This window comes from Halyomorpha halys, unplaced genomic scaffold, assembly GCF_000696795.3.
Source record: "Halyomorpha halys isolate HHAL.00 unplaced genomic scaffold, Hhal_1.1 Scaffold587.1, whole genome shotgun sequence".
In the NCBI taxonomy this organism is placed as follows: Eukaryota; Metazoa; Arthropoda; class Insecta; order Hemiptera; family Pentatomidae; genus Halyomorpha; species Halyomorpha halys.
This window is the reverse complement of record NW_027109405.1, coordinates 173,847-245,935: the sequence shown is the minus strand read 5'-3', so window position 1 is coordinate 245,935 and position 72,089 is coordinate 173,847. Positions and strand designations below refer to the sequence as shown.

Below are 72,089 nucleotides of genomic sequence, written 5' to 3'. Positions count from 1 at the left end.
AATTCTCAAGAATCTACTTCTCACTAACATTTGAGTTTCATCGATGCAATCAACTCATTGTTACACTTAAGGTTAATCAATTTCGTTGAAAATCATCAGAAATCGATGTGTTATATTTAAGAATCTATTTAGATTTCGTTGGTAAATATCGGGGGTAGAAAAATAATAATAATACGATATCGAGATAAGTGACGTAGGCAATCTGAAGTAATCGAAAGCCTCTACGGTTATTTTTTTTATTAAAAGTGAATCTTGATAAAATAATTACTGAAAGGAAATAACTGTAAAAGGAAACAATTGTACAGTGAAAGAAATGTCAACCACAAGTACCTGCAGGTGTCTCACATTATAACATATCTTACAAATGAGATCATCTTACCAGGGATAATTATGAGAGCAAATACTTCTTTTCCAGTGTGTTAGTATTTTTAAATGTCATAAATAAATCATGCGATATAATTTTATTAATTACTTTTTTGCGTTAAAGTTTTTTTTTGTTTCTTTAGATGCCCTCTATCAATGGTTAAAAGTATTTGTTTAAAAATCCTTTATAATAGGGTAAAAAAATACCCTGTTCCTAGTGAAAAAGCATTTTGGATAGATATCATTATTATAATTATAAGAAATAATAATTATAAATAAAATTATATCTGACAAAATCCTAAGTTACTAAAACCTACTAAAAAAGTTACTAACATTTTTATAAGTTCAGAAACAAATTTTAAAGCCGTATTCAATAACATAGTAACAGGTATTGAGAAAAAAATAGTTTAAAGTTTGGATTTTTTCGTTTTAACTATTTATCATGCTAAATTTATTTATTTATATGATTCATTAGAAATGGGAGTGGTGTGGATCAGTAAATAAGGCGGAGTGGTAGTAACTTCAGGTGACTAACCTATTCTAACCATGGTGGGGGGGTCGAGTTTTTAATTTTTGTGTCCTAGGCCGAATTCGAACAGGCACCGCCCGCAGATCTCAGGCAGATAGACCTGAGCCTAACTATCTGAGCTACTGACGGCCCCTGAAAACATATAGTGTGGAAATGTGGTATTTTTATCCAAAAACCTTACGAGTATAAAATGAAAACAAGACCGGAGATTAGAGATGAATAGGATCCGAAAGTTTTTCAAAAACTTTGTTTATCACTTAAAAATGATTTTATGATTATATTCCATATAATTATCAATATGATTTTTTTTTCTTCTAAGCCCCATAGGTGCTTGGGGTTCATGTCATGATGAAAACGTGTTGTATGCAGCCTCTTTTTCTGCATCCATAAACAGTACACAGTACTGAAGGCACAGTCACAGTTGGTGGTCCGTCTTTGTATTTGGAGTGGAGTATGTCTCAGTATACCGCTGTGAAACTGTTGGAGCCTCTTGGTCGTTGAAGGTGCTATGTTGGTCAGCTTAGGTGCTCCATAGAGCATGGAATACTTTTGTAGAACCTCCGAATACTTTTGTAGATCATTAAATAATATGAAATTAAATAATGCTATAAATGTAAAATAAAATATTTATATAAGACCAATAAGAAATTTTAAAGAAATGTTCAATGAGATTCTAACAAAAAATAAATATTTTAAATACTTTAGTTTAAAGTCAGTTAATTTTTTTCATACTTTTTATAGAACATATAAATTAATTAATACAATAAGACACACCGTACAGAGGGAATATAAAAAAATATAAATAATTCTCATCTTATTAGCTAATTATTGAAATTATAAAAATAATATATTTGTCTGTCTTTAGACAAGAAGGAGAAATGTTTGCTGAGGAAAAGAAACAAGAAGCTACATAGAAATAAACGACAACGCATCTTCATATCTTGATTTTACTTTTAAACAAAAAACAAAAGAAATCGAAAATTAAATTCGACACCAACCCCCCCTGCATTTCCAAGATTAAATTATAATAAGGATGGCGGAGGGAAAAAATACCGGAGGACCAATGACGGTGAATATAATTATAAGAGACATTTCTCCAAAGAGATCCGATGTTACGGAGTGGCTTTCCAAAAATTAGGTTCCACTCAAATTGGAAATTACCGAGGAGGAGCCTGGAACTAAATGGATCCGAGGGAAAACAAGGAGAATATTAAGAAGATCTAATCAGTTTAGTATCTTACTGCCAAGGGGTGGAGGGGAAGTGGATTTTTTCTTCTCCTTTAACTTGTGTTTGTCCCTCCTTCGGATTCGGATCGGGGTGTGATGGGTTCAGATGTAGAAGAGATAAGCATTTAGTCTCTACAGGATAATTGTTTCAACCTTTAAAAGAAATATGATTAATTATAATGATTATTAAAAATATCATAGATATGATGAAATGACATTGTTAGATAAACTAATCAAATAAATAGCTTTAGAAAGAAACGGAAGGTCATTTTGTACAATATTCTAATTATTTTCAAACTTTTAGTTTGTCTTACGTTTGCTCCAAGCTATTCACATGTACATTATATTCGTGATAAAACAATTATTCGACATGTCTGTTTACTTTTGAAATATCTACGCTTTGGATTCAACGACCAGGGTACCAGTTCTAAGAATAATTGATGTTCTACTGTAACAATTAAACATTAGCTACATATAGATCACATTTTCATACAGTCAGCTCATATTCTTTGGTTCGAATGGAATGAAGAAATAATTTTTGTACTGCAAAACATATTGTCTTCAGATTAATGCAAACATAAACTTTATGTAACACTTGTCTTGGTTGACACTTACTTAAATCAAACAATAAAAAACAAAAAATAAATAAAAATTATATTTATAATTTTACGATTAAAAATACATATGGATACATAGAAAACATGAGTGTAAAAGTACTCTCATAAAACCGAAAATAAAAAAAATAAATTGGGGATCCTCTTCTGAACATTTGAAATCCACTACCTTGTCAAACAATGGTTAATTTGTTTATTAAGCTAACAAACAAAAAAGAAACTAGCTGGCGTATGACGATATCCACAAGAAAGTATATTGTAGGAAGGAAACAGTATAATGGAGAGGGTAAGCTGCCTGGAATAGTGAAACCAAAAAGGAGGGCCTCGTTATGAGCTCTAGGGGTGTAGTAGAGTAGTTAGAACCAATCATTGGTTGACTTCTGTTTTAGTTTGAATTGTAATGGTGGATATTCCTATTAACATCAACGTAAAGCTGAGCTCCAAAGGCATGGTCAACTCCCGTCTTTTTGGCTCACATTCCATTTGAAGGAGAGTAGAGAATACTAACCCCCTAATATATCCTAGTCGGATAAATATTAGAGTGCTAATAAAGCTGGAAGCTATCTTAAAAACGTTATACCCTATTTTTACTGAAGGATGCGTGAACTCAGTTGATTTACAGAAGAGCTAAGGTTTTGATATCCTGTTTTGTTATAAAGCTTTCCCAAATTTTTTTTTATAGTAATGGAGCCTTTTCTGAACATTCTGCGAACATTGAGCAATGAGAAAAGTGGATTGAATACTCAATAATTACTGAATGGGAATGAGGAAAAGAGCGTAGATACAGTCCATATTGTAATAAAATCGTATAGAGATTTTATTTAGCGTTCAAGACAGATTAAAAGTGCGCAAAATTATAGTGAGAAACCGAATCCAGTAAAATCCTTCATTGAGAGCGAAAATTGTATAAAGAAAAAGGACAGAACAGTTAAAAAATGCTCTAGATAAATGCTTTGTCTTAATATCGTAAACTATCAGTTCTAGTAGTTATGATCATCAAATTTGAGTGTACTGAAGTCTTCTGGGATTCCATAGATAAATTAATTCTGTAATTTTTGCCTATACATTTTTCACTGGAGCTGCATATCACTGGAACTCCAATCCCTCTAACATACGTCATGTACAAACCCTTCTCTCGTTTAAAACCCTTCTATTTAACTAATTTTTACTTCACTCATCTAATCCAATATTGTAATAGTACAAATAATTTGTAACTACCTTTTTGTAGACTTTTTTATCTATTTAGTCAGTTAGTTTTTTTAGTTTTTTTTTATAATCTCTAAATCTAAACTTATTTGTATACAATTTTAATATGAGTTATTATTAAGTGCGGTCACATTGTTTTAGCCAATATATGTTATTATAAAATTAAAAAATTCCTTATAATTGTTCTAAAAGGACCTAGTCCCAGTATAATAAACTATTGTTCATTTCATTTTGTTTCCAAAATATTACAGTTGGAAAGATCTTCTTTGAACATGGCCGGACCATGGTACATTGAAGGATATAAAAAAAGTGTCTGTTAAAAAAAAATAAAGACCTCACTATTAAAAGAAAACTTTAATTTGTAAATAGAGTTTCTTAACAATTTAAGAATCTCCTCGGCTCGAAAATCATAAAAAAAAAAAAATAAATAATAAAAAAATCCGATTGATTTTAACATCATTTTTGTACCTTTCAGTGAGAATGGCCCAGATAATTAACGAAGCAAATGTGGATTTAACTCAGATTATTGATGAGGCTTTTTCAACGAAGTTGAGTAAGAAATTATTAAATGAAGACATGTTTGTTCAGTTCTGGTAGTTAAAGAGGTCTCGTAAGTAAGAAATTACACAGTCAATGAACTTTTTAAAAACAATAAAATATGACATTCAATTTTGAATACCAATTTTTTTCAAAGGGTATTAACACTTCAATATAATTCATTTTATTGGTATTGGACCTCTAATGGAATTAACTTACTTCACTTCTAACTATACCCCCTCGATTTTGAAGTGTTATCATCATCCGTTAAATTAGTGTTTACAACGAAAACATCTCAAATTCGTCTGGCGTGGGAGATGTGATACTTGAAAAGTTATTAAATGAGGAATCGTGGAATCAATAAAACTCGACAAATGGCAATAGACACTTGATCCAAAGTAGCATAGAACTACGGGGGACAAATAATTTTCAAACAAATTGTCTCATTGAATGAAATACATTAAGGTGATGATTTACCTAATAATTTTAATAGCGTTCTAAGTACGTTTGTAATCACCAATAATTTTACCGAAACCTTCATCAATTATATTTTTAATCTTCAACATGCTTTGGACAAAAAAAATGAATTTTTCTTAGAATGCTCAGTAAGTTTGTTGTTATAATTACATCTTCACTATAAATTTTAACGAAAATTTGATTAAAATGATTTTGATACTCCTATTGCATTAAAAATTATTAAGATTTTTAAAAATTCTTAATTGAACATTTTAATTTTAACTAAGTTTCATTAATTTATTTTTCTAATCAAAGTAGCTAATCTTGTGACAAGTTGAAATATACTAAACCACAGGTATATTTCACCAAGCGTTCGAAAGGAAGGTTCAACAAAAATTGAGTAATTATTGATATATTATAGGTTGGGACACCCTTGCCAAGTGATAAGTAAATTACTTGAATCTTCATAACGGAAATTTACAATCCAAACAAAAAACCATTTTAAAATTCAATCCAAAATATAAAAATCGTCCGAGATTTTTGATATTTTTCATGAATCAACAGCGACATACCAAAATACAATGAGGTATGATTCTCAGTTTCTAGAAAGGCATCTGTTAGTGGTAATACGAGTTGTAATTTGATAGGTTGAATCCTAACTAGAAACTAGATACAATGGCGTTTTCACAAAATCGATTATCTTGATTTAAATAAAATCGATTATGTTCATTTTCTTTATCCTTCTATTTGTATAGATTTTAAGAGAGAGTTTTACTTATTATTATTATTTTTCTTTTTTTTTTAATGTTATTTCATTGTAGTATGAATATGATCAATCATCACTATTACGCAGTATTTGACATTCATTCGTGACGTAAGGCCGATAAGTGATGAAGAAAATCGCATTTCTGCAGTGCTTCCAGCAAGGAATTGAACATATTTCCAACCAATGCCGTGTAAGAGAAAAAACTGTCATCTGAAATCTTCACAAAAAAGGCCGACGGATCAAAATTTATGTATTTATATAAAAAGAGTTAAAGAAAAAGAAAAATTAATAAGACTAAATTCGAGTGAGAACTGTTAAATAGTTGCCAACATCTTTCATTACCTGTATCGGGTGGATATTGAGTGCGTGAGGGAAACTACTATAATCAACGACACATACGAACTGCTTCCGTCCAAGTTTTGAATCAGGTAAGATCTTATATTTTTTAACCTAATGACCATCAAGATTTGTCACCAAATCCTATATGGTTAAAATGTCAATAACTTTTTAATTAGGACGAGATGAACTCGTTACATTTAATTCATAAAACCGTAAGATGAAATTAATAAGTAGAAAACTAAATAACAAATAAAAAAGAGGTTTAGTTTTTTATTTTATCTTTGCGTTTCATGACAAACACAATGGTTCAAGATATGGCCAATTTCCAGCTCAGGGGTTGTAACAGTTCTCCGAAGAAAGCGACAAGCAATATAGTTATATCAAGCGGATCTCTGGTAAAACTGCAAAATAGCTTTTCAAAGTATATCGTGGTTATGCTAATTAATGCACAATTTATTCCTGCAAGAAGGGCGGGTTACCAGCTAGTATAATCATTCATGTAAATATTGCTCTCATCAGATAGAAGGTCTTGTGGGAGGGAAGAGACCTCCTCCCTTCACCTCCTCAAATGCGACACAATTGTGCCTTATGAAACTGACAGAGAAAGCTGAGTCCCAACCATAATAATAGGCTCCGACACGACTCCACTGTGTCTATTAAACACACATAGCGAAGCAGCCGGTCCGTGCTTGCACTGGCCTCAGGCGATGGAGCAGGGCCACGCGACTAGATACATTTATATAATTGATTCATTGCTCTTGGCCGCTCCCAGCCTCCCACTGACTATTTGATTATAAACTGCACGTGTTCCGATGGATCCAGGAGGTCGTCCTGACAGGAACACAAGAGCGCTTTGGGCCCTGAGGATCTGGTGCTCAGTGGTGCGAGATGAGTACTTCAGGATGGCCGGGAGGACTTTCATGGGTACTGCCGCTCTTAGAACTTGAGAGACAAAGAATGTCGAAAAAAAAAAAAAAAAAAAAAAAAAAGATTGCTTAATCATGTTACAGTGCGAAAAAACGACGGAAGACACTTATCACCTTTTTCTTAAATTAGCTTCAGTTATTCGCTGTTAAACAAATGATTTTTAGCCAATTATATATCCAAAATTATATCTTATTACATAATAAGAGTATTATAGAAATAGTAAATAAGAATTTTTTCTATTATAGTTACTAAATATTATAGTTGTTACAATCCAAAATCCTACGTAAAATCCTGATGCTCCTTATTACGTTACAAATAAACTCATTCACAAAGACCTTAACATCCCATTCGTTGCAGATTTGACCCAAAACAGATATGCGTCTTTTCATTCCAAACTCCTTAACCATCCTAACCCATTAATTCTTAATCTTTCATCCTTAACAATCCCTGATAATCCTCCGAGGCGTCTGAAAAGAAGATGGCCACGGGACATTCTAATTTAAATTAATGTTTGAAGTACCACCAATGGGTGGTTCCTTCCCAAGATTTTCAAGTGTACCTATTGTATTATTTTGTACAGTTGTAAATTAAATTAAATAAATAATTAAAAAAAACTATTATAGCAGTAACTTTGTTGAGCTTATGCGTTTCATTTCGTGTCCCATTTTCCCTTTTTTTTTCAAAGTTTCAATTCCTACTCATCACAACTTTATATATATTACTAAAAAAAATTAACTCTAATAATAATAACGCATTCTAGTAATAACTACCTCTTTCTCATTTACACAACTAAAATTATTGATATTTCACCACAGATGACAATATTGAGATATGTTTTTTACAAGAGTATCAATTTAGTCAAGGGTTTTTCTGTCTGGTGAGAGAATTGCTGATATGAATTTCGTAAAATTTTAAACAAACTTCTTTTAATTTCTATAGCTCCTACTTTATACTGCAGTAAGAATTGTTATTATTATTAATGTTTACTGGCACAATTGGTATTGAATAGCCGAAGTTTTGGTTAAAATCTAGTCAAACGGACATAAAATCTAATAAATGAATGAATTCGCTAACTTAAAAATCAAGGTGAAAAATAAGTTTTCAATATCTTCTAAAAAACTGTATATTAAAAAAATAATGAAATCTTAAAAGCTCTATAACAATACACTAAATTAAAAAATGATCGTTTGAGAGTGGTTTATGTTGATATTAACACAACTTCAATGATCCAAATTTACTTTCGACAAATTTGATTGAAAATGTTTTGATATTAATTTTATATCAGGCAATATTTCATCCAAGGCAATATTTCACTAGTATACATTAATCATTTCCCTTATGCATGTATGTACGAATTTAATAATAAAGGAGGTTACGAAAAAAAATTGTTTTTGAATATATATGACATGGGCAATTAGCCTGCAAAAAAAAATTTATGAATTGTGACAATTCAATGATTAAGAAATGTTCAAAAATATTAGTATTATGTGAGGAGGTAATACAGTATTAATGTGAAAACTATTTTTAAGTTGTCTCCTTGAAAATGACCTAAGAGCCTGAAACGTTGAAACATTTAAAATAAAAAGTAAATTTAGATCATTGAAGTTTATTTTAATAATAATAAATTGATTCCGGAGGATGGATCCTATTATGGAACTATTAATCAATCAGCGTGTATATTTTTTTTATAACTTCTCAATACATATGTGGAAAAGAAAAGGCAAAATAATTAATATACCAAAAATGGATTTTATTATTTATTATATTCCTCAATGATTATTTATTTTAATCTAATTCAGTACGAATAAATTCAAGTAAACTTATTATTGACTGAGATGAATTGAACAAAAATATGACTTATAATTAAAAAACGATGACTTCTGATTAAATCATTTTAAATCATTAATAATTGAAGATGATCAAGAAAGTTACACAAATAATATAAAGCTATTTCTAGATTTCTTGACCGTAACCCATACAATTAATTACTACGATAAACTTCCAATAAAATCACAAATGTTAATATTTCTTATCATAAATCTTTTTGTTTGTTTCAACGTGTTAAAAGAATTTCTACCATTTTAAAATGTTCAAAAGTAATAGAAATAAAAACAATCTCTTTTTCAAAATATATTTAACAAAAAGATTTGTCATTGAAGCTATCAAAGTCTAATTTTTAGCTTATAACAACAATATTGATGTTAAATACGGTGATAACAAATACTAATTTTTTAATGAAGAACACTTCGGTGCTCTCAGAGAGAAAAATAATTTATATCACGCTTACAACACGAGTTTCGTTTAGTAAAAAGTTAATTTTGATATCTATATTAAGAGCTTTCAAGAATGCATTCCCTTTTTGAATAATGTTACAGAATCCATATTTAGTCGAAGTTCAAAACTCGCCGATCAATGTAACCAATAGAAATTAGAACATGTCATGTTACCTTAGTATATAGTTTGTTATGGATTAAGTAGGTACTTCGAGTTTTAAAGATTCAACGATTTAAAATAATGTGAAATAATTCTAAGAGTAATAGAACACACTAAGAATAATTCTGTTGGTCGAACTTCCTAGTCTCCATGGGTGCAGAATTTTTCTGGCGTCGTTTTAGAAACACATAAGGCTATGATTTTTTTTTTTATAATAAAACTTTTTGTTTCTAAAACTTTCTTAATAAGTGGAATCACTAAAAAATATCTTAAATTCGTTTACCACATCCCTCGAAGAATGGTGTCGTAATTGGAAGATTAAAATAAATCCCAACAAATCCCATCAAATCACCTTTACTCTTCGTCGTAAACCAGCCAATTGCCCTACAGTATACTTTAATAATGTTGCTCTTACCCCTGTCGAACAGATCCGCTACCTTGGACTACATCTGGTCCAATGACTAACTTTGAATCCTCACACAAGACTGAAAAGACAGGAAACTGCACGCCGATTTCGACTATTAGAGCACTTACTGGACGAACGGTCTAAACTTCCAATTCATTACAAAAGACTGATCTACATGACTGCAATAAGATCAATCTGGACATTCGGAGTTGAGCTTTGGGGTTCCACTAAACTTTCGGATTCCTCTCGTATACAATCCTTACAATCCAAAATCCTTCATAAAATCCTGAATGCTCCTTACTTTATCACAAATAAAATCATACATAAAGATCTTAATGTTCCAAATGTAACCGATCTAGCCCGAACCAGATATCATTTCTTCCATCAAAAACTCCCTAACCACCCAAACCCTCAAGTTCCTAACCTTGCTTCCTCTTCCGTTCCTGACAATCCTCCGAGGCCACGAGACCTACTATTGTAAATCGCCATTGGAGTGCTGCTACCAATGGGAAGTTTTCTACACGCCTGTAACACTCCAATTTAACTGATATCAAATTTACTAAATGTATTATTATGTACAGTTGTAAATAGCAACAAATAAATTAAAAAAATTCGTTTACAAACAATTATCACAATCAGTTCATAAACAAAATATTCTATGGGTCAAAATGTTTTTAAATATATAAATATAATATAATGTCACTCCCAATTATATTTATTTATAGAGATATTTTTCAAATTAGTGCATATTTACATGGTTTAGAATTTGTTTAGTTCAGTTTGAACGAAAGTGGAAATTAGAAATTTTGTTACCCCTTTTCTCAAACTAAATTGTCAATATTTTTCGACCAAGTATTTTAGAACTTTACTCTTACATTAAAAGTATTTCTACAGTTTGTCTGGTGTAAGCCTATCAGTTTCGATAGGATCAGTTTGATCTGAGACAAATTTTAAGTTTATACGTGTAAATATATTTTTTTTAATACACCAATGTCTAATGAGAATCAGAACAATCACAGGTTTCAGGAATGACTTTTTTGAACCATAGTTGATTAATGAGATATAATAAAAAAAACTTTTTTGTTGACTACTTACCTTAGTTGGATTTGTCTGCAACCTAAGTAGTTACAATAAAATGGATAAATTCAACCAAACATCGAAAGGAAAGTATGAGAGAAATTGAAATTGACAAGCGAAAATGAATATATTTTTACAAAACGTTAATTTTTATTCTCTTGAAATTTCTTATTATTCGAAAATTCTACTTTTTCTGCTTTGTGTAAAGTTTGAAGGCCATGATTGGAAGTTAAGTTACATTTCCTCATACTCTAATAAGCAGTAGTATTACGAGTATGAACCATAAAACTAAAATTTAACTACCCTAGAATATTTTTTATTGTTGCGATACTCTTGTCAGTTAAGAAATCATTAATTCTTGGCAGTTTTTATTTTTCGATGGCTCTTGAGTGAAGTTTTTCTCAATGATCTAATGAGACAATTCTGATATATATAAAAAAAAAATTTTTAGATTGTAAGAAATCTAAATTAAAATAAAGTCGTAAACGAGAGTAAAATGCAATTAATTTTAAGATTTGAAAGCTAATATGTGACGTGCTTTCAAACTTTCCAATCGCTAGCGCTTTGCCGCATTAATTGCGATTGGATTGACCCAAGAGATTAATCAAACAAATGGAACGAGCAGCGAAGCAGGTAATTGGATATGCTCTGATACTGGATACGGGACGGGGCAGAGCCTGTTACATAAGTAGAGGCCTAATTTAGTGAGGGCGTTCTATGTACTGGTTGGATCAGCAATGATAGCTGTGCGAACGTCTTCTCTCTACAGGATTGCTGCAGTTGTTCCTCTTTGAACAGCGCTCGGCGGGACGTCTGTGGGATCAGCGCGTGCCAGGATGTGAGGGAGGTGGGCGGTCGCCGTTTGGAGTACAAGGCACCATCTCGTCCATTTAGGAGATGACATTCGTCACTAATGAAAAGGAAAATTGGTTAGTAGGACAATGAAAGGGGAGCCATGCAAGCATGAGACCTTAAAACTATGATCAGCACTGTTATTTTCCAATTTTTCTAAAAATACCCTATAAAGAATAAATTAGAGTTACAGTTGGAAAGATATTTAAATGCAAATATGTTGATAATTGATAAAATTAAATAATCGATATTTATAAACAATAATATGTAAGGTAGTGTCGAACGGGGAGGCATAAAGGGAAAGATACTGTGCTACTAATTTCAAGGAACTAGGTTCAAATCCAGCTGTGAGATATAATTATTGATTATGTACAGAAGCTGGAGGTCAACCATGAGGATCTGTGAGCCCTCTGGAGTAGGGTACTCAGATTGGGGGAAAATCTGGTGGTTGAGCTTGATCATGAGCAAATCACCTCCTTATACAACCGTTTATTGAGAAAAAGCACATTCTAAATTACTGAATCCCTGAACTATCCATGGGTTGTTGCTGTACAGATGTTCATTTTTCAATTTCAAGTAATATGATGCATGAAATATGATCTGATTGTTTTTGATCTATAAATTTTAAAATGTCTTCCAGGGGATTCTTTCTCAACATATCAGTAATATTCCCTTTTAGACCTACCTCTTCTACTTTAACCAAGAGAGTACCAACCTTACAGAGTCAGGGCAGCCTTGATCCATTACATAAACCTTTTCTATTTTTGGCTTCTTGACTTCGGTTAGGCTGACACTTCTGTTCCTTACCAGATCCAATATGAGGTCCTCTCACTTATTCCTCGGTCGTTCCGGGTGGTTGTTTTCCTTCAGTTTTTGCTTTCCACGTAAGTTTTAGGAATCTATTGATCGGCATTCTCTGCTCATGCCAGAACTAGGTTAATTAGTTTTTTATCTCCTATTATTCTTTTTTTTCTCAATCAGTTGAATCTAGTTTTACCGAAAGATTTTCTCAGGAATTTCGTTTCTGTAACCTGAATTCGGCTTTCGATTTTTGAATACTCGGTCAGCTTTTATCTGCATATGGGTTTGTTTTTTTTGTTACTAAATATAGTGTTTTTTGTTTTACTTATCACAACACTTATTAATTGTTCTAATATTATTATATTTAATAATATTCTTTTTTTATTATCTATTTAAAATTCTTACTAAAATACAGTGCACTAAGTTGATAAGTAAAAGTTTGTGTATAATTGTGACCATAAACAAAACTATACATTTCACGGACTGTTATTGAGTATTGGAATATTTACATCCATCTAATTATGTGAGTTGAAGGGTGTTGACATTCTAGTATTGTAGTTTTTTTGTATCCTGGCTTTATGTTTTTTATGTTTTTTTTACTTGATTTTATTAACTGCAATTTATATACCCGACATATTATTCAAATGCTGATACAAAAGGAAACCACAAAGAGCAACAATAAAACCCTACTATCTCATGAAGCGGTAACCAACTGACAGCTGTTACAATTGTCACTGGCAAAAAATCCCACGAACTCCATTGAGCCATTCCTATAACAAAAAAAAAAAAGAAACAGACAAACGAAAGGTAACCGCGACTGCCGGATCCTGCTTAACCAGCTCATCCATTCATAGCTACTAATCTGTTTAATCGCTCGTGATCACGGACATTTGTCCTCTGCCGAAGATACCCCGCTCATTACACGGTCAAGCGGGCGACAATGGGAGTCAAGGAGGATGTTAATTGTAGCGCCGAAAACGTTGAGAACCAGTTAGGACAGATCGACACCCCCAATCTAGGGGAGTATTCAAATGAGCATATGCTTGGCATCTGCAACTTCTTATCTCTGCGGCACGAATCGACTCTAATACTTCTCGGCTATCCCCATGGAAGCTATTCATCCGTACAGGCATTCCATTTGCTAGATCAGGCGGAACTGACGTCTTTTTTAGCCCCAATGGTTCCCAGCTCGAGGTCGTAAACTACTGCATATGCGTGTGGTGTCGAATGTTTATGGAGCTTAGCACAAAGGAACCTATCTGTTAATCCTAATCGGGTAGGGGTCCGGGGTCGATATGCAAAAACAAATGTTCAACAGTCAATATGTTACATATACAAAATGATTTTCTCAACATCGTTTTGTACATCTAATGAAGATATATCAGTTTGTAATATATATGAAGACGTCAACTCAGAAATATTCTTTCTGTAAATCGATAATTTCATTGATTTATCAAGTTCTAGTGATCGTTTGAACTATTAAAACACAATATTTATTAATTGTGAGGAACCGTGAAATATAATTTTCTGAAAAAATATCTAAGTTCTACGTATATATTTGACTATAATAATTCTTCATTTACTGAACATGTAGGGAATTCACCTGTTTATAAACTAGTTTTCTGAGTAAATAAATAAATAATGTGTAATATTGTATGCGATTTAAATTATTTTTGAGGATTTATTAATTTTCGATATTAAGGAGTGAAGAATATATCGAAGTCTATTCGATGTCATATATAGTAAATTTTGACTTTAAAATTGAAATACTAATTCTAAACTTTTCTTGTCGTCCTTCAAATTTGTTGATATATTCCAATTTAAGCCAAAACTGTTGTAGCTGTGAAGGGAAAATTCGGTAATTTCTGAAGTTATGGCTAATTGGCATAATTGTTTTTACAATGCTGACATTTTTAGCAATACTTCAAGATGTGTAGAAGAATTGTTATATTAATTCTCATAAAGTAAACAATGACATATATTTTTACTCACTATATAGGCTTCTCATGGTTAATTATGATAAATATTTTACGTTCATCATCGTTTTCCTTAACCGCTCTTCTTCACATCCCAATATAGAAAATTATAGAACTACAAGAGGAAAAGACAGTTGTGGTCAGCAGAGACGGCTCGGGAAAGAGATATTATCCTTTTTTGTTTGCTCAGGACTCAGTCGGAGTTATTGTATTTGCCGAGGGAATCCTCTTAGCCGAAGACCGATCCTTAATCCTGCCGGCAGACGACCATAAAACATATTATCCTTTTCAATTTCTGATATGGGGCGGAAAAAGGTTGCCGATTCCCCTTTTAATTCGCGGAAGTAGAGGGTTAGCAAAGGTTTAAAAAAAAAAAAAAAAAAACTGTCAGAGGGACGAAATACATAAACCGACCCCAACCACTCAATCCGACCCGGGAGGATTTAAAACGAGCGATATGAGAAGAGGGCCGCGGGATATACGGCCGCTATTTGGGTATTGCCTCGAGGGCATATTGTCCCGGGCCTATTAGACTTTGTGTCCCGTGAAGCCTTAAAGTCCCTCTCTCAGGCTCTTATTAAACACATTTTACTTTGGAAATCTTTTTAAAAGGGTGCCGTTGGCGACAAGTATATGGCTCTTCGTTGAATGAAAATTCTTGCCAGGGTAGAAGTGGAAGAGTGGGGATGACTGGGAAAGAGTTATATCGTTTTTTTGTAAAAAGGGAGAGAGAGGAAAAAACATGGAGCTAAGTGTTGCAATCGTATTTTACTTGCAGTTGTGCCTACAAATCACAATCATAAAAGAAAATGTGACACTAAAATTCGAAATTTCTTGGGACATAATTCTTCAATAGTCCGGAAGCGAAAAGGCCATACACAAAAATATATATGAAACAGAAGAAAAGAGATAATTATTTTTTTATATCTATCTATCACTACTTTTATCAATTGTATGACATTTATACTAGGCGTTTATATTCTATCTATTAAAAATTAATATTAGTTGTATTTTGTATTTTAGGTGTGTTTTATTTATGTTTAAGAGGAGAATAAGAAGGGGGGAAAAGAGGAAAGTCACATTGGGTTAATAGAGAAAATATATATATAAAAAAAAAAAAGATAGAAATAGAAGAAAGAGAAAAAAATAGGGATTATCAAAAAAAATTAATAAAGTATAGAAAGAAAAAAAAAATTAATGAAAAAGATAAAAGAAACAAAGCGATGAAACAAAAAAAGAAAAGGTCATATACTATTATTATATATTGTTATTATACATAATATATTTTTTAATCTTACAATATATAGGCATAAATATATTGTAAGATAAACAAAAAATTTCTGATTAGATCTGAATAAGTATGCGGTGCAACCCAAATAAGTTGGGCTCAGGGTTCAGTCTTGAAACAGGTACATCTTTGTTTTTTTTTAATAAAGTTTTTCTTTCTCGTTAAGATTGGTACATAATATTGCGCTATCATTTAACAAAAAAGAAATTATATATTTACTTAATAATAAAGATTTATACAAACAATCAGAAAATAAAACTGCCATTGTGAATGACGGACGGTATGTGATACATAAAGTCAAGTATAATTGAAATTTCCATCCACATATATCAATGTGATTGAATTTTAAATTATTAGGATTGTCCTCCCGTACGTCTATCTTTCATTCCTAGCATATAAAGATTTTTTATGCTAATATTGGCCTGATATTTTATATTCTTTTAGTTTAGTTTTGTAGACGATTTAATTATCTTACAAACGAGCTTTTGGAAAGTTTCAAGAGGTGTGTAGTATCGAATGATTATAAAAACAAAAAAAGTAAATGCACTTCCATGGAATTTTGCCTAAAATACGTTTAATAACGTAAGTAATAAATACAATATAAATTTCTATGCTACTCCGGCTATGAAGATCTTAACTTGTTTTTTGTTTTTTCTGTTTTGGCGATTTTATTGTTGTTTTTTTTCAATATCTCTTGGTATTGATATATTCCATATAAGTAATTAAAATAACATAAGAATTATTGATGATAGAAAATACTTCAATTAGTTAAGAACAAGTATTGAAAACACAATTGAAAGCAAATTTGACTAGAATTAAATTTTTTTTTACTGAATCTACTACTCTCGATCACACTCCTCAAAGCTAACAGAAAAAATGTAACCACTGAAAAAAGATACTCCATTTTTTTTTTGTTTTTACTCCATATCTTCGTTGAATAGATTTTTCATTTTTTATTTTTTTTATTTATTCATTTAACTTGTTTTTCTATTTATATCTGGCAAGAATTATACGAAATTGAGGATATATATATGTTAATACATAAACATCCTTGGCATTACAAATACCTGGTCAAATAAAATTTAAATGAAAGGTTAACAAGTTATGAAGCAGTCGTGGCCGAGTTGTTAAGGCGTCTGACTAGAAATCAGATTCCCTCTGGGAGCGTAGGTTCGAGTCCTACCGACTGCGAATAATTTTTTTCATCATCTGGATCTCATTATATTTGTATTGTTATATTTTATCCATCTTCCTAAACGAGATGTTATGAATATAGTAATTTTTTTTTCGATCCGTCAATATTCGATTTATTCGATGATAAAGTCATGTCGAAAAATTCTCGAAAAGGGAAGAAAATGATATTATGTATTTGTAAGTAAACTAGTAAAACTTTCAAATGTTACAAATAGTTTTATTTTGAAATTTCAATAACCCTTTTTTTTCTTTTCACTTTTTGTGCTTCTGTTTTCATTTTGATAATTGAAGAGCTCTTTTATTTTATATCGAACATTAAGAAATCGCGGCATTAGTAAAATTGCTTGATAATTACAAAACAAACAACTTGCAAGTATACTTCTGGGTGTAATTTCTAATATATATATATATTTTTTTTTTTTTTTTTTTGCGGAACTAAATATCCTAGATCATTCTAGGTGCTCATGTGCTTCTTTCTAGATAATTTAATCATCAAAAAAGATCGGAATATGAGTAATATTTAGGAGAAATTTTAATGTTTATTATTTACTGATATGATAAATAAGTAATTCAAATAATAAATTATTTCATAATATTTTTCTTTCTCTAGTTAGTGATACATTTTTTAGAAGTGCAAATGTTTTTTTTTAGTTAGATAATCACTTTATTGATAATTATTACTTATTAATAATTATTATTCTGCCACAAACTAGGGCAATGAGCAATAGTGGTAATTGAACACATTTATACCAAAATTAGAAAAAAAAATTAAAATGAAGCAAAATCTCCAAATGATATATAAACAGAAAAATAAATAAAATAATTTAACAAAATTAAATAAAGTAAAATAAATTATATTCAGTATTTACAATTTCGACCTCATAATCCCCGAGCCACCTCTATCTACCAGGTATGAGGGGTAGAGCATTGGTAATGAAAAGTGAAATTAATTGCACGATTTTGTGTCGGCAATTTATTAGAATGTTGGTTAAAGTTATCCTTGATTTTTTTTTTATTAGGTGTGGTAGATAGAGTAAATCGACCTGGATTTTTTACAAAAAAGTGAAATGGTTTCCCTGCTCATTTTACGTGCATGCACCTGCATGGCCTACAAAAATATCAAAATTGGGCAATAAAATAATAACGCACCATAACGATAAGGTGTTTTCAGTAGGAATTATATCTTCTTCTAACTTCTTCTTCTCCTCATCTAGATTCATGTAACATCAAGGATAATTCAAGAAAAATTATGAATTTAGGAAGTTTTTTTATTATAAATATATAGATAAAGATATACAAACTGCCTTAGATGAAAAATATAGAAAGGGTTGTGATAAATCGGCCATAGTCAGTAACTACTTCAAGCTTAATCTTTAGACTGAAGATATCTCTCGAGAGCGATCAAGAGAGTGCTAACGGCCCTACATCAGTATTTAGCTTCGCTCTCGGCTAGCCGATCAAAAAATTATGCAAACTCGCTAACTAATCCCGATGCAAACCTTATCGCTTGCTAGTCCTCCTTCGATTTGCATCCGAATCCCCGGCCAAGCTTAGCCCTATCAGAGCCCGGCCCTTATGCAAACTGTCCAACTTTTTATGGTAACGCCTAGGTGTTACACTTTTGACGACCCCTTTTGCATGTTAAGGTTGCGATTGTGATCTAAGGGTCTCGCCTTTATCCCCGGGCCTGAGCTGTCCGAAGGCTTTGAATCGTAATGGCATCTGATCCTCCTATTGGTTAGGATTATCTACAGGGGGGGTAGATAAACAAAAGAATCTACGATGTTGGAAGATGGCATGGGTTTTTTTAATAATTGAGGCATTCCAGCGAAAAAAAAATGCTACAGTTAATCTTCTAGACTTCAACAATAATAGAAAATCTAACAAAGTTATAATTACCATTTCTAGATTTCCTTTTAGTTGTAGTTTTAATTTTTTTTTTATTGTTTTAATTTATTTATTAATACTATAAATTGATAGTGTAAAGTGGTTTATGACTGTTGACAATAAGTAATATCCATTTCCTATATAAAAAAGTATTTAACAATTATTATTTTCTTCCGTATATATATTGTACTAAAATATTTACATTTAGTTGATATTTATACATAGATACAGTTATGTATAAACTATTTTATTTACAATAATATTTTCGAGCTTACCACATTTATGATATATCTTTTTTATTAATAAGTATCATATTTTTTATACGTTCTATTTCTTTATATCAGGTATGATGGATTTTTTTTTGAGTCCGTGATTTAATTATAATTCTTACAGTTTTTCATATAATTGATTTCCTTTTATTAATTTCTTATCAGCTGATTCTCTTGAGTCGTTTAATGCTACCTCTCTACAGTATGGTATTATATAATATTATGTATTTTCAAGAGCAGTAGTGCAATTACAAATGCAGTAATGCGCATTCCTCTATTATATGTTAGATAGTTATGGGAACTGACAGATTCCCAATTTTTTTTTTGTTTATTTATTTAAGTATTTCGACCACTAGGGCCATTTCCACTGGATTCACGAAGTTAGTAGATTACAATTGACATGTTCACAAAGTTACAATTACAGAGTGAGAAAGTTACAAATTTACAATTACAATTAGAAATTTAAAATTATAATTACAATTTACATTTTACAAAGTACAATTAGAATTGATGTAGTGAGTAAATTATTATATTAAATTATGCATCCACTTATACATGCTGGAATTCGAGTTAGACTATGTGTGATCATAGATATTAATTATTTTTAATTTTCCATTTTTATGAAATCGTACATTAGATTGGTGTGGCCAATTCTCATCCTTGACACAACCACTTCTCTTATGTTTCTTTTTGCAGCACTTATCCATTGTTTCGTATTTTAATATTTATCTTAATTAAGTTATATATATATATATATTAAAAATGATAATAAACAAAGATTTTTACTAAGTAGAGCATATTTATAAACATAATTAATAAAAACTTTGCTCATATAATTCGTTGGTATTAATATTTTGAGCTATCATCTTAATTTTATTTTTAGTAAGAAGCCAAATATATTAATATCTCTTTGTTACTAGATCGGCCTGGTGAGCCTAAAATGGTCATTCGTGAAGAAGAAATCCCTGACTATTTACTGTGTTATAATTATTGAAGAATTTGAAATAATAAAAATATATTTTGAAAAAAAAAATCAAAATAATAATTAAAATTATGTAATTGAAGAATAAAAGAAAAAACAAACAAATAAATCACCTAATATCTATAAAAATGATAAAATAAATGACTGACTAATAAAATGATGGGAAAATAATTTTATAAAAAATAAAATAATCAAATACAGAGTTGAGATCAATCTTAGAGATGAAGTTGGATTCTCCAAGTTGTAAGTTACTGCTACTTACCTGCTGGCAACGTCAACTGAAATTTTGTCAAATGATTTTTGTTGAAAAAGCTTAACAAGTTTGTATTAAACTCTAGCTTTCCAAGGTTTCACATTTATTCAGATTGATTTTTACTAGTTTTCTTTATTTATTATTTCATTATTCAATACTTAATAAACGTCCAAATATTTTTATAAACATTAACAGTAATATAAATACCACCAGTACAAAGCCAAAATGGCGTATCTGCAAAATTTGAAAACTTTGATTTATGGCTATATTTCGAAAAACATCAATGAACATTTTGTCTATCTAACTAGTGGCGTCATATTAAGGTTAGGTATTTTAACTTCATGAGACGAGTATAAAATGACATTGAAATAGAACAAAAATTAAGATACCAAAATTTTGAGATACGCCACACTATCTTTGGTGTGCAAAATAAGTTACTACATTTACTTATAATAGGGGCACTGAGTATAAAAAAAAAAAAAGGTCTGTAATAGTTGAATAAATAAAACAACTCAATTCATGAGTATTTCGTGACAGGTTTTGATTTATTGCCATCCCTCATACCTTAAAATTAATAACAGCCCAAAATACCTGACGGCAAGCATTGGCTGAACAATAACCCCGACACGTAGAATTTACTATCTGGAAGGGGACCGGCTCAGAAATAACGCTCAACTAAAAATGATTTATCTTCAGCTGGTTGTAAATCGAGACCAAGTCATTATTAGGTAGGAGAGGAAGGTCGGAGTACGTTGGCCAATAACTGATCAAGTCGTGACAATTATTGGTCACTGGGGCCAGTCACATCAGTCACAGGTGACACGACCTCCGGCCCTCGCAACATATGTCACACTATTTACCCACGCCTGTCTCGGGGCAGAGGTACTCAGGACAAGGAGGGGGCTGTAGCGTCCCATCTATCGACGAGTTCGCTAAAGATAATTTTATTTAATAGACTCCATTGTATGAAGTATATTATCATAAATAATATGAGGACCACACCTGCCTGCGAGGATAAGGCGGTTGAAAATACTTGTAAGGTAGCACACACTGGTTTTAGCAGCTTACTTCGAAAACTATTGAATACTTTAATAGCTCACAGTATCCAAGGAAAACCAAAAAAATATTTATTGAAACCATGATTGGATGAACATGTTTTGCGATATTATACAAAAAAAAAATTAAATTCCCTCCTCCTAGTACCTTGTTTAATTTTTCTAAACTTTAAATATTCTAAGTTTCAAGAGATAATGTTGAGTTGTCTAGTCTAAAATAGAAATAAAGACATGGAATTCAATTTTTGACTTGATTATTCCGTTCGTAACATTCGCCAATTATAACTAAAAAAATTAGAATACTGGATATAAATTATGTAAAAATAAGAGGTGACATTTAATAAATAAATTTATCAATAGGTATTTTTAAACTAATAATAATATAAGAAACGTTTACATTTTAGGACTCTACGAATAAGAAACATTTAAATTAACATGAAATGCAGAGAATAAAAATAATAATAATAATTCATTATAAAGTTAACTCAATTGTTTATATATTTTAGCTATCTCATTTCTCAATTTTGGATAGACTAACGAATAATCATAATATGTTTTTAAAAAAAAATTACTAATCCCACTTTACTTTTAATACACTTTTGAGCTTCGCGAAAACATTAATTTACAATATGAGAAATATCGCAAAAAAGTACAATTAAATATAAAATATAATTTATATCATTATTATATAATTAGTATATAAGCTTCATTATATCTTTTGACAGATATGTCATGTATCTTATTTAAATTACTGTTTGCTGGAAATATAACAATCTTCAATTTGAGAACTATTGCATATTAAAACATCATTCAATTAAAAGCGTTTAAAAAGACACAGTACAAAATGATTCACTGAAATAAACGAAATTAAGTATTAAGAAAATTAAGTAATTGAACTACATAAAAACATAATAAAATACTATAATATATAATATTTATATTTTTTATCAAATTTAAAGACGAAAAAACAGACAAAATTGCTGGTTATCAATAAAAAAAATTTTAAGATACGTTTTATTTCAATGTCGGTTACTAATAAATAAATATACCACTGTCTTTAGGATTAATAAAGTGTCGATATTAGTTGGTCGATTTCACCAAATAATTAATCAAGAATCTATATAAAATATTTTTATTTATTTATTTACCTTTGTTATAGCCAAGAGATAGACACAGAGGTTGGCCATGTAAGTAAAATAACCAGCTATATGTATATACAAGAGAAGACATGCAAACAAAAACAATAATTAAAAAAAGGAAGAATTAAAAAAACGTTAGTGTATAAAAGAAAAAAATACTAACTAAAATATAACAAGCTAGAACAAAAAACAACATAAAATATAAACTTATATTCAAAGTAATTGTCAATATTTCTAATTAAAGCGTTCAGCGTATTCATACTTATAAATATATACATATATTACGTGAGAGAGGAATGGGGAAGCGACAGGTTGGCGGGGCTGGCACCTACCCAAACCCCTGGAGGCTCCAGTACCGCCTTCCAGGCTATTTTCAACCCTGGAATCTCCCCGTGGGTCTGACGCCACCCGGCCCCGACATAATACGACATACTACTACTGATGTCAAAAATAAATTCTTTTTTTTCGAATGGCTAACCTAAATCAAATTCCTTGCGTTTTTATAGGTCGTTCTAAAATTAAAATTAAACTGCTCAGTTTCGTAAGTTCCCATAGAGTTTTTAATTATTTGATATTGCAATGTTCATTTCATACATCAGGGATGTGTTTTTTTTACTTGGATAAATTAACAACTTAATTAATCCATTGCAATATTTTATGCAATAATAACAAAAGTAAAAGTTATTTTACCGAGACTAATCTTCAACCTTAAAGATATTAGGTGACTAGTTTAAGATTTTAGTTTATTATTTTGACGGAGTAGTGAAGGGTAGTGGTATGTAAAAATAAAACAAAGTTATTTCCATTCCAACTGAACCTTAGCCAATTTTATACGACATGATAAGCTGTTATAATAAGTACCTACGTAATTATTTTAAATATTTTCAACTTTTTTTTTTATACATTAGTAATTCTTAACCTTAGCTGTACTATATGTGGTATAGTTCAAAAATCAAATATGCAATATTACCAATTCATGATTCTATTTATTACACATATAATACATTTTAATTATATTTGAACGGTAATTCCATTGTTGATAATTTAGTCAATTGCTTCCTACCCGTGTACTGCGACTAACAAGGCAACCACATCCTTTATTGATATTACTCATGCTGTAAGAACTGTGTGACATCCTTGGTACAAACCAGATGGCTGGAGGGTAATAAGGCACTCCTACCGTTAAAAGGGTGTGCCATATTAGTCTTAGTCTAGTCAACGATCCTTACTAATTATTCTTGTCGAGTGCCGTTTGGTCTTGTATTTTATGTTGTTTAGTTTGTCTACGTTTATTTGGACGTGTTCTTTACTCAATTCTTTCTATATTTATAAACGTAATATGTTCATAAATGGAAGAATTGCCATTACCAATGTATTCATGTTCAAAATAATATACCTCCTAAATTATTAATTAAGTACTGAACAAAAATTATGAGAATAACTTTTTAACTTTCCCTACATATTTGAGATTATATGTATTCAGATAAATTTATATTTTTATATATATAAAATTATATTTAACTTTTTTCGCATGTTTTATGGTTTACTCGGTTAAAAAAACAAAAAAAAAATCTATTTGTCATTAACTTCTGTTTATATGAACTTCTCGCTCTTCTTATAAAATTGTTAATTAATGCAAAAACAACTGTCCCAAGAATAATGCAATAATAATATACCATCTATATAACATAAAAAAATATTTTTTGCTTGTTTCTGTTTCAGTAATTCAGTAATAGTCTTCTTAAATAAAATTCTTTATTTTATTAAAATTATTTTTAGTTTTACTATGGCTATTTTTCGTAAAATTAATATCAACCTTTATTTATGCTGGTCATGTTTGGTCAATTTCCACTTGAAATTTTTCCATTTAAATTATAAAAAGAAAACTGTAAAAACATACTTACAATTAAAAACTACCATTACGTATATCACTTTTTTATGTTGTTAATTACCATTTTAATACAATAAAAAGTTGACTATTGCATTATTTACTATATAGCAACCTATATAATCCCATATGCTGGTTTTGTATTCTTTATAGTTTACTTATGTTCTATTTCTTTTTATCTTTGGTTATAATTTATATATAATCTTCTCAATTTTTTGAGATTGGTATTTATTTTTTAGAAAATTGCTAGCCATGTTAAGTCAAACTCTTTCTAACGTTTTGGCCAATTCGGCCATTATCAAGGACAATGTAACAATTAACAGCTTATTATACATTCATTTGTAACAGTTTTAATGATAACAATTTTATTTATAATTTAACATACCTTAAATATAAATTTTCACCTCACATCTAATTATTTAAAAACGTTTTGCAGGCTATTCTGCCCCAGTCATTAATTACAAGTCATATTACCCTATGAAACAATAAATTAATAGGGAATCATATTAATTATTAATAAAGTTACCTAAGCTTATGCTTAGTTACCTGTTTTGTCACAATTTCATTAATGTTTAAACCTTTTAATTCTAGATCAACTTAACAATATCAACTATCATATAAACAAACTATTTTTAATCTTACACTGAGGTCAGGATAATTAATTGTTTTCAAATTGCATTTTAGTCTATTTATTATTTATTTTATTATTATAATCCATATTAAAATTAATCGTAAATAGTAACATAAAATTTTACTCATATTTTTCATTAATTTATTTTGCTTAAAATCTCTGCATAATGTTAGTTTCTTGTACCTGTTTTAAAATTTACAGTATGATTCATGTTCTCCGATATATAAATTGACTCCAATATTTTTCTTTTTGAACATATTGTAATCTTCATGTAAAATTATGGTGTTATCAAGACCAAAGTTAGTTTTTAGCTGAACTATTGGTTATATTGTTAATTGCTATTTCAGAAACCAATTTTATTAATTATATCTGTGTAGTATGCGTCCTCCCTTCCATAATCTTTAAATTTTTTTAAATTAAATTTTTTTTTTTAAATAGGTTTTATTTCAAATTTGTATTTTAATAATTTTATACTTATAATTTATACTGTCTCCCTAGATTGTCCGAAACGTCGGCAGTGTTCGTTTCTTACTGTAAAATTATTAAAATAAAAAAGTAAGAAGGCTACTTAATTCCCGAAGAAAAAACATAAAATTGCATAATTACTAAATAATATAATATAACAATAAATAAATGAAATAAATAAGCAAACATTTTAGGATAGTAGGAATAAGAGAGTAAATTAAAAAAATAATAACCTGCAATAACTACTTTAAAAAAAACAATCAATAGATATTAATTATTGTAAATACATAGTTCCAAGTTAAAGAATTTCTATCAAAAGCTTATAACATAACGTGGTAACTTATAAAAATTAAATCTTTGACAAATAAAAATTATAGATCTAAAACTTATTCAGTTCTTTTACAATTTAAATTTTACGTTTTCAGATGGGTGTTACAGAATTTAAAATAAAAATTTAACTAACATACATGCTCCATTATTTATTTTTAAATAAGTTGATATATTGACTTCTACTAGAAAACTTCTCCATTTTAGAGTTAAAATTGTATTTGTTTTGTTGATTAGTATAATCCAATAACGGAAAAATATTTTTACGTAATATAAATGAGATTTCAAACAAGGGATTTTATAAACTCCACATTAGCAGCGAAATACGACCTCAAGTTTACTATTGACTGAGCTAATTACTAGAGTTTAGACTACTTAAACTTTGTTTGTCGTTTAAAAACATATTTTTATGGATATCTGGGCTTTGTGAATGTATTTTTTTTTCATTATTGCAAAAGAAAAATATTAGTAGAAAGTATATTATTTTATTTATTTATTATTATTTTTTTTTTTTGTGAGATGTGATTTATTAAATGAAAACTGATAAAGTGTTTGCACAACTGTCCACCAATTTGGCAATGACAGTGTTATCTCGATTGGTCCTCAATCGAAGAATGTAGTAATGACTTTATCAATACACGTAATGTAACAATAATAATAAGAAGAAAACGTGATTAATAGCTAAATATTTTATTTATGAAAAAAAAAATTAATCAATTGGATTCGTTTTCAATGGCATTTTATTACAAATTGTTATTACGTTTTTCTTGTTACTAATACTGATATGCTTTTTACACTCTTTTTTTAAAATTGGTGAAAATAATTACAATCTCGTTTGAAAATATCTCTGTATAAAAGAAATATTTTTAACCAAACTGTTTTTATATTGATATATATTTTATCTCAATGTGGTTCAAGATTATATATATTCAACAAATTATAATTAATTAAATATACATTTATATCAATATTTACTTCATTTTATTTAATTGATGAACTGATAATAGTGTAATCAATTGATAATTTCTGAGAAATATTTAGAATATTATTATGAATTCAGATTTTGGAACTATAAAAAGTTATATAGGTAAAGCAAATAAAATTTCCCTTATTAACAGTGAGGAAAATATGGTCAGGGCTGCGGTCGGTCAGTAGAGTAACAATAAAAACAAAAATAGAATTTATTACTCTCTGTTAATCTATTAATCTATATTAATCTATTAATCTCTATATTAATTTAATCTGTTAGTCCATATTATTACTCTACTGAACATAATTAACCTGACCATTTCCTTATATCGATTCTAGTGTCTAGTAGAACTAACTATAAACTCATAAAAAACTATTAATTATTCGAAAAAAATTATTAACCATCCGAAGTATTGTTGTAATTATGAATTACATAGAACAAATAAGAATTGTGGATGGGTCAGCGTAAACTATTGTTGTTATGTAAGCAACTTCGAATAAACATTTTGTCGTCATGTTGACCTCTTTAACCATTGGTTTCCATGGACGTTCGTAATTTATTTTATGAGGACACCGTTTTTGTAACACAGATCTTCTTAAAAATACTTTTTGTACCATTTATGACAAGATATAAAAATCAAAGCAGACATGACATGCTAACAGCTTTACACCCGCCACAAACCACTGCATCACGAACATCTGCTTCAGAGAACAATAATATTCCACAGTTAGGAGAGTTTTATTAAAACGTTATGTGTGAAATTCAGTGGCATCTGTATCAGTAATAGCGACGATAAAACTTTGCAGTTGTCTTTTTAAATACTAATAACGTGGTTTAGGGTATTGCGGAGGTACTTATACAGTTGATTTATAAGGCGAGTAGAAGACCTTTCAGAAAATAAAAAAAAATTGTTGACGTATTCCAGATTAAAAAAAAAAATTGAAATATTATCACAAAGGAGGGAGTAAGAGGCTGTTATGTGTTTTATTACCATTGCTTTAAGCGCACCTTCCATTTGCAGGTGCGGCACTCCGTCACGGGGGACGGCGCAATCATTTCATTGTCGCTTTGTCCCCATTGTCTCTATTGGGCCAATAATGTTGGGAGGAGTTATTGGGATCATTGTTCTTTGACCGGGATTAGAATAGAACAAGCCACTGCGCCGTGTTTAAGCCGCTCTGGTCATTACAATCAATGGTTCTCTGCGAGGTTGGATACAATAGGGTAGGTAGCGAATCGCTACAACTGCCAATCTATGTTTGCGATGTCTTGTCTAATTAGTGAGATAATCTCTCCAATGGTGGATGGTCTTCTTCGAATATTACGTACATCATAATTAAATTAAAACTAACGATATTCGGAAAAAATTGCACCTCAGAGCTACAAGGTTAAATGCAAGAGCAACAATTGCTGAGCTCAGTTAAAATTCTAAGATAAGGTATTAATCGGATTTGTACTTCATAAATTATTACTAAATAATTACATTAAATAGGCATATCATTCTCATATCATCAATAATTATCACTAATCAGCTTTTTCAATCACAACAAATATTCATCTAAAAACTTATATGAAAATTGTAAATTAGTATTACAATCTAGTATTCAACCAAATTCCATCCAATACTTTTTTTTTCACCATGCGAAAAAATATTGTTCGTACACGCTTCAATCGAGGCTCCATTTTTATTTAAATTTTATTCACAAACGAAAAATGAAATTTACTAAGAAATATTTTTTTTTTCTTAAACCTTGAAGTATAGAAAATCATGTACCCACTTAGCTGCAATAAGAAGCTATACTGGCCAATATACTTCTATGACATTTTTTTAATGTGTAAACTGTTTGGATTGGTTTTCTACATGTACACAATATAAAAAGTAAGTAAGGAATTTTGACTTACTTACCATACGTTTTCAAAACTTTTGCTTATAAAAGTATGAGAATAAAAAAAAAATGCGTATGTATTATAATTGTATATTATAATTGTATTGTCATATATATTATGTAATATTTATTTACCTTAAACAGACACAAAATATTGTTTAAATAAAAGAAATCGTAAGTATCCAATTTTAGTCAAGTCTTCATTTCTTTAAATGTTGAGCGTTTCAGCCAATTTGGCTATCCTCAAGGACAAAAAAGTATGATAGTGGTAAATTGAATGTAATTAAAAGATTTAATATTAATGTGAAGAGTGACAAAATAAAGTTTTTAAATTGATGATGTAGTGTAAATTTCTATTTAAGATTGTCCTGGAGGATGGCCGAATTGGCTGAAACGTTGGGCTTTTAAAGAAATGAAGAGTGTTTTGAGACTTAAATTGGATACAATTTATTTTATTTAAACATAAAATAACTGGTATCAAGAAAATGAGAAGATTATGTATAAATACACAAAATATATTCAAACAAACTATTAACTGTAATTTTTTTGATCAAGTTTTCAATTTGATATCAATATCATTCTGAAGGACAATAATACTCATCAGAGCAAACAATAAGATATATTTTGACAGTATCATAAATTTTCCATAAGTAGCTTGCTTGAAACTGTCGCGAAATGACTGGACATACTCGTAACGTAACGATCTTGAATTTTATACTTCCGTAATGACATCTTCGCTATAATTAATTTAACGAATAACTACATGATTGACATTTTAAATTATGTGCGGATGACGATTTACGATACTCCAATGGCTTGATCGATTATGTTTTCCTTCAATTAATTAAGTAATTACAAGAGCAGTAATTTAGATCAAGTGCTATAATGAATGACATTTGAAGACGATAAATCAAAAAGTATTTAACGACAAAATAAAAAAATTGAATGTAGGAAGTATCCTTTGCATTAAACTCGAGAAATTGTAGGTCGGGTTTTATGAGGTATTTTTGCTTGGCATTATTGATTATCATTCAGCCAGATCAGCTCTTTACAATTAAAATATAACAGGCATTGTTACGGATATAAGCTTATGAAAAAAGGTCGTGTACAAAAACTGAAAGATTCACTACAACAATATGCAATTTAGATATTTTAACAATTGATCTCTTTTATCATTAAGCTTAGGAGCTATACAATTAAAAGTTCTCTCTTTCAGGAAAATTACAACTTTTCAATAATTTTTTTTCCCTAAAGTTAGTGGAAAGTACAAACTCTGCTGTCAAGTAAGCCACCGACACAAATACATTTATGTGTTTACTACATCTGATATTTTCGAGGAAGATATTGTAAGGAATGGTTGGAATATATTTTAGAATAACAATTCAAAAAGTCAATACTCGAACCTATGCTACCAAAAGGGAACAATATATTATATATAGAAATATATAGAAGTTTTTGTCATAATCAATAAAAGAAGCCTAAGTGATTTGATTAAGAAGAAATCATGAAATTGGAGGACAAAAACTATAAAAAAATATTAGTTTTTCTGTCATTCAGATACTTCTTTTCCACATTTACCTATTTCTATCGTGTAAAATGTATATTCAATATTTTTGACTTGCAGTAGTTGTTGATAAACGAAATATTTTATGGTATGTTACGGCTCTGGAATCAGTTTGGTTCAAAAAAAGGATTTTACAAAAATGATTCGCAGTCGGTAGGACTCGAACCTACGCTACCAAAAGGGAACAATATATTATATATAGAAGTTTTTGTCATAATCAATAAAAGAAGCCTAAGGGATTTGATTAAGAGGAAATCATGAAATTGGAGGACAAAAACTATAAACAAATATTAGTTTTTCTGTCATTCAGATACTTCTTTTTCCACATTTACCTATTTCTATCGTGTAAAATGTATATTCAATAGTTTTCACTTGCAGTAGTTGTTCAAAAAAAGGGTTTTACAAAAATGATTCGCAGTCGGTAGGACTCGAACCTACGCTCCCAGAGGGAATCTGATTTCTAGTCAGACGCCTTAACCACTCGGCCACGACTGCTGATAAATATTTCGACTATTAATTTAAACTTTTCGCAAAGACCTACAGATACCGATTATTTAAACTTTCAAACGGAAGCAACAGATAAAAATTCCTTGAACAAAGCCTTTCTTGCTTTCTTTTTTGTAATTTAGTGCAAGAGCAATTAAAAACAAAATATAGCCAAACTCTAACTTTGTATATAATTTTATTTTTCCTTAAATTTAATTTTATATGTAAATAATTGTTATTAAGTCATTAATATTTATTACTACATCGATACAATACATTTTTTATTATTATAGATATCATATTTGTAATTTATTTATTAATATTTATTCTTTTTTTTATTATAAATTAGTTAATTCTTTTTTTTTAGTTTAGCCAGGATGTATGAAATGAATGAATGCTTAAAACGCTAATCCCTATTTCCCTTGATTATGGCACCTGGTTTTATTATTCTTCAATAAAAATATTTAAAAAATAAATATATAGTGAGTAAAAATAAATCATTTTAGACCAGTTGCTTTTCTTTTACTGATGTTATAGACCCACTGCTGTTCAACATAGGTTGGTCGGTACGGTAAAATAAAAATATTTTGTTAAATCTATATAATTGTGGACTTACATATATTTAGTGAATTGTGATGTTTTATATATATATATATATATATATATATATTAATTATCATGATTTTCCCAACAAAAGAATTAATATAAAAAGTGATTCGCAGTCGGTAGGACTCGAACCTACGCTCCCAGAGGGAATCTGATTTCTAGTCAGACGCCTTAACCACTCGGCCACGACTGCTTACAAAAGTAGTACCATAATGTAAATGTCATCTGAACCGAACAGGTATGCCCAAATACATTTTTATACAAAGCAGGTCCCTTGAATTGTCGGATTTTTTTGTAAACTTATTAAAATTTTTTAAAATAATAAATCTAAAATTTTTGAACGTAATTTCGTACAAACTACTAATTTGTAATACTATCCTCAGACCTATCTGGACCTACGGACTTGAACTTTGGGAATAGCTAAACCTTCGAACATTAAACGTATCCAATCCAAAATCCTTAGAACCATAGTCAAACACCTTATTACGTTTCCAACAGAACACTACGCCATGACCTTCATATCTCTTTTGTCCTTGACCTCATACCAACCAAATTCCATTTAAACCTTTCTAATCATCTTAATCCATTGGTTCAATCCTTATCCAGGTCCACCCATCCTTACCTTTTGTAAAATAAAATCGACAATTGGAGTTCTGACAATGGCCAGAAGCTCCGCTCGTGCAGAGTGATTGCGGCTTTAGCGCACTTACTCAGCCTCCACAGGTTGATATTAGTGGCTTATGACTTATAAAAATTCGGTCGTTTAGTTTGAAATATAATAAGATATGCAGTTTTTAAAATGCTTATTTGGGTTTATAAGAAACAATATTTAATTATCAGATCTATTAGCCCGTACGGGGCGGAGCTTTGAGGCTCCATCAAATTTCTCTCTTATCCAATCCATTGATGTTCCTTACTCATCACCAATAAAAGTATCCTAAAAGACGTCAATATCTCATTTTTTGCAGTTTTGGCACGAATTAAATATACTATATATTAAATATATAGAATGTATTTCCATCTGAAGATATTATCATGGGTTCTAATTGATAAGTTATCATATTTATTGTATTCTCTTAAACAGTTGTAAATTTCAATAAATAAATAATAAATAATAGAAAAAAAATACACCAGATGAATGTTACTACGAACACACTGTTTATATCCCCTAATAAACTCTTTCCTTTTTACTTACTACTATATATTTATATATATAGTATATATATATTACTTATATTGAAATTCATATCCAACCTTAAATTGAAAACAACTGACGAATGTGCTTGGGTACAAAATATAAGTAATAGCACATGAGCAAATAATCCCAACGATCATTGGTATAATCTTTTGACTTTATTTCATATTATAAGTTAATTAAAGAAACCCCTCATTTATATCCGTTTAAACTTATCGTTTGAGAGATGTTGATTGTATCCATGCCTCGGTGGCTAATAGAGTGAATGGGAAAAATACTTTTACCTTTCAGAAAAGTGATTTGAAATGTAAAGAAACCACTGAAGTTGAAACAGGAGGACAGTTGTAGAGTTGTAGTAAGAGATTTATCCAAAGCGTGTAGATAAGGTAGATGCAGAGACCCGACAGTGAACACTAATCGTAAAGAAAGAGTCGTAGGGGAATTGATGGCTGATCCGCCCTGAGTCAGATAGAGCACTAAAGGGCTACACTAAAGCAGCTATCTCCCTCCTTCACCAATCCGTTCATTATTTACTTTTACAGCCATTAATAAAACTCCAGCGTTTACTCTGTTCTCGGAGGCAGGACTTTTGTTATTCCCGAACGAGTAGGCAATAAAAGCCATAACGATCACTAAAGCCGAAGAAATGAACATATTAGGAGAGAGAACGGCCACGTTTTAATATTTCCTCCTACGGGCCGAAGAGTGTGATTGATTTTTAAAACTCAGTTTATGCCAAGGCAGTTACAATGTTGTCGGAGGAGAGACGCCAGTCAGGCGACCTTACGACCACACACGGGCTCGAATCTCGCCGAGAGATCAGCCGCAGATAGCCACTGGTGCAGTCTATTCTTACAGTCCGTGGCCCTTTGCAGCTCACTCCATGCTGCTATTTTATGTCTTCAATTTGTCTAAAGCATTCGATTCCGCATGGCTGCCAATAAATCTAGTCTAGACGGGGTAATGCTATACGAGATCCGAGGTAATCCTTTATTCTGCTTTTTCGAAGCGAGTTCTTACTAACTTTATGCAGTTAAAAATTATAAAAATAATTAGGTGAATTTCAGTTATAGAAAAAAACCGGACGCGGTGCGAAAATCATCAACTTTCACTTACAAGTCTCCACATCTCGTGAAATTAGGTGCCCTCACTATTTTTGTAATTTTCTAATAAAAAAAGGTTAGGAACAGGGGAGGCAAAAATTATGAACAAAATATTTTTATTCTATTGTTTAAAAATTCATATTTTAGGACTACTTGAGGTGGGAATAATTAATATAACTTTTTGTCCTGTCAAAAATACAACAGTTTAACAAAGCCGTAATGTAAATGAAAAAGTCTTGACTTTTCTCGTTAAAATCGGGTATTTCTAGTTTTTCTAATTCTCCTTTATTTATTCATAATACTCTTTAATATTTTGAAGTCATCTACTGTTTATTATTGCTATCAATGAGATTTTTTTTTAAATAAGTGGAATTGAAGGTATTTTAGAGAACGATAATAATAAAAAAAAAATTCGTTTCTTAATTTATCTCAAAATATTTCAATGAGAATGAGGCCTAGCTGACACTAAAGGCCATTTAATTCTATATTGAAATGGTGAGTGTAATGTCCTCGACCAAAAAATTAATCAAAACTTATTCCCAGTAATACACTTTTTGAATGTCACGTTTTTAAATGGCGTGACTAACAATTATTTGTATCTAAATTATTTGATACTTATAAAACCGTTTATATTCCGTTAGTGAGTAAATCTCGCATTTTGAAGGTAAACGGTAAGAAGTTGAAAGAAAATGCTTAGGTTGTTACATGAGACTGAATTTTTATTCAGGAAAAGAAAATATGCAAAATCGTGCAGTAAATGTGTATAAAATAACCCAACTCCTGTTATTATCAATTTCATCGCCATAAAGAAGTTAATATTCTTTACTAAAAAGAAATATTGGATTTGGAGGGTGCAAACCAGAAAAAATATTACTATTCTGCATTTTTGCTAATTTACCATTTTCTACCTTGCACAATTTATATTCGATACTATTGACCTGCCGTAGTTGTCAAAAAAGAAATATGTAAGAAAAATTTAAGGTATGTATCTAACTCGATTGTATTAGAAAAAAAGTGTTTTAAAAAATGTTGCGCAGTCGGTAGGACTCGAACCTACGCTCCCAGAGGGAATCTGATTTCTAGTCAGACGCCTTAACCACTCGGCCACGACTGCTTATGTAAGTAATATGCTTGTGTAAATGTCATCTAATTTGAACAGATATACCCAAGCACATTTTTACAACAGAGCAGGTCTCTTGAATAATACGTAGTTTTTTTTTTAACTGATTAAACATTTTTTTCATAATAATCAATATAAAATTTTTGAACAATAAATTGGAAGAAATTAAAATTATCAGTACCGAAGGCTATCATATTATTTAAATATATAAATAAAATTATTAAGATAAGTGGAGTGATTAGATTTTGACAACAATCGCCCGTAATGAATTAAAAAAGAATATTTCTTCAGAAAGAAATATTTGACTCATATAAATTTGTTGTTTACTGCAAAACATTTATTGACAAATGAGGTTTAATTAGTGATTAAACATAGGTTAAAAAAAAAAGTCTAAACATTATACGAGTTTTCATTCACTTATATACGCAGCTCAATATATTTTACGACTACTCAAAGATGAGCTAAAAGAGAACGAGTTTGGAAATTTTCCAACTTTGATTTGGCTTTTTCTTTTATGTCCTCTGAACCGGTTAGTGGATTTTAGGGATCCAATAGATTTTCTGACAGTTTGAAGATAACCTAAAAGAAAAAAAGTAGCGTGAAAATTTACTGTCTAATAACTCGCTTTTCCACTTATACCTCGTGAATGTAAGCATGAATTTTCAAGATTCAAATTAATTTCTCACTTTTTGAAGGTAGGCTAAGAGGAAAACCTTGAGGAAATTTCCATTTCTCTTTGTAGCTTAAAAAAGATAAAAATTTACTTACCGGTTCACGAGATGTGAAAGGAAAAACAGATAATGAGACGAACATTTTCCACACGGAAAATAAAATGAAACTTTAGAAAATAGTCACCCTCGATTTTCTTTTAGCCTACTATCTCTAAACAGATGAGGCGTGTATATACCCATCTACCATTTTACGAGATTTAAGCGGGATAATGACGAAGAATTAAAAAATATTCTTACCCCTTAGCCGAAATTGATTTACCCCTTCACGAGATATTAGTGGAATAACGAATGAAAATTTACTTAAATATTAACTATAAATATAAATCTTAAATAATTTCTTTATTTTTTTCTTGCCGGAAAAATCGCGACTAGTCCATGTGGCCGCAAAAAGTGGTTCAAAAAATGCAATAACTGTAGGCCTATTTTTATCACAAATATATGTTTCAAACAGCCTCGAGTTCAATTAAAAATTAAATGTGTTAGTGCTTACCCCACAATGCCAAAATCTTTGCTTCATTTGTTAATCACAAAGGAAACTTTCTTAGGAAAATTGAAACATAAAAATATGAAATGATCATAAGAAAAATACATAACTTTTCATTTTTCTTTTCCATATTGATGAATAATTAATCAAACTTGTAATAACTTTCTACACTGATTAAAAAAACAGTATGCAACTATGTACCTATCAACATTTTCTTAAAGCCATTTTTCTTACCATTAAGTTTAAATACAAAGTTAAAAGAGAAAAAGATCTAAAACTATTGAAAACATATAAATGAAACATTCCCAGTTACTGTAATCGTTTAAACTACAAAATATTATGTATGACACAGTCTGTCTCAATGATAAGTAACTGAATGAGGATGTAACAATAAGGAGATAATGTTAGTACTTATAAAGTTATCTTGATTATTTCGTCAACATAAGTCGGTCCAAATTTTATTTTTAACATGATGATCAAATATTGATAAACAAGAGCTCTTGAGGTAAGTGCCATCGGATAGGTATAAAACACCACCGCAGACAGATCTCAGTTAAGAGCTTTCCTATCTCGTTCAAGCAACATCAGGTAAGAGGCATAGTAACTATATTGAATGGCTGCTTCTCATGATATCTAGAACTATAGTTTTGGTATAAGACTTAATATATAACAATAAACGTTATTATAGGATGAAGATTATATTACTTGTAGCTATGGTGGCGTTTGCAGCTGCATCGCCATCCATCAAGGATCAATGGACTTCTTTCAAGGTAGATATAAACAAATATATATTAACATAACTATTAATTTCAATTCAGAAACTCATTAAGGAAAAATAACTGGATATATTTTAACATTATAGAAGCAGCACGGGAAATCATATCACAGCATTCAAGAGGAAAAGCTGAGAATGGTAATTTTTTCGGAAACTCTTAAAACGATCGAAGAACACAATGCTAAATACAATGCTGGACAATCAACTTACTATTTGGAGATGAACCAGTTTGGAGATATGGTAATATAACCAAAATATGTGATATGCACTATAAAATGACATCACGGCCGTTCTAATACAGATTACTTTTCAATTAACAGCTCCCAGCAGAAGTGACTCAACTAGGATTTAATAAAACAGGAAAAATTAACAACGTACCAAGCTTCACATATCTTCCTCCCGTAAACGTCGAAATCGCTGAATCAGTTGACTGGAGGCAGTCGGGTGCAGTTACTCCCATAAAAAACCAAGGCAGTTGTGGATCTTGTTGGGCTTTCAGCACCGTAAGTATATTGATTAAGTTACAAGTAATAGACAACTATTATAAATTTAATTTATATGAATATTTATTTCTAGACCGGAGCCATAGAAGGCCAACTTTTCAGAAAGACTGGAAAACTCGTATCTCTCAGCGAACAGCAGCTTGTGGATTGTTCAACAGATAATAACGGATGCAGTGGTGGATTGATGGACTACGCTTTTGAGTATCTCGAAGAAGCAGGATTGGAAAGCGAAGATTCGTACCCATATGAAGGAAAAGTAAGATTTTATATTAAATTGATGTAATAGTGAAAGTAAACATTTTTAAAAATGTGCTCTAGAACTAGTGTACGCCCTACAATTGAGTATTTCCAAAATTCTTAATAAAATATGCTCATAACTGACAAATCTTCTTTCAGGATCGCAGATGTAGATACAACAAGAACAAAGTAGTGGCTGGAACCAAAGTCAAAGCTTACACTGACATCAAGTCCAAGGACGATGAAGCTCTTAGGGCAGCCGTTGCCACTGTTGGACCAGTATCCATTGCAGTCAGTGCTAACAATCGGCATTTCCTTCAGTATGCAGGAGGTTAGTATTATCCTATTGTAACTTGTGCTATATGATTACTTTATTAAAATAGAACGTGAAATGAGTGGGGTAACTGAGTTAGTAAGGCGCTACGCTACAATTTCTAGGACTTGGGTTCGAATCTGGCTGAGGCAGGTAATTATTTATTCGGTTACTGTAGGCATTGTTATGGGATAGGACCCCACCCAGCCTCTATAAAGTATATTGTAAGTAGGTAATACTTTCTAAAGTATAAGGTACTGTTAATTGGCCATTGAGTTCACCTCCTTGCACAACTGTATTTTTTACAAACAGTATTATCTTTCATGGGTTCTAAATGTAGAGTTATTATTATTGGGTATAGTGCATGACACAAATAAGGCTAAAATTATTTGAATCGTTTTTTATAACCACTTTTTTTTTATTACGTATTTTAAAACAGTTACATATTCAAAAAAATATGTATATATGTTTTCCTTTTGGTTTTAAACTTTTCATTCCTTAAGGGTTAATGAAGTATTAAAAACAATAGCACTAAATGTATAAAGGCCCGCATTTATATACATATATTATTATATTATATTAGCATAATACAATGCTAAACCTCTACATTCCAGTCTAAACCAGATACGTAATTTCCATTTACGAATATGTACAATAAGACTTAAAAATGGCCAAAGGGCTTATTTGGGTAATTTATTTTACATTATTACTCATACATTATATTAGATTAACTATAACTGAAACTGCAGGTGTTTTCAACGGCGATACCTGTCAGCCTTCTGCTTTGGACCATGGAATCCTCCTGGTAGGCTACGGTTCTGGTGACGGAGATGACTACTGGTTGATCAAGAACTCCTGGGGTCCAAAGTGGGGAGAGAAGGGATTCATGAGGTTGACCAGGGCCAAGAAAAACGCCTGTGGTATTTCATCTTCTGCCAGCTACCCTATTCTGCAATGAGCGCCAACCAGATTCTTTGATCTTCTCATATTTATTTTTGAGTAAATGAAAATGTTATTCATACGATATATCCATGACATGTATGCATGCATTTTTTAAATAATAAAATATTTTTTTATACATTATATTTATATTTATCTTCATACCTAAGTTTTTGTGAAACTTATTTGTACGTAATTCTGTGTTATATTGATTATATATTGAAATATCTTATATTGATAAAATAATAATATTGTAATATAAAATATCAATGTTGATCATCAAAGAAGGATGTATTGGAATAGAATCTTCATCAATTCAAACTGAAATAGGTAATGTGATTGATATAATAAATTGCAGTCAGATGTTTTGATGAATTTGAATAATAAATTTGGTGTACTTTTGTTTTTGCTTCGATTTTGTTGATATTTAAATGGATGTGCGGGTTGTTGTCTAGTTGGACCATTATCGATTTTATTTTATATCTCATCTCTACTTAAGCTGGAACATGGTAGTTTAAATAAATAAATTTTATCCCATTTTAGTCTCAAAAACATTTTTTATTCCTTTATAAGTCCGACGGTAAATTATACCAAAGGAGGTTGACTATGATAAAAAGTTTTAATTTTTAATTTAATGCAAACAATTAACTAATTATGGTAATTTGTGAACTAATATAAATGACCTGGACAGAATAGCCTGTATAAAGTGGTTTTTAAATGACGTGGTTCCAAAATTTTATTAAAATTATCCTTGAGGATGGCTAAATTGGCCGAAACGTCAGCATTATAAAGGAATAAAAAATGTTTTGAGACTAAAATAGGATAAAATTTATTTATTTAAACAATATTAACGTGCCTTAAGAAAGTGTAAAGATTATAAATGAAATGGTAGTTTAAATTTCATTAGAACCATCCAATAATTTCTTTTCTCCAAACACGAAAGTATTTTCAACAACAAAACAAATGTATTTAGAAATAAAAATAATAACATTCATTATTAAATCTACTATAGCTACTGACCTAATTACTTGCCCGAGATTTTTTTTTTCTATAAATTTAAGCTTACATTTTAATTTAAGTTTGAAGAAATATTGTAATGCTGAAAGTGTTATACATGTTTTGAGAGATAAAATAAATATTGATAATATTTTCAAAAAGCTAAAAAAAAAATTATAAGTTAAAGCCGATGGAGCTATGGTGATGCTGCAGTTGAATTAAATAATTAATGAAAATAAATTATTTGCCGATTGCTGCTTTATTTTCATTGCATTGTTGTGGTATAATGTGGTGCAATGCTGCGCTACTAAACTTGATTAATAGCTTTATTTGGATAATGATAGCTTTATTTGACAATCACTCGTTATCTCCTTTGTTGCTATATACGTTACTAAGAAAAAATTGGTAGGATTCTCACTAAAATCACGAATCAGGAAATATTCGACACTATAACCAATACCGTCGTCATATCTGAGCAATATCCCGTAACATATGAATAGTAAATATATTTATTTCAGCTATTTTTTAACACAAAACATTTTCATTTTTGTTCAGAGTAATATAAAGATTTTTTTGTATTGAGATTTTGATAAATTTTAGTATTTTCTTATTATATATATATATCCAGCTTTGCTTGAATAGTGGCACATCTGCCAAAAAAAAAAAATTTATTTTATTTTGTATCAGAGGTATCTATACTACAGATTGTGATTTCTTCTTGACAACTTTTCTAGGTTAGTAGTCTATAGAGGGACTACAGTAGAGAAAGAAACCTCTATCTACGACAATTTCTTTTCATTTCTAACTAATACCAAAACATTTTTTTTGTTTGCCTGTTATGCCAGGATTCAAGCAACGCAGCGATATATGTTTAGCCAATATATTAATATTATCTATTTTTGAGTCCGAAAGTTTCACTTTTGTTTAGAGTAATATAAATATCTGTTGTATTGGGATATTGATAAATTATAGTAGTTTCGTTTTACAAACAAGTAAATGATAAATGACTAGAAGCCATTGATACTTTAAAACAGCTTTATCCATCCATTGTACGACTGACCCTGAATGATCTAGGTAAGTGATACACGGATCCTAACATCACTGACCGCCCCATCCCCTCATCACTTAGCTCCCCCATGCTGCCCGGTCTGGCTAGTACCGTGACGAAACCCGGTGATGGATAGATTCTGTGTGTCCTCTAGATCGGGTTTGGTAACCTCTGGTCGCTGTTATCCAGGACACTGTTCCATTAATTACTGCTCCCTAAGGCCACCGTGACATTGATCGATCCAAGTTCCAACAGGTTCTGTTTCATTACCGATATTGTGAAGATCTGTTGGTTTTGTGTCCCTTCCTCTTTGTAGCCGTTTAATGATATCTTACTCGCCCTGCGGACGTTTCAAATGCTAATTCATAATCTGTAGATGGTCCCACGCCGGATTATGCTTACGAAATCGTTTGCCAAGGATAGGATGATCCCTTAGAAAAATACAGGGCCACGTCTCGAGGAACTGACCTGTGGGGAGTTGCCAAACAGTGTGAGTGTGTAAACAATCCTCTCTTTTAAGCCAGGCAAACCAGCTTCCTGACTAACGTATTTGAATAGGTCAATTATCGGTGTTGTTTATCTTCCATACGGTTCATGTTCGATAAAAGAAAAAAATCTTAATTAAATAAATGTGATGATCATTGACCAATTTACGCTATTAATATTATAAGATTGCAAATGACGAACACATGTCTCAAATTAATTTTAAGATGGAATGAAAAACAAATTAGACACGTTGCATGTTATGTATTAATTTTCCTGAAACGCTTTCTTTGATAAAAAAGAATTGACATAAAAAAAAAAATAATAATAATAATAACGGAATTGAATAAAAATTATGTTTTTATATACTTTAGTAACTTTTACTATCATTATATCTTTGACGAGAGGCCAACATAAAAACTTTTTAGTACTAGACATAAACCAATACAACCGAAAATATTAGGATGAGTATAGAAGAAACGGAGATTTACGACTCTAAAGGCAGTTGAATTTAAAAAATAAATATTATAAAACTATATCGCAGTCGGTAGGACTCGAACCTACGCTCCCAGAGGGAATCTGATTTCTAGTCAGACGCCTTAACCACTCGGCCACGACTGCTATTACTTTTACTTAATTCATTTACTTAAATTTCATTTTAAACCGACAGGTGTTGTAATACAAGAGGAATTCGTGAGAAGGTTTAAAGTCCAGTTTTGGATTTTTTTTTTTGTTCGTTGAAAAGAATGTTTCCAATATATTTTAAAATAACGGTTCAAATATATCATTTTCAGTCGATACTGGAGGCTACACTCCCAGAAAGTAACAGTGTATAAAGATATATGTAATAAAGTTATATAAAGTATGGTTATTATAATCAGTAAAAGAAGTTTAAGAGACTTCTTTAAAAGGAAATTATGGTGTTGGAGGATATAAACTAGAATAAATATTAGTTCTGTCATTCGGATACTACATTTACCAGTTTCTACTGAGCAAAATTTATATTCGATATTCTTGACAGGCAGTAGTTGTTGAAAACAAAATATTTTTTGGTATGTTAAGACTTTGATATCAGTTCCATTTAAAAAAGGAGTTTTTCAAAAAGGTTTCGCAGTCGGTAGGACTCGAACCTACGCTCCCAGAGGGAATCTGATTTCTAGTCAGACGCCTTAACCACTCGGCCACGACTGCTTCTGTATAAGGTTATAATTTACTAAAATGTCATATGAGGCCAACAGGTTTAAATAGAAGGAATCCGTGATTGAGAATGATGATTTTAGACCACTTTTGGTGTGATCATTTCAATTTTGTCCTGAACAAACTCTTGTTGGGACTATAATTATTCTGTCTATGAACTTTTCCTGTTCCTTTGATTTCGATGCTACAAAAATTACAAAGTTTATAAAAGTCAAATGTATAAATGATTTTATTTTATTTATGATTCATGCAAAAAAAGTTTAATTATTATACCATAATGCTGCAGTATTTCGAGTACGGAATTTCAGTATGTTTATTCACTGCATTAAATGATTATATATTAAAACATTAAAGGTATATATCAGTTTATCATTTTTTTTATTTCTCTTGCATAATGACCCTATGCAAGAGGAATTCATTTAGAAATTGTCCTTTCTCCATTCAAACTTGTTATAGCTATTATATTAAGAATATTAAAAAAAAAAGAACAAAAAACAAATACAGTACAAAAAAACTAAATCAAATACTCTTAAAACAAGAAATATCATATATACCAACTATTTGTACTTCATAAAAATAATTTTTAAATATAAACTAGGATAACAGTAAATACATTTTTAAAAAAATACAAAAGTAAATATGATTGTACTTAACAAGAAAGTAAATGTAATAAATAAAATAGGTGAATGCAATAAACCAATCAGCTTCCAAATACATTGATATTTGTTTGTGTGTAATAACTAAAGGCATCTGAGAAATTGAATACATATACACGTTTACCAAAGAAACAATATTTGTCTAGAAGGAATAAAATTATACAATTAGAAAAACTAATTAATTAAAACTAGAGGTAAATTAAATAAATGAAAAACAAAATAAATACAGTAAATAATTAAAAATTAATTATTGTACTGAACTAAACATAATGAAAATATCATAAAATCAGTTACACCTACTAGTTCAGGAATCCATGAGAAAAATGATTTTAGGGCCACTTTGCAAGAGAAATAAATTTTAAAAAAACTAATATATGGCAACAATATTTTAATAAATAATCATTTAAGGTAGTGAATAAAGATACCGAAAATCTGTACTTAAAATACTGTAGCATTATGGTATTATAATTAAAATTTTCGTGGTTTCATTTATACATTTGACTTTTATAAACTTTCTAATTTTTATCACATTAACATCACAGGAACAGGAAAAGTTCAAAGATAGAATAATTTTAGTTCAACAAATTAAAAAAAATAAAATTGAAATTTAAAGTTTCACTTTTAATTAAGGAATGAGATATATCAACTTAATAGTTATTATTATTAATAGTTATATATATATAGTTTACCGTAAAAATTTAAATGTAAGAAGATGGTCAGGGTTGCGGTCAAAAAAAGAACAAATAGTTTATAACTATTTTAATGTCCGACGTTTCGCCCCACTTTGCAGGGCTTCATCAAGGCTAAAAAGATACAAAAAACTGAGAATATTACAACAATAAGATACAAGAAGGTACTTTAAGCTAGGATAAATATTATGTAAAAATAAAGTGATAAGAAATTACATATAAATAAAAGGGAGGAAGAGATAAAATAGTATCAATATAAAATAAACTTGAATAAACAATGGTAAGAATAAAAAATAAGTAACAATGGTAAGAGTAACATTTTTTAAAAAATACGTAAAATATACAGTTAAAAAATACTGGAGACGTACATAAAACAAAAACAATACGGAGAAAAAAAGAAAGTAGAGATTAAATAAACGTCTTGAAAGAATAAATATCAATAAAAATAATATTTACACTTATTATTTATATTTATAATATTTATGTTTATTCTTTCAAGACGTTTATTTAATCTCTACTTTTTTTCTTTTTTTTCCGTATTGTTTTTATTATATGTACGTCTCCTGTATTTTTTTAACAGTATATTTTACGTATTTTTAAAAAAAAATTTACTCTTACCATTGTTAATAATTTTTTATTCTTATCATTGTTTATTCAAGTTTATTTTATATTGATACTATTTTATGTCTTCCTTCCTTTTATTTATATGTAATTTGTTATCCCTTTTTTTTTACATAATATTTATCCTAGCTTAAATTACCTTCTTGTATCTTATTGTTGTAATATTCTCAGTTTTTTGTATCTTTTTATCCCTGATGAAGCCCTGGAAAGTGGGGCGAAACGTCGGAAATTAAAACTATTTGTTTTTTTTTAACCGCAAAACTGACCATCTTGTTCTATTTATTTTTATTTTAGTTGTTATTATGTTTGTTTTTTTTAACCATTAGACTACCGAGAATTGGTGTGCTAATAAAAAATTGTACAAAAAAAAGTTCCTTTTGGACAAATTGAAATAACACACCAAAAGTGATCTAAAACCATCCTTCCTCATGGATTCTTTTTATTTGACACCTGTTGGGTTCATATGACATTTTAGTAAATTATAGCTTTATATAGAAGCAGTCGTGGCCGAGTGGTTAAGGCGTCTGACTAGAAATCAGATTCCCTCTGGGAGCGTAGGTTCGAGTCCTACCGACTGCGAAACCTTTTTGAAAAACTCCTTTTTTGAATGGAACTGATATCAAAGTCGTAACTTATCAGAAAATATTTTGTATTCAACAACTGCTGCGTGACAAGAATTTCAAATAAAAATTTTGCACAATAGAAAATGGTAAATGCAGTATCCATTTTGAAAAAGTAGTATGTCCTCCAACTCCATAATTTCCTTTTAAAGAAGTCTCTTAAACTTCTTTTACTGATAATAATAACAAAATTTATGATTATAAATATTATATATAAATATTATATATGTGTATATCTAGATATTTATACTGTTCTCTTTACATTTTTGTTAGTAAAGCCGTATCTTACCAAACAATATGTCGTTTCCAGCAACTACTGCTGACCAAGAAAACAAAATATATTTTGCACAATAACAAACAGCTTACATGATGAGTTACATAAACGGCCATGATGATGTGGTAAAACACCGTGAAATCTTTGCTAAATGTCCTCCATTTAAAGAACAACTACTCAACTTAAAGGACAACTCTCCCTGCGAACTTTTTTAATTGCGATAAATTAAACAGATTAAATATAGAAATGCTTTTCATTGAAATATCTAATTTTAGAAACTCAATACTATTTATTTTTGACAAGAGCTCCCATAAAGGTTCTAACGACAAACTTTAAAAAACTATTTTTCAGCGCAAAAATCTTCTTTCTGTCGTAATCTCACTGGTACTAGCAATGAAGATTTTAATAAATCAGTCCTCAGTCTTCGACGAAGCCCCTTATGCACCGTAACAAAGTTTATATGGTTGAGGATGAACTTGAATAGATGGTGGCAGGTGTTTTATAGCTACTTCAATTTAATACTTGTTTATGATATTTTTCAAAAAGGGTTATTTTTGCTTGATAACTTTTATTCATCAAGATGAACAATACTTCGTATTGCCAATCAAGTCACTCCTTCTCGAGAACGGACACCCACCGATCAAATTAGCCATTTATGACCATCGACCAGAATGTAGTGAGAAAGACTCCGCTGGGCTTTTGTACGACTATCACAATCGCAGATCAAATTGGCACTATTGCTACAAGCGACAATTCGCACACCTCTGAGCGAGCACATTGGTGCCCGAACAGGTATGAAATGCCCCGATTGAGACAAGGCTTGTGAAACGGCGAGTTGGGTAGGGTGGGTGGCGAACCCTTCATTGTGAAACTTGTCGTACGCATGTCACACAACGAAAACCTTGCGCAACATGTCGCGTTACGGATTATCATCGCGCCTCTATTCATTTTGCCTCCTTTACTTCCCATATCATTTGCATTTCTTCAACTGCCTCGTCGGTTAGCTGTCCGGGTCGTCGGAGGGTCCGTCGTAGCGCGTGATGTTGAATATATTCGGAGGCTGAAGGGAACAATTCAATTGTTCAAACTCATACAGTTATATTTCACTGAAGTAAATATCTATATTAATATATTAAATTGCGTCAGCTGGATTATTAGACACCCCGATAGAATTATGGTAGTGTAAAATGAATTCGAGAAAAATTTAATGAAAATTCTTTTGGATATTACATTCTTTCTGAACAACCCTGAATATTTAGTTAAATCTCGTCAAATAGGCGAAGAACAGAATATAATCCTGAATAATAATCCTTTAGTTTTTCGATGTAATGCTATCCGATCTTTATTCCGAGCTATATTTATTGAATTAAATACTATAGTTGGAAGATCGCTGATTGACCGTGGGTGAAATATAAAAAATGGTCTGGGTGCAGTAAAAATAACTCAAATTAAAGTAATGTGAGACAACTGAAATGAATTACTTAATACAACTTTTAAATATAAGTTCTATAAAATCAATTATCCACAATTTCCATGATATTCCATAATGACCAAAAAGTTCAAGTCCTGTCGAACCTGATTTAGAAGGGCTTGGTGTATGAAGGGTTCGATATTGAGATGAGGGTCCTAAAGCTCTTGGTTCAGAATGTAGTGGTTTCGAATCCCACCTGGCTCAGACAATATTTATTACACGGAGAACTCAGGAAATGAATCTTGAAATGCTGACTGTGAGGTTACATAGGTTCCCAATGAAGAACTTAAGAATAAAAACTAATTAAGAACAACATTTTACTTTTAATATCAAGTTCTAATGTATTTTGCTATCGGTTATGATGCCTTTGTGTATTATAGGTGGGAAAGGGATTCAGTGAAACGTGTTGTGTCTCAGGAAGGTTTGGTTATTTGGAAATTACCAACCTATTTTGGTGAGAATGTCTAAATTTACTAAAGTAGAGACACATTTCTGGATTAATCCATACCACCCCTAGTCCGAATACTTATTTTGATTTGATAATCGACGCAGTTATACATTTGAGTGAAATTGGAACTACAAACAAATGAAAAAGTACAAAAAAAAAAAAGTAACAAATGAATATTTAATTTAAGCATTCATTTGTTCCTTTCTTTTTTTTTTTTTTGTACTTTTTCAGTTATTTGTAGTTTCACTCAAATATATAACTGCGTCGAATATCAAATAAAAATAAGAATTCGGACTAGGGCACACTTCCAGTTGTTTCAATTTACTCGGTTTATTTTTGTCTAGTTTTTTATTAACTCTAAAGAAACAATATTTAAGACAGGACAACGACTTCGAGTGCCAATCAGTTGATGTTTTAAGTGTCTCACTCTCTGCACAGTGAGTATCGGAAATTTATAATTTTCACACGGCAGTTCGTTTTATTTGTCATCTATGTCTTTCAAATAACGTTTCGTCTTCACTATTAATTTGAAAACTATCGATGCTTACATACAAAGAAAATCAATCAGGTTATTGTTCATTCTGTAAAAATTATATGTAAAAACAAGACTAAAATGTTTCAAATTCAGATCACTTTTGCAAACCTTCCTATTTGTATACATATTAATCTGCATAATTAACTTACAGGTAAAACAATGTTTTCCTGTTCTTGGATCTGAAACTCACTGAAGTCAACATAGGTAATCAATTAATACGCCTCCTTTTTGCTTGCAAATTAATAAATATCTACTTCATTTTCTTTTCATGTTTTTTTTTAATTACGTAAGGCTCAAATTCTCCTTTGAGAACCTATGCTGCCCCACAGGGGAATGTCAAAATTCATTTCTCTAGCTCATGCAGAACAAATATAGACTGACCCAGGAAATGGATCCCAAACCTTCTGAACCAAGCGCTCTCTAGCCCATGCTTATCTAACATGTCCAATATAAATTATTATAACAAGCAGTGGAAACACTGCGAGATCAACCACGCATGAAACGACTTAGGTACTTCATTTTCTAGCTCCTACGGTAGAGGATTATAAAACTTTATCACCTCGGCTGATAACGGATGTCCGGTGGGCCAACATAACTGAGTAGCGGCTTATAGTCGCGGCACGAGGCCAGATAACGGCCCATTTGTCCTGACCCCCACCATTAGAGAGCGCAATATGATCTGCCTAAATAATTTTTGGGATTGTGGCCATGCGGCGTGGAATATGATAGGCAATTGTTTGCCTGGCAGCTTGTCATTGGGGGATAGAGAGCAACTTATGGTGGAACAAGTGTTAAAAAATAAGACCTTTTTTTTGGTACTCTCCATTGAAAAATAAATAATAAATAGGTACAAAAATGTGAGTTAAGTGTGCTTCCTTCTTCTACCTATGGGTACTTTAAGGGCTATTGGTACTATTGGTACTAAAAAACGGGTGTTTGGCACTTAGATGACATACGTGACCTAAGGGTTGCGTAGAGTATGGCAATCAATCAATCAAAAATAAGGCCTTCAAAACAAAAAATAAATAACACATCATATCATGTAAATAATGTCGGTTTCTGTAGTGTTATATCAGATCGTACTTAATAAGAAAAGGATATAATTCCAAAATAATACAAGTCAATACAATATTATAATAATTATATAATAATGTAATTTAATTATAATTACATTATATAATAATGTAACATTGAATTTTTTTTTTTAGAACATATTTTCATAATTATTTCTTAGTGATGAAATGATAGTTGACCGTGGGTAATATTTATGAGGAGTAGATATAAAGGTCAGAGAATAACACAAATAAGTTAAAAGACTTATTTATTAGTGTCAACGTTTCGGCCAGAATTTCTAGCCATCATCAGGGCTAAGAAGAAAAACAAGATAACAACCAATGAATTAAGGTAATTAATTCTATATAACATTAAGATTGAAACAAACAAGCACATTCCACAGGCTCTTCAAGAATTGGAATATGATTTAATAAATAATGAACAAACTATTAAATACTGACTTAAATCTTAAGATCAAAGAAATATTAAAACATTAAAAACATTTTAATTATTCAATATTCAACAAGCATAGAAAATTATTAAATATGAGTTATCAATTTCAAATAAATAGTTTAAAATTGAAAAAGTAAGGTTTCATTATCCAATATCTGACGATTGCAAAAATCGATGTCTTATATACCATGTGCTGATAGACTGAATTTATTTGAAACAAATAACCATATATTTACAAAATCAATGAACTTCAAAAATCTCGTATTTACATAATTATTTATAACTGAAATTAAAGGAAAAGACAAACATCATTCATTTAATCTAAAAAAGTGTATATCGTTTCCATTTCTAACACCTGAGCCTATTGAAAAAATCATAAAAAATTACTATTTAAAAAAACCATAAAGAATAATAATCATAAAATAATACAATTACGATTCATTAATTCCTTATTTCTTTAATGCTTCATAAAAATAGAGAGTTGATAAAATGAGTTAAATCACTATATTTTACAACAGTTTTTTATTTTAATAAAACATAAAATCAACTTTACCGTTCTCAATAAGCAAAGAATTTATTTAACTAGCAAATATTTTGTTTAACTAAGATAGATTCATTTTTATTTTATTTGAGTTGTTTGTAAATATGCTTACCCGACTTCAGCTGAAAAACACCAACAATATTCAAGGAAACATCAACATTCACTCTGACTAAAAGAATGTACAATTAAGATTTAAAAAAAAAAACTTTCTGGCAATTTAATGGGCTAAGGAAAACAAACCTTGCGACTATGGGGGGATAAATAGAACTTTTTTTATTATAAACATTGTTCAAGAAACAGCAGGTTTAATAATTGGCCAATTATAGAAATGAAGAGCCTTCTTGAGTCCCTGTTTTATAGAGAAATATTAAAAAAAGTAAAAAATCATAGGTCAATATCTGACGACTACGAAAATCGATGTCAACTAAAACATTAAATTTGCTGAATGATAATCTTTTTTTTGGTTATTTATTATTAATATCAATAGTCATCTTAACTTCATGTTGGAGTCACAAAATATCAAGTTAATAAAAAAATACAATTAAATAATATTAATTAAGCTAATTATAGGAACGGGGTGGCTCAGTAGTAAGGCACTGCGCTACTAACTCCAAGGACCCAGGTTCAGGTTTGGGAGTCCTCAGACTCATAAAATTGGGTACTAAATTGTGGAAAATCAGGCCGAGCGTGATTCTGATCACCTCATTCCACAACCGTTGGTCTAGTAATAGTACTTCCTTACGAAGCTCTGCACCCCTGACCCTTCAAGGGCTGTAGCAGTATAGATTTTTAATTATATGATTATAATATCTATAATAAGTTCACTCAATAGTAATACAACTATATTGAGACCACTTTTCGAAATTTTCTTGTTTTCATAGTCCTGTCCAAATAAGAAAATATAGTTATTAGTTGTGTAGAAAATTCAGTTATAAAGTCATTGTAGGTAATGTTTCTATTTATTGACATTAATTTGTATTCTGTATATTTTAGTGCTTATTAATTAGTTGAGAAAAAACAATAAAATCATGAAACGTCGGCACATTATTGATTATGTCTTAAGATCCTAAAAAAAAAAAAAGATGTATTTGTATAAGTATATATAATGTTATAATCCATAATATAGACATAAATATGTATAAAAAATAAATATTATACAGTAAAACAGCCAAGAGTAATGTAAAACCCTCAACAAACATTTCTCCAACAAAAGCCTAAAGAGTTTCCTTTTTTTCTGCTTGAAATAGCATGACCTAATATTCTCTTGGAATACACATCAAAAACAACCATTTGCGTTGAGATATTCCAAAGGAAACGGCAGTGTGTGGCTATATGCTGGAAAATGGAGACGCAGGATTGTTAAGGTAAATCAAATACATTGCTCCTGAGAACTGTTGCCAAAGTGCTCTTGTGCTCTGCCTTTATGGTTACGGCCTCTGTTGTCGTTAATAATGTTAATATCGCGGTTCTAAACTTTGCCAGCTTCCACAAGCTCTGAAAAACAAGTTTGGAGTTTGCCAACTGTAAACACCAATCGATTGTATTAAATTTATAATTAGAATTAATATTCGACAGTGAAATTCTTTACTGAACTTAATATTTAGATTTGTTTTTAAATATTAAATTCCTGTTGAACAGATTTCCAGAAAACTGATTATTATCAAATAATCTGAAGATGCCTGATAAATATTTGTATCGTCTCACAGATGGCAGCACCATACTAGTGTAACTGAATTCATGTCCTGAATGTACAGGTGTTTGGGAAGGTATACATTAGGATCAAGGTGTTCAAAGTATCTATATACATAAATATATTTAAAAAGTTAATTTACTTAAAACCTTCCAATATGTTTGTTCCAGCTTAATGTTTTTAGTTGTTTTTAAATGAAATACTGCAGGTTGATAAAAAAAAAGAAATAGAGTAATGTAAGCGGCACGAAATACAAGGTATACTAATCCACTCCTCTATAATGCCATTTGGCAAAGGATGGGCCAATCTGTATATATATATTTAAATTTAGGTTTTAGATATAACACTTTTATATATTGTAAATAATAATTTAGGAGGTAGAGAAAAAAAAGTATAGTAATACTATCTTAAATTTCGCTTTTGGTAATAAAAAAATCCTAGTTCTCATTGTATACATATATATTTATGTTAAGTATATATATTGTATTTGTTTCAGTAACAATAATAGGAAGTGAGGGGGAAAAAAAAGTATACTAATAAATGTAAACATCTAAACAATATGACACATTGATTTAACTATATAATATAACAAATGTAGAAGACAATTTTCGTTTTGAGATGCTATTTAACTACATAAATATGTATTACATTGAATATTTTGCTAAAATAGACAAATACAAATTCATACTATTTTGTGAGAAATATACAAAATCCAGATATGTAATCAATAAAATAATATCCTGGTAAATGTATTACGATTAGTTTTAATAAAACTTAATAATAAAGGTTGAGAACCCAATCATATAAATTTTATGGCTGATACACAGACAATATAAATGTTCACAATAATTCTGAATAAAGTTATTTGTATTAAATAATTTTTAAAAAAAAATCATATTCAACGTTATTTTCTATTCATCAAAAACGATTAGAGTCGGACTTTGATTTCTGATGTGTTTTAATATTATATAAGAATCACAAAATAAATCGCAGTCGGTAGGACTCGAACCTACGCTCCCAGAGGGAATCTGATTTCTAGTCAGACGCCTTAACCACTCGGCCACGACTGCTTCTGACCTCGTTTATGTTTCATTAAAATTTAATATAACCAGGTATCTATAATGCCAAGGATATATACACAGGAATTCTAAGAAGAAATAAATGCTTGATTTCATCAAAGCTATCTACTTAGATAACACAAATATCTAAAGTATCATGCAATACATCCTAAACTGATATTTTGTAACTGTTAGATATGATTAGGAAAAAAAGTTGAATGAATAATAAAAAAAAAAATTGAAAAATCTATTGAAGGTAGAAAAAGAGAAAAAAATATAGTTATTGCGTTGGTAGTGGTTACAAACAATATATATTATTTTCTGGAAGATTATTGATTGACCGTGTGTATAGATGAATGGAATATGGTCCGGGTGTGGTCAAAAAAACTCAAATAGTATTTTATACCATACTATACTTTATAGTATATTATACTATTTTTATTGAGACAACGTTTCGCCCCATGTTACAGGGCTTCGTCACGAAACATTTTTATTTTTTTTTATTTATTTATTTTTTTTTTATAATAATTTTGTAAATATCTCTTCTCCCCCTCTATTATGTATATTACCATTTATTGTTTACCTAATTTAAATATTTTTTTTACAATGTTTACTTTAAAATTATTTTCGTTATTGTGGCATACTAAACTGCCATCCCCACTCCTTCCAATACAAACGGCTCACTCTGACTTTGACTCCCGTCAAAACAGGTATGAATTCTGTCTCATCATTTGATTTTATTCTTTTCTTTTTTCATCTCTTAATTTGTACTTTCTTTAATATTTCTTCTCTTATTTTATCTCTTATCTATCTGTTACTATTACCCTTTTCATTTACTGTTTACAACCTTTAATTTTTCTTACTATATTTTACTTTTCTTTGTATAACCCTGTTTTCCACTTTTGTTTTTTTGTAACTATGTCAAGTGTTTGTATCTTGTTTAGCCCTGACGAAGCCCTGCAACGTGGGGCGAAACGTTGGCTCAATAAAAATAGTATAATTATTTACTATTTGAGTTTTTTTGACCGCACCCGGACCCTTGTCCATTCTTCTTATATTATTTTCTGTTTGAGATTAAGGGAGTGTAATCAAGAATATTGAATTCCTCCAAGAAAAATTTAAAAAACATTTAAATTTCCTTCAATATTTGTTCTTAACTAAAAGGAGTATTCTATATTATTAATAATTCCAATGTTATTTATTCTAAACATATATAATTACGTACATAGAATACGTATGTTCTGTTAAAACAAAAATCCAAAATTAAATTTCAGTTTTTTGATAGTCTTTAATTCAAGATATATATTATTTATTCATATTATTAATTTTTGTTTCATTTATTTTTTATATTTTCTTTAGGTAGTTTTCAATCTAGAACTCATACCGCCCCTGTCTTTCATTTAAAAATATCAATTTCAATACTGGTTGGTAGGAATTCGAATAAGAGAGGTTTCCGTTGTACAGGAATGTCCGTTAAGAGAGGTTTCCCTGTATTCAATTTCTTACAAATAAATAAATAACAAGATTGGGAATCTTTCAGAAATTGAAGGTACAAACACCCTTACTATTTCGCATTTAGCAGTTAATCAAATGTACACAATTAAAATATCATTTATTACATTCTAAAGAAAATAATATGAAGTTATATTATATCATTACATTTTTATCGTGTTTTACCAGAGTAAATGTACTGTTACCTAATTGTATTGTGTGATAATTATATTATTTCAGTTAAAATAGAATAACAAACGAAATAAATACAAATAAAAATATTTATAAGAGCAGCAGATGAGACACGTGTATAATGTAATTGCTGCTAAACCTTCCTTTGTTATTCCAGAGGTGGATCGTGGGGCGACAAAGAGAGCAAACTCCCCCCCCTCTCTCCCAAGGGATGGTGCTCTGAGGATGATGAGGGCTGACCACTCAATGCAAAGTCCCTTCATCTATGTCGTCGGTGAGGGTTAATATTGCAGGGGTTCCCCAGGAGTTACTGCTATCCTCTCTCTTGGTCATCTCCGATCCCTCATTTAGGGATTGAAATTTTTTTTTCCATGTGGGGTGAATGACAAAGTCAGCGTCGGTTTTTGTGACCCTTCCTACGACAATGCTTTCTTCTGTTATTTCTGTAATAGATTCAACGGATGGACATTTTTAAAATAACCGCATAGGATCTAGGCTGATTAATCAGAACTAAGCCTATATTATTTTTCATAACAGTATGTCATGTTATATAATACGGTATGTATTATAGTTAGCATTTGTTCATTGCATATACCATTTGTTCTATATTTTGTTGGTAATGCTAATTGTCTTGTCTTCTCCAACGCTTCCAGCTCAGGAATTTTCAATGAAATGGGTACTTTACATAGAACATTTTAGAACGAATATCGGCTACCACATTTTTTTTCTTTGGACGTATTTTTGACTCATTCGTTCTGCAAGCATACATTGCCAAATGTTGTCTATAAGTTGGTTCTGTTAATAACGATGTGCGTGTTTATAACGCGGAAAATCGAAAAACCCAAATTTCATCCACTAAATAAACTGTTATACCTTAATCGTTCTATAATGCTTAGGTAATAATTAATATTTAAGTGGTAATAATATATAATTAAGTGAGTTAAAAAAATATTGCTTAGACTTTCCCTAAGAGTCTTTTCAATGTTATGATGAAACATAAATGTGTTAATGGAAAAAAGGTTAAACTTTAAACTATAAAGAAAAACCACAGGGGGCTTAAGGGGAGAGGCCGTGGTCAGTAATAAAAGCCGCTGAAAATTAACCCCTCCTTTGGCAGAGAACAGAGGCACCTTTCATCCGGTTACGAGGGTGGGTCTGACAATGGCGATGACACAACTGCCTCCAACCCCCCGCTATTTTATAAGTTTTTTTTCCCTCTTCGACCTAAGTGATGATAAAAATATATAAAAAAGGCAGAATTTATGTCTTGTGCGGTTTCCAGATGGCCCTGCAACAGCCAGAGCATCTTGCTGAATAGAGGCCCTGCAGCACCAGTCGTAGTAACTGATAACTGAATAATATCTTTCATATCTTAATATGTTCATTTGTCTATTCTTTTGTTTGTATATATTTTAAGAGAGTTTTTTTTTATTTTATTTTATTATTTTTTTTTTTTTACTTATCTATTTTATTTTATTTATTTTTTTTATTTTAGTATGTATGAGATCATTCATCAATATTACCTATTGCCCACAACTGTGTGACAGATTGTAATATCTATCAATAAATAAATCTATCAATTTAAAAAAAAAAAAAAAAAAAAAAAGATTGATGAGCAGATGAAGTTATCTTTTCACCATTCCGTTTTCGATAACTTATAAACCGTAAACGTTTTTATTCTAATTTGATGGTACTGTTAACTGCCTAAACAACATCCCTAAATACCAAATTTCTGCTCATTTAGGCGAGAAGAGCTGCTGGAGGTGCCCAAATGTAGCGAACAAAGCACAGGAAAAGGAATGTATACGTATATATAAGATATCCTGGAAACTTACAAAATGTTTTTACGAAGCTATGAAACCAATAGGTACAAAACTTTACGTTCAATGAACTAATAGTTGGAAGCGCTCGGATGTAAAACATGGTAACTGACACAATGATATGTTTTAAAATGTTCTACCTCGAATAGGCCCAAGCGCTGGGGCTGCACCACGGTTGAACCCCAACAAATATATATTTTTTGATAATTATAAAATCAGTAAAATAAATAAAATTGATAATTATTGGTAGTAGTAGCATGCGTAATCCTAACGCACTATCCCACTGCTGCCGAACCCCGTATATCAGAAATGGCGAGGAAGGGAGAAAAAAAAAATGTTTTAACACCAACACTTAACAATAGTGAATATCAACATTACTATCATACAACAAATTTTCTAATAAATAAATGTGTTAAAAATACCAATGATGCCTAAAATTTAAATTCCTAAAAAAAAATCATTTATCATGTTTAAGGACAGAATGCTACATTATTCTTGCTATTTTGGACAAATACGACTATTTCAAATAGTTTTTAGGATGTTACTCAAGACAAAAAAGGTGAACATCAATTTTTTTCCCTGTAATTTTTAGTTATCATATGGTAAAATTATATAAAATATTTCTACAATTATATTATTGCAGACCAAATGCTGAGAGCTAGACCTAGCAGAGACGCATAGGCACACTAACGGCCACTATCTTCAAAGCTAGCATAGCCGGGCAGACCGCAGGGTTACTACTATTAGCCCATTAGTACTATTTGCGGTTGCTCTAGCAGTTGATATATCGCCAATAGATAATGGTTAAGGCCTATAAAGCAGCTATCTCCTGACACCTCGAGATTAATTACTAAACTAATTAACAGCCAGTTGTCTCTTATCGGCCCCCGGGCCACAGCATCGATTGGGACAGAACACTATTCTGTCTGCGGGAGTCTAAGACTATCGGATTAACATATATACATCAAGTAATCTAAAACAGAGCTAGGTCGTATACTGCCACAGCTTCTTTGATTCGATTTAGCAAGAAGTACGCTCTATTCACCGAGTAAAGTTATTCAATAGATAGGGAAAGATGAATATTGGACTGCAAAATTAAAAAGTACAACAAAGGGGTAACTTTAAATTTTGGTGAAATGGGTGGGGGGGGGGGGGTTGTATTGGACATAATGTTTTCATTATCACTCCAGTTAAACTTCGTTATCACAACTTTGTGATAAAGTTTTAACAAATAGTAACTGTGATAAATGATTTTTAATTTTTGTTTTTAATGTGAAAATTGACTAATTAGAAATTGTTGTTTTGACCTGGGCAGAATAGCCTGCATGAAGTTTAGTTTTTAAATCATTTAGTTCCAAAATTGCATTAAGATTGTCCCTGAGGATGGCTGGATTAGACGAAACGTAGGACTTGCAAGAAAAATAAAATATGTTGAGACTAAAATGGATAAGGATTAAATTATTTATTTAAACAACATTAACCAGTCTCAAGAAAGTATCTGAGATTATAAATAAAATTAGAATAACAGTTATAATTTTTTCTATATTATAATAATGAAATAAATGAAAAATCAAATTTAATAAATTACTATTTTAATAAGATTATTGAGATTTATTAAAAATGATACATAAAGTACCAAGGTTAGATATAATTAACAAAAGATTTTAAAATAAAATTTGATTGTTTGATTCCTTTCTTAAAATACCAAAAAATATTCTATGTCCGCTAATTGCAGGTGTTGGGCTTTAATTAATACTTGCATCATGTGGGGTAAGTGGGAAGGCGCGTGTGCCGTTTTTTATTTTAACGACCGACAGAAATAAAAATTGAGAATTCGGCACTTTAGGAGTTAATTAGGCTCTACTGATAAAAAAAAAAAAGATACTTGAACCTGTTCCATTAGAACTTATTTCCGAATTGATGAGAACTTAATTGTCTGATTACAAATAAGTAAAAGAGTTTTTTTCGTAAGTTGCAATTAACGGCAGGTGTCGAAGTGTTGATTGTTTTCTCTTTACTTTGTCTAATTAGCATATCACCCTTTGCGAGAGTGTAAGTGATGGGGGAATTAAGTTTACACTGCTCGCAGCTGCCGGTTGGGTTAAAAAGCTTCTGAAATCAAAATGAAGGTCAGTACAGTAGTTGGGGGAAAAAAAAATTATCGAAGTACAGGCGCCCGACACCTGAGCCAACGATAAGACAATGAAACAGGAAGTTCGTCTTCTAATTGGCTAATAATAAATAAAAATCTTAAAGACTCCGTTTAAAAAACGGTGTCAAGGAAATATTTTTTCTCTACAATTCAAAACTACTAATTGGGTAAATAATATATATACTCTAGTTTCCTCCACAATTCGATTCAGAAGATTTATCGCTCGCTGCTCTTGTTGAGTTCGAATCTGACAAAAAAAAGTTTTAGTTTTATTTTGAATGGAACAAGTTTCAAAGATGTTACCATCGAAAGGGGTTTATCTCTCTACTGAAGTCCCTCTATTGACTGTCTCAAAGCTAGTAGAGTTATCAAATAGTAATCTCAGACTATATTACAATTTGCAGAACACGTCAAATTAAAAATATACTTCAACAATATAATTCATTCCGTTCTGATTTCTTTGTGTTTCAATAAATGTATTTAATTTTATAATCACAAAAATGACTTCTGGTAATAATAATCATTATCCCAACGGTTAAAAAAAATTTTTTTTTTCTTCACGAATTGTTTATTCAAAAAACTATTAACACCCTCTCTTTTGTGAAAAATGATCAGTAGTGAAGATAAAATTCAATGCTTGAGACAAAATAGGAGATTTCCAAAAATTGTTATTTTCTTTAAGTTAAATAAAAAATAGAACACACAATTATTTTAAATATATCATATTGATTCTGAAATATTGTCCATTTCGAATCAGTCACTAAGAAATAATTCGGGCAAAGAATTTAGAAAAACAGACATATCTTTCATACCAATAAAATTTAATTAATAAGAATTTTTTTGTTTAATTGGAATACTTTTTATTCATTTTAACGTATTCAATTTTTTAAATAGCAAACAAGACGATGTTTATTTTTCACTGTACACTCATATTTAAAATATTTATTAATTTATGGTAAAATTAGTTAATTACAAAATTTATTTCGACAATATTAAATTACACTGATTGGAAATTAATTGTGATAGTAATTTCTATTAGTTTTTGAACTTCACTGTACGAGTCGTACTCGTACAGATGGGTTAGACTCAGGCTGGCTTTAGAAGATTTTAGCACAAACCTCGTTCCCCAAAAGTCAGAAGACTGTAGGATACAACTGTAGGAAACAATATAGTGGTTTTTAATAATTATTTCCAATTGTCAGGAGAAGGCTAATCTAATTAAACTCTGTTTTTTTATTTGTTAATACACGGGCTAAGATAGATGGAGAAAGTAAAGTTGAGATAATGTTTGAATAAGTAACGAAATTTCTCGATGGAATGAAAAAAAAAAACAACGACACAAAATCACCCGATTCAAGAAATGAAAAAAAAATGAAGATGAGTCAGTCATTTATCACGTCTTACTATGAGCAAAAACCAGTAATTTTTCTAAAGAATGTAATCAATCGTCAAACTGTCATTAGTAATTAAATCAATAAATATGTTTGTATGGATTATATTCTTGACCTTTTTTTTTCACCTATCAAACTACTTAAGCATCCGAAGAGGTTTGAAGATAATGACATCAATGCTAATTATAGATAATCTGTATACCCAGTAGAATAAATTATACAAATAGTTTGTTAATCTTAAAATATATTTTTTAAGATGACTGTAGATAGGAACCGCTAAGATCCCCATTTTTTTTTCATACACCACTAACGAAATAAGTTATTGAATACATACATTTAGGAGGTAGTTATATGTATATCTGGTAGTTTGTAATTCCTTCGATTGCCTTGTGGCATTTCAAGGTGATGTGTAGGGTCCAGGTGGTGTTTTGATGGCTTACGCCAGTTGAATTATTGGAACTATTATTGAATTATTGGAACGCTAAGATACCGAGCAGCGACGGTCCTATATCACTTTTAAAATATCAGCTTAGAACAGGGGGAGGAAGCTTTAAGATAGTTAAATCGAGCAATATTTAAAAAGCGCTTGAAAAACGGCATGAAACCCTCCACTCCCGCCCTCCATGGTAGCCTTACTTATCTGCCATTTTAAACAGTAAATTATAGCCAGTAGGTTTGTCGATGTTCGATACGTCACAATCTCACAAGAGATCATAACACACACAAAAAAGCAATGCTTTCCCTTTTCTTATAAAAAGATCTACAGTCAACAACTAAAAAAAAAAAATTAAATCCTTCGGAGGTTGGTGTAACAGGCCTAAAATACAAAACCTAAAGATAAATGAGGTAGAATGAATAAACAATATATTTAATATTATTTTATACAACAGCTCAAAGCCAGTCTCACCATACAATAAAAAAACTAAACTTTATTAGGTCCGCACAGCTATATGTTCTATTAGTTTATTTTTATCAAAACAGGACAAATAAAGAAGATCTACACGAAACATTTCCATAAAAGAGCTATTCTATTAAAGGGGCAGAGAGCCATAAACCCACGCTATAGTCGTTGCTAGAGAATTATACCCCAAGAAATAATTCAGAGGTTTCTGAGGTACAGTGCGGCTAACTGTCGGACAGGGCCATTCCAAGTCGGGTCTGCGGCCAATGCTCGTCTCGCGGCCAGCTACGGCTGATACAATGCTCTTTATTACCCGACCTTGAATTAGCCTCGACAAATAGCATCGGAGAAAAACAACCCAGTTGGATTTCCTTATTTGCCGGAAAAGACAGTAAAATCGTTCCCATAGGGAATTGGCAAAACAAGAAAAGTGTGCATTTGATAAAAGGAAGATACCCTTAAAACAAGGTCACCAGTTTAAAACCGGCAGTTTACGGGAAATTTATAACAGGATTTGTGATTGGTGGCCGCCACGGAGCTGCCAACGACTGCATTGCTGCATCAAAGTCGGAATTGGATCCGTTTTATTTTAGCTGTTAAATGAGCAGAAGTTTGATTAATATAGATCTGAGGAAATAGTGAAGGTCATATTTAAACACGAATCGATCCCCCCCCCCAATTCGTTTTTAAAAAAAGGTTAGTACTAAAATTTACCGGCCGGAACAAAACTCTCAAATTTAAAATAAAATGGTTTTAGGATTAAAAATAAGCCTCACAATAAAATAATCCCTAAGACTAGTGCATTATAAGAAAATTTTAAACGAATTCAGTAGATGTTTGTGAAGGAACTCTATTCTAACCAAGAATGAAAAATATTGTTTTTTAATATTGGCAGCCACATTAGTGATCAAAAAATATAATCTGTAATATTTCGAAACAATTTCATCGTTAAAATATAATTCTAATATAGTATAATGTTAATAAAGTATAACATAACTGATTTTTTAGTTCGATGTTTTTTTGTTTGGCTGCTATTTTGATTAAAATAATAAAATTTACAAGAGCGTTCCAACACAATTTATTTACAATCAATTCAAGCTAAAAAAAAAACGTGTTTGGGTTATAAAAAAAAGAAGAACAAAATGGTGGCAGTTTATTATTTAGATTATACTCCATATCATTAAAGTCATATATCGCATGATAAAAACAAATAAAACCCTTTTTAAATTAGTTTACATTTTCTAAAATTTGCGACTAATAGTGTTTTTTTGCTCGATGGTTCCCGAGCTGCAGTTTTTCAAACATTTTTTTTTTCAAAGAACAATAAATTTACATTATATGAATCCATTTTTCATAACATTTATACTGCTAAAAAAAAAACTTCATTAATTTTTATCATACGGAAAATAGCTTTGAAGATATCGAACACGAGGAAAATTGTTATTATTTATTATCACTAACTAACCAATTAATGCTTTTCTGTAGGTAGAAATTTCATTTATGACTTTTACTTACTGATTTTTTATTACTTAAATCAAGAAAGTGGCAGAAAAACGAATTTTCCATGCTACATTTGTCTAGGCTTCAATTCACAATCCGTTTATGAGGTAAAAAAAGAAATTGTAAAACAGAAGTCTAAAAAAAGACAAATTTGACAATAATTTAAAGGACTTTTCCGAATTATTATAAAAAAGATCTTATTGTTAGAAGTTTACAATGTGCCTACATAGGTGCACAAGGAACAGACTTTTTTTTAATCTTATCTTTTGGTATTACTTAACTTTATATATATTAATTTTAATTTATTTTTTTTATAAATCCTTTCTTTGTATTATAAGCAAGAATCATTTATTACGGTATTATTGAGCGTATGAAAACCATTAAATTGATATGAATTATGGCATAATTTAGTCTGATCTTCTCTTAACGTCTGGTGATCAATTAAATGTTTTATTTTATCAAAATTACTGGATATAAATGTAAAAATAATTTTCTTAAGTAATTTTCAATAAAACAGGAATATCAAAATCATAACAGATTTGAGGAAAACACTAGTAAAGCAAACATTTAAAAATCTACAGTATAATACATTTTTAAGAATTCACTTTTCTTTTTCTTTAATTAATCAAAGAGTATAAATAGTAAGATGCGAGAATTGCCTCCGTCTAAATTAGATTCGTTTATTATGATTATGGGTTAACACATCAACAGAAACGTATTTGAAATATTTTGGTTAAATGCCTCCCCCAACGGATGTTCATAGCAAATTCAATATCCCCCTTTCAGCGTGTTTGCTCGCTGAAAAGCCAAACAGCCGACAAAGCAGAGACAGCTTCAAGGAAAAGACCCCCAATCCATTAGATTCTCCTTCATTATGCAGCAGGAAGTGGAGGATATGTCTTCGCCTTAGAGTTCAGGACTGTAAGCAATTTATATTTAGGATTGCCTGAAGGAAGTAATGAAAAAACCAAACAAGGGGATGAGGTCTTGCTAAGGAGCTTCCTCGAGGCCTCTACAACACGGGGTTCTCTCAAACCGAAAAACAATTTGCATTAATGAATATCGATTTCGGATTACCTTTGAACTCTTGGCTAAATAGCAATGATCCTTTAAACTTAAGACTGCTGTACACAAGGGTGGTCTTGAAGTTCTCTTACCTATTGAAGGTGCTTTTCGTTTAGTACTTAAAAGTGCACCTTATATTCGTCACAATATACTTATTTTTATTAATGTGATTAAAAATTTAAACTCAATACTTAAAGATTGATATTTTAATTTTTTTATTAATCTTCTTTCCTTCTTTCAGGTCAAAAATTAACAAACTGTAGTGCTTCATTTTTATCAAGGACGTTTCGGAACATTACATCCCCCTCTTCAGCATTTATAATTTAATATTTAAAATAAATATTTCTTTAATTGCATTCAATCAATGATTCTTGAGTCGAACAAATAAGTTTGAACTCCCTCCTTTGCTCTGTACTTCCATATAAAGTATTACACAACTGACCCTTCGTGATATACATTTTTTTTTTAATATACGTATATGTATGTATGTAATGTATAATTCATAAATGTAGAATATATTTAAAAATATCATACATATAAAAAAATTATTGGTACGACGAGGTAAACTAAATTAATATAAGTTCTTAAATTTAACATATATAAACAAACATTCTTTTAATAAATGCTATTTGATGAAAAATTAACTAACAACTTAATGGATATTTTTAAGATTTAGACAAAAAAGTTCAATTTTCTAAATCATGAAAATTTACATATTACAAATGAACTAAAAAAAAAATCAATGTGAAATCAAAAAATTCAAAAACCTTTTTGAAAAAATTGTGTTATAAATTTGAGGATTTTTTTTTTTTTTAGCATTTTAGTTGATATTTATATAAACTTTATTTTGATTTGTAACTCCTAAATTAAAAAGAACTATTTAGTCTCTATCTTATATTGACTTCCTCCTCTCTCCCCTCAGATAAATGTTTATGGGAAGTAAATAATTTTTTGTTGTCAGTTATTTGTTAAGAAATTCAGCTTTTTAACAAAGTTTTAGTGTTCTATTAAGCCGAGCAGGAATAATTCTCTAGTTGACAGATCGGGTGGAATCAACAGTATTTCGAGACAACTGAATAAGGTAAGGTAGTAAGATTTTATCCAATAGTTGGGACAGACATGCGGCTCATTGCCTCTCCCTGTTACTCTAGATAAGCTAATCAAGGGCTTGAGATCTATTAAGGACCAAGAGAGGAGAGAGGAGAGGTATAAACAGAAAGCTGTTTAATATGCCAGCCTTATCTGCACAGATTTCGCTAATCCCGGACTAACAGAGAGTATTAGTCTTCCGCTCGGCAGGTAGCTAGGGGGTTCTCCATCAATCTGCAACTTCTGTCTAGTTTCAGCGTCAAATATCGAACATCAAAATAAACTTTTGATCCAAGACAAAAATTACTTTAAGGATACAAAGTCCACAAGCAAATAGTTATGTCTAAATATAAATACGATTTGACCTTTATATCGACATGATCCACCCTGATTCTTACTTTTGAGAAAAAACCTTTATGTAGAATATTATACAAATTTTATAATAGTCAGATGTACATTTTATTTTAGATCAAGTTTGAACAAGGTCAAACGTTATTGTTATCAAAGGACTTTTTTTTTTTTCTGACCTCCTAGAAAAATAAACATAAACAAATTAAATATATACAATAAAAATGGATGTATATATGTATCAAAGGACAGATTTTAAAAATGCATTAATTTTATACTAAAATTAGTTTTATACGGTTTATGAGAGTTTGGGTCCACTGTTCTAGCCAGATTATTTTGGCTTAAATAAAATTAAAATTTTGAATTAATCGAGTTTGAAAAAAACAAAACATTTATTGGAATACTACATTTCTGCCATTATTAAGGACAATGGGTATTAGGGTAGTAAATATAGAATTATACCTGATATGTAATGGGAGAGACCAACTGGGAAAAGAGAAATATAAATTTACTGTAAGTTCTTTTGGTGGCGAATTCTCAAAAAATCACTCAATTGCATAATTAATTTTATATGCAAAAATTAATACCCCGATTTTCATAATTCATTCACAATTATATATTCAAACACCAATAAAATAATGGTAACAAACTGACGAAATAATATAACATTATTACTAAGTATCTATACATTAAAATCAAAAATTTTCAGGATGAAAGAATACTCTAAAATGTCAATGTATTAAACATATAGGAGAGAAATGAAAAATTAAATTTTATAACAACGAAACAGATTTTTTAAAATATTTTCATACCCTTTTGTTGAATTGAATAATTTGTGTTTTTATTATTATCTTTAATATACTATAATATAATATTTATTTACTTTTAATATAATTATCTGTAATATCTCAGAAGATTAATAATAAGACAATAATAATACGGGTTCAAAAAATACTAATTATTGTTATTAGAATTAGTGCTGCTTGATATAATGCTTGAAACATTGAATATGTGGAATCGAGTTTTTCTAAGCAGATAAATATTTCATTATCAGGAGATACGTACCAGATTTTATAGGTTATAAAATGAATCCCATTGACATAGACACATGCCATTCAATATACCCCGACTGTAATCTATTACTATATCAAACTTCCTATCGATTTGCAATTTGTTGCCTCGTGCTGCGTAACCCCGTTGAGTCCACCGGTCCATGACGTAAAAAATCACCGCAGTTGATTTGCCGCACGTCCTCCATTTTCACAATCCCACAAAAGATACAGGAAGAGCTCTGTGGTAAAAATCTTGGGAGCAGGCACTGACATGGTCGATAAAACCCGCCAATTTCCTGGCGGGATTCACTGCGGGCCACACTCCCGCCAAAAAACACATATGTTCCCGCGCTCCTGAGATTTATGGGCTGGCGATCTGCGAGGTTCTTTTATCTTGTGGGCAGTCCGGAGAGGACATGGTCATCAGGGAAAAATATGGCCTCTGATTTGTTTCCGATCGGACCTAATGAACTGTCGCGTAACAAAAAAAAAACTGTCCACTATTGTGGGTGGATGAAGGGGCTTTGACTACAATGGTATTATTACCGACTTCATACTGAAGCATGATACCATCAAGAAGGAATCATTTATCGGATATGGTAATGAAACGGTTATATTATTCTTCAATTGCACTTATTTTAGTGTCGAAAGATTTGGAAGGAGCAAGTTTAATACGTCACTTAATGAGAGTCAACACATTAGTACATAAGTTGATGTGACCTGATAAATGGCCAATATAACAATTTCCAGCCCAAATCCTCCAATTAAGTATATACTAGCTTCAGATTATTGTTTTGTTTACAGATTGATAAATACATTTCCATCACTCCAAAATGTCTTAAAATTTTTACGTGACAATGTAATGAAAAATAAAGAACTTTAATTCTATAATTGTGGAATGAAATACTTGGCCCCTAACCATGGTTAGGCACTATAGGACGGACTCCATTTAGGTCAGGACTTATTGTCTTGGCCGAAAAAAAAACTTTAACTAACATTTCATGCAATATAACCGAATATTTCTTCAGGCATATCAGAAAGAGGTAAAAAAATACTACATACCATAGTACACAAGCATATATACAAGTCTTAAAAATATATCGTTAAAGGTTTATCGATATTTCCAAGTCCTGGATTGAGACTTTGGAGAAAAAACTAAATATTTATAATTTTAGAGTATTTTATTATCTTCCTAACATTAACTATTCACATATTTATAAGTATAGAAATAAATAATTGAAAGTCCAATATTAACCGAGGTTTATAGTACCATCTACCGGATAATACTTTACAACCCTCAGGGATTTGACAAACTATAATCTCTCAGACAATATCAGTATCTCTGAGAAATTCCCCAAGACTGAGGACACTTAGGGAAGGATGGCTCCTTTGTTGTCCTTAATCGCCCAATATCTCGTTAATCCAGAGGAGGGAGCTCTACGGCCGGATGGACATTTCTTATTGCCCCGCCTAAGAAAGGAATTATTAACGGATCATTAGCAGTTATTGCAGTTATAACACAACTTCAGGGCCTGAGATTGATGACCAAGAGTTGGATAGATAAACTGCAGGACTTAAGCCTTCATTCCAGACCCCATGGTATCCTCGTTAAGGCGGGATATTAATGCAAAGAGTAATTGTGTAACAGTTAGATATATTATGTATGAAATTAAGTGTTCCGTAGCAGTCGTGGCCGAGTGGTTAAGGCGTCTGACTAGAAATCAGATTCCCTCTGGGAGCGTAGGTTCGAGTCCTACCGACTGCGAAACCTTTTTGAAAAACTCCTTTTTTGAATGGACAATGCATACAATTTTTGTATTTTTTGTCTCTAAGTCGATGAAAACGTTTTAGATTGAAAAAAAAACCTAACATCATGAATTATTAAATATTCATTTTCATATATTTTACGAATTTTTTTTTATTAATATTAAACAAGCCAATTCTTTGACCAATTCTAAACCTCGGGAAAAAAAGTGTACACAAAATGAATTGGTTATAAAAAAAACATTTTTACTAACAATTTATTTAGTTATTTTCTTGAATTCTTTTATTCTATAATAATAATAAAACGAGTTGTCAAAATCAAGATCAATAAGTATTAGCGCTATCTGTATCCATTCTCACCATATATGCTGACTAAACTAAAATAGTTATAAATTATAAATATGATATCTATACTAAAAACAATACTTCATACAAAAGATGAAGAAACTTAAATTTAAGTAAAAATAATATAATGTTAACTTATTTTTAGAAGTAATAGACTTTGCTGCTCATTCCAAGTAAAGGCTCCGCCAATCGCTCTTGTATTAAATTTCAAAAAATAAAAACAAAAGAACAGCATTGATTGAGAAATTCTTCGCAACCACTTAAGAGATAAAATTATCTGTGTATGTAGTTTTTCCGATATAATATAAAAACCTCTTCTCTTCGTTAGTTAAAAGTTTAAATATTTAAATCAGAAGAGGATAGTTAACCGTATGAAGTAGATTGTAGGAAGATAGTCCGAGTGGCGGTCAATAAAGGTGAAAAATAGTAAAAAAAATATACTATTTAATAACAAACGTTTCGCCCTACTTTGCATGGCTTCGTCAGGGCTGTCATGATTGAAAAAAGCAGAGTTGTCAACGTTAGTAGTTTTTTTTTATACTATTTTGCACATTTATTGACCACCACCCGGAATATCTTCCCACAATTTAAATATGTAAGTTTCACCAATTGTTTTTGCATTAAATTTCCAAAAATAAAAACAGAAGAACATCATTAAATAAGAACTTCATTGCAACCGTTTAAGAGATGAAATAAACTGTATAAGTAGTTCTTCCGATACAATATAAAAAAACCTTTTCTCCTTACTAAAAGTTTAAATTAAAAAAACATATAATGTGGTGATCTAACCATCAGCAGTCGTGGCCGAGTGGTTAAGGCGTCTGACTAGAAATCAGATTCCCTCTGGGAGCGTAGGTTCGAGTCCTACCGACTGCGAAATGTTTTTTATATAAAATCAATTGACGCTATGTCAGTAATTAACTTATTCATTTACTTTTTATTGTTATTGATGCATATCTATTTAGATCAAACCTAATTCTACCAGACAATTTTAAAATGTAAATGCATTAGTTCTGTACAAAAGCTACATGTTGTTACACTTTTAATTATGATAGTGAAAAAATCATTAAAACTATATATAATTTTATCTAATTCGACAAACGATTTTTTCAATAAATAGATAATGTATTAAAATGTATATTAAACAATCCAATTTAAAATTAAGGTTTTGTAAGTGTAATTACATAAAAAAATTACGATTTTAAAAATTACTTAATAATAATTTTTTGTTAATATAAATTGTTATATTTTAAATATCTCGAGGGGACATGACAGATGTTAGGTTTGAAGCGTATTGATTCGTGCTGCCCTCTTTCGGAGGGTGGGAGAAGTATTGTCGTGCACATTGCCTATTCATTTCAATGAAGGAGTAACAATTACAGCTTGAAATGCACTTTATCAATATTATACCATGAAAAGAATTATAACCTTTTTTTTATAAATAATTAACATTTATTTGTTAATGAATGTTTTTTTAAAATAAATAAACGCCAAAAATATTTATTTATCATTTATTCTACATCTCAGGGTTATTAAATAGTCTAGTTCAATTAGTGTGTAATTTTTTTTTAGATTCGATTTTTTTCCTGCTATTTCGTTTATTATATTAATATAATAATGTAATAATGAAATATTATCTTTTAACAAATTAACATATTGCCAGTTTGGCGCATAATAGATTTAACTTAAGGATTAAGTTTTACGCTAAAAAATCGTTGTCTTTTTTTTTTAATCTTTTAGTTATTATTTAGTTATAGTTAGATAGTTGAAGTCTTATATGCATTTTTTATAAATATAAATTTTATCTTTATTTTTTCAAATTTTATGAATGTGTGAATGAGTATAAATAGACTTAATTGAGTCTTGAAATATCAATTAAATAATCAAAGTTTGTTAAGAATGAAATTTTTTGATCATTTGTAATGCCAAAACCCATTTTTATGTTCTTTCTTTAACGTAATTCGGCTTCCAGGGCCATTAGGGACGAATTTCCTATTTTAAATTAGTCGGAGTAATTTATTCTTCTTCAGATATTTTAATGATTTATCGATGCCAGAGTTGCAACAAAAACAATTGTAAACACAATTGGACTGATAACTTCTCTATTTGAGTTCAAAAGAATTAAATTTATTCTATTCAATAGAGTTTGAAATATAATCAATTATTTCACTGTATTTTTCTTTTAGTTTTCCTTTATTCGAATCTCACATATTAATTCAAGTTTTAAAGGAGTGAAGTGATATAAAAAAGAACGAACAAAATAATAGCACATATTTAGTTGCTGTTTTTGATTGAATCGCTTACTCTTCATGAGATTAATAGCAAATACAAACTAATTATTTCTATTGAAATAATTAATACCTTGCAATATGCTAATTATTATTACTCTTAAATAAATCCAAAATTATTTATTTATTGCAAATTGTGATGTTGAATGAAAATAAACACTAACTGTCGTTTGTAGATCACTGAAGCTAATAGATGTAAGTATTAAGACAGTCTGATCAAACAAGGGGGTTTACACAAGACAGAAGCCATCGCCGTGGGCTGCGGTGACAATCATAAGTAACAACACAGGGTTGTGTTGTCATATCGTTCAGGAAATTACTTCGAAGTTCGAGTATCTCCCAGCGTTCGTCTTAATAATAATATTATCTTTTGCATGCTGTAGAGCTGTAAGGCAGAAGAAGCCATTTCTGTCATATCACAAGTTACGAATTACATAAACAGGATATTTTAGGGAAGATTAATCTGACAGTCCGTACGTAATTAAAAATTAATATCAATGAAGAGAAATAATGATGGCAGCACGAACACTATATATGTTTATACATACATGCAATACCAAGTCAAAAGAAAAAAAAGGTACTGGGGTCCAATAATGATAGTTCTTCAAACTAAATTTGTTTAAACAAAAAAAAAAAATCTATATATTTCTAATTATATTACGACTTTAATTTGTTTATTTATTATTTTATCGTTTTGTTATATTTGTAAAGAAAACAATTACGTTGAATAATGTATATAATAAAGAGAATTAAAATTATCTTTAGTAAATATTCAATTCAGAATTTTAAAAAAAACAATGTTTCGTGACAAATGATCGTAATAAAAAAACAACATATTTTCTTCCATTTTAAGTACAGCAACCTAGTAAAACTTGATAATTGCATTTAATTGTTGATTAATTAATATCGTTATTAATTACATTGTCCTTTTAAACCCTATGAAAATAGAAATATTATAATGTGTCCCACAGCTCTTTCAGTAAGGAATAATCCTTACCATTACCAACTTGCAATTAGTAAAGAAGTCGTGGATTTGGCAAAACAATGTAATTTCGAAAATACATCCCCAAATTGAAAATTCTTCTTTTACTGTACATGTTATTAATCTGGAGGTTAAAGTGTCATCAACATTCAATGAGGGTTTTTATTTATTGACAAAAATTTACATATATCTTTAAATAACCGTACAATTGGTTTCCTTATAGCTCTTCAATTATGTTTAAAATTTTAGGTTTTTAATCAAATAGTTTAATTTTGTATGTACGTTTGCGTAAAAATAGAGATTATTGCAGAATTTGGGTTTTTACTGCACCTGTTTCGTTTTTGTACTGCACAAAAATCAAAACTCTACTTATCATTCCGTATGATTTTATAGACATACAAAAATTTGATTGTAATTGTCTAATAAACAGATGGTCAGCCGAAATGCCAAAAGTTTGAAATAGGACCTCTCTTGCGCTTGGTCAATTGCTTGATTAAGACTTAATTGTCCAAGTTCACCGATTTTTTTTTTTTTTTTACAGTGAATCAAATCGCTATTTAAATAATATATTCAAATACAAAAGCAAATAAGAACCTGAGATATGAAATAAAACAGAAAAGTTGAAACAAAACAAAAACCTTCCAAAAAAATAGAGGCGATTGTTTACCTACTTTACTCGAAGCCTCAATATATTTTTATATATTTTTTGTATCAGTAATTTTTTTTTTGTATTCTACAAAAAGTAACAAATCGAATGATATATAAAACTGTGGTAAAAAACGTATACTTTCGTATGTATCGTATACTTACTAACCTTTTTTTTCTGTAAAGTTCAAAAATAAACATGTTTCTAACTCAGAATTTTCTGACAATTTTAAACGTTTTTGATGCGTAGCTCAGAAAGTATACGTCTTTTACCACAGTTATTATTAAATAACACTCGATTTGTCAGTTTCTGTAGAATAAGAAGAAAATATAACTGATTCCATTAAATAATATTGCATTTACAAAAAACAAAAATAACGTAATGAGGCTTCGAGCAAAGTAGGTGAACAATTTTTTTTTTATTTAGACAAA

At 30.2% G+C, this 72,089-nt stretch overlaps 1 protein-coding gene and 10 non-coding genes across 11 annotated transcripts; 5 read left to right on the top strand and 6 right to left on the bottom strand.

Annotated features, from left to right (window-relative positions):
• The first annotated feature begins 16,906 nt into the window (after positions 1-16,906).
• Positions 16,907-16,988, top strand: TRNAS-AGA (transfer RNA serine (anticodon AGA)). Its single transcript has one exon. It is a non-coding gene; the product is annotated as a tRNA-Ser (tRNA).
• Positions 16,989-30,720: 13,732 nt separating this feature from the next.
• TRNAS-AGA (transfer RNA serine (anticodon AGA)) lies at positions 30,721-30,802 on the bottom strand. The gene has a single exon. It is a non-coding gene; the product is annotated as a tRNA-Ser (tRNA).
• A 708-nt stretch (positions 30,803-31,510) lies between these two features.
• TRNAS-AGA (transfer RNA serine (anticodon AGA)) lies at positions 31,511-31,592 on the bottom strand. Its single transcript has one exon. It is a non-coding gene; the product is annotated as a tRNA-Ser (tRNA).
• A 3,137-nt stretch (positions 31,593-34,729) lies between these two features.
• Positions 34,730-34,811, bottom strand: TRNAS-AGA (transfer RNA serine (anticodon AGA)). Its single transcript has one exon. It is a non-coding gene; the product is annotated as a tRNA-Ser (tRNA).
• Positions 34,812-36,520: 1,709 nt separating this feature from the next.
• LOC106684523 (cathepsin L) lies at positions 36,521-38,943 on the top strand. Its single transcript, XM_014426651.3, has 7 exons — positions 36,521-36,620; positions 36,721-36,802; positions 36,895-37,047; positions 37,128-37,310; positions 37,384-37,566; positions 37,707-37,878; positions 38,610-38,943. The coding sequence occupies exons 2-7, from the start codon at positions 36,722-36,724 to the stop codon at positions 38,816-38,818; spliced, it is 981 nt and encodes a 326-aa protein (XP_014282137.1). The 5' UTR covers positions 36,521-36,620; position 36,721; the 3' UTR covers positions 38,819-38,943.
• A 2,922-nt stretch (positions 38,944-41,865) lies between these two features.
• TRNAS-AGA (transfer RNA serine (anticodon AGA)) lies at positions 41,866-41,947 on the bottom strand. The gene has a single exon. It is a non-coding gene; the product is annotated as a tRNA-Ser (tRNA).
• A 488-nt stretch (positions 41,948-42,435) lies between these two features.
• TRNAS-AGA (transfer RNA serine (anticodon AGA)) lies at positions 42,436-42,517 on the bottom strand. Its single transcript has one exon. It is a non-coding gene; the product is annotated as a tRNA-Ser (tRNA).
• Positions 42,518-44,986: 2,469 nt separating this feature from the next.
• On the top strand, positions 44,987-45,068 carry TRNAS-AGA (transfer RNA serine (anticodon AGA)). Its single transcript has one exon. It is a non-coding gene; the product is annotated as a tRNA-Ser (tRNA).
• Positions 45,069-52,562: 7,494 nt separating this feature from the next.
• On the bottom strand, positions 52,563-52,644 carry TRNAS-AGA (transfer RNA serine (anticodon AGA)). The gene has a single exon. It is a non-coding gene; the product is annotated as a tRNA-Ser (tRNA).
• Positions 52,645-67,316: 14,672 nt separating this feature from the next.
• Positions 67,317-67,398, top strand: TRNAS-AGA (transfer RNA serine (anticodon AGA)). Its single transcript has one exon. It is a non-coding gene; the product is annotated as a tRNA-Ser (tRNA).
• A 1,138-nt stretch (positions 67,399-68,536) lies between these two features.
• TRNAS-AGA (transfer RNA serine (anticodon AGA)) lies at positions 68,537-68,618 on the top strand. The gene has a single exon. It is a non-coding gene; the product is annotated as a tRNA-Ser (tRNA).
• The last annotated feature ends 3,471 nt before the right edge of the window (positions 68,619-72,089 follow it).

Excerpts from the sequence above, each read along its gene's own strand:
- LOC106684523 (XM_014426651.3), top strand. The coding sequence starts at position 36,722 with ATGAAGATTATATTACTTGTAGCTATGGTGGCGTTTGCAGCTGCATCG. Across the intron at positions 37,048-37,127 it reads TGAACCAGTTTGGAGATATG|CTCCCAGCAGAAGTGACTCA; the intron begins GTAATATAACCA and ends TTCAATTAACAG. Across the intron at positions 37,311-37,383 it reads CTTGTTGGGCTTTCAGCACC|ACCGGAGCCATAGAAGGCCA; the intron begins GTAAGTATATTG and ends ATTTATTTCTAG.